The sequence below is a fragment of the Eumetopias jubatus genome, unplaced genomic scaffold, assembly GCF_037043125.1.
Source record: "Eumetopias jubatus isolate StellerSeaLion01/CBP00866 unplaced genomic scaffold, mEumJub1_p1.0 scaffold_12, whole genome shotgun sequence".
Lineage (NCBI taxonomy): Eukaryota > Metazoa > Chordata > Mammalia > Carnivora > Otariidae > Eumetopias > Eumetopias jubatus.
Window position 1 is genome coordinate 70090831 of NW_028274818.1, and position 66271 is coordinate 70157101.

The following is a 66271-nucleotide window of genomic DNA, read 5'->3' on the forward strand; positions in this document are numbered from 1 at the left end:
CCCAAGGGGGCCTCCATGCTCCAGGGATGGAGTCCACCTTAGGAAACCCGGCTGCCACGAGAGTAGGGTCCCCGACACCAGGGAGCAGACCCCTGCCTAAGGCTCCTGCCGGGGCCTGGGTGTCCTTAGGCTTGGGGCATTGTTGGCAGTCCTCAGGTGTGGACCTCCTGAGGCCTGTGGTGTGGGGCCGGAGCCCTGGACCCTGCCAGGACCAGGGGTGCCCCCGCGGGGCCAGGCCTAGTTTGCAGGTCACGGGGGTTAAGCCGGCTCACAGCCCAGGGTGGATGCCAAGCGGCGCTGCCGTACCACCCGGCTTGCAGCTGCTACTCTGCCTTTGAAGGCTCCCCGGTGGCCAGGCTCAGCCGCTGCCTGGTGAGAGTCTGCTGCCGCCCCAGCCCCAGCTGCCCCTTACACCCCGATCCCATCACCCCACCCGCCAGGAGCTCTGGGAGGCGTCCTCGGATGCCCTCCGTGGGCAGCCGGACCCACGGTGGGGGGCCACCAGGAGGACTCGGGAGTGCTGGGGAGCATGTCTGCCCTGAGTCAGGGGGTGGCTGTGCCCTGCAGGGGGGTTTCGAGGCAGGGGAGCCAGGAGGGGCCCCCGCCACGCCCACACTGGCGCTGGGTCTGAGTCTCCGCCCTGCGAGTGAGTGACAGCAGTGATGGGTTTGGCACTCCAGCAGGATGGAGCGGTTGGAAAGAAAAGCCCCAGACACGCAGATTGTTACAGTTACTGAGGTGACCTGCACACACTCTAAAGTCTTGAAGTGTAGCAGTCCTGGGGAGTTGAGTGCATTCACAGCGCGCCGCAAGCCCCAGCCCTCCCTAGTTCCAGAACATTCCATCACACCAAAGGGAACCATTCCCCGTTAACTGTTACTCCCCAGCCACTGGCAGCCCCTGCTCCCCGGTCTGTCCACATTTGTTCTGCTTCACAGACACAGAATCCTACAATATCTGTCCTTGTGCGCCTGGCTTCCTAGCGAGTGTCCCATTTTCAAGGTTTAGCTGTGTCGTAGTGGTGTGGGCGTGACATGGCTGAGCGGTATCGCACGCTGGACCTCGTGTTTTTGTGCATTCGTGGACGTTGGGGTGGTTTCCGCCTTTTGGCTGTCTAAAGCCCTGCTGCTGGGAACACGAGTGTGTGTGTGTCTAAGGACCTGTTTGCACTTCGGGGTGTGCTCGGGGGTGAGGACAGTTAGAGGAGCTGTGGGACCTGCCTCCGGGTGGGAGCTACGCCCCGCGGGAGCTGCCAGGAGCCGTCCACAGGGGCCCCACTGCCTGGCTCAGCTGTTGTCTGTCTTGTGTGCCACCCTTGAGGGCTCCCTGGAGGTGCTCATGGGGGCCTGGTGGGTCCCCGATGGTGCAGAGGGGCAGGTCCCACGCCGAGGCTGGTCCAGGAGAAGCCGTGTCCTTAATGGTGTGCTTCTCCAATAAAAACTGCTTCCTGTTAGATGCTGGGCTGGGAGGAGGCTGTTGCAAGCGTGTTGCTGTGGCAACCTCGGGGGGTGGGCTCACCAGCTGGGCGAGGAGCAGAAGGCCCCTGGACTCCCGCCACCGTGAGCAAGGGGCTGAGTGTGTGCCCTGGTGGACAGGGACCCTTCCCCAGGCCTCCCCCGCTCTGAGAGCCTACACGGACCACTCGGGCCTGGGCTTCGAGACGCCTCACTGTTGCCGTCACACACCCCGCGGAGGCCCAGAGGGCAGAGGCGAGGACAGCCTTGTCCCGTCTCGCCCTGAGCCGTGGCTTCCTCCATGAGGGTTTCTCCCGGAACTCCACATTCCTCTTGGTGCACGTACGTCCAGCCGTGTCCTAGGGAAGCGAGCCTCTGCATGGGAGCGCTCTTTGTGAACGGTCTCTGCCGCTGTTGCGTTCCCCTCTGTCCACCCAGGATGGGTTTCTACTAATCTTGGTGCTTCCACTGCAGCGTCACGCCCTGTCCGTAGACACGTTGGGATGTTCAGTCGTCCGTGGTCACCAGCGGTGCTTTCTGGCTCGCTAGCCTGGCTGCATGCACCCCTGGGCGGCCTCCCCAGCTCCCCGGCACTGTCCTTGTCCAGCAGTCTTGCGGACAGAGGGGCCCAGAGGGGCCAGGGTTGGGGAAGGCTGCTCTGTGCTCTGTGAGGTGGGCCGGGTCTGGGGGTCTCCATGCTGCCCACTGGGCCTCGGGGCCCGGCCTCTGGCCGGCTGGGTCCGTGTGGGGTGTTTCTTCCGGCCCCAGAGCGGTTCTGTCTCCAGTCGCCCACTCAGCTGTGTCGGTATTGTAGACGTCTTCTCATGAGTGGCCCGGGATCGTTTTCTTCTGCGGGATGGGCTTTCTCCCCATGAATAAACATAGGCTTTTCTCCTTGATTAAATTGCAAAAGCAAGGTTGAACGCTCAAGAGAATGAACCTGGGGGGCCAGGGCGGGGGCAGCAGGCCTTTGTGCACAGCAGCAGGGAAGGGCCCTATACCGCCTCCCCCAGGGTGGGGAAGGGTTTGCCCACCAGCGGTCCATGCGGGGACGGAGGGGGGCGCTTGGTGCAGAGTTGGGGCATTGGTGGGCCACTGTGCGTCTGGGGGCAGGTGCGTGTGTGTGTAGAGCCCGTGGACTGGCTGAGCTCATCCCTATACCTCCCCTGCCTGTTGGGGCCCCTCATCCACACCACAGACTGCAAGCCTCATTGAGGTCAGAGGCTGGTCCCCGAGGGCCTGGAGTGGGGGTCTGGGCCCAGTATTCCCAATGGGCAGTGGATCAGGCCCAGGGCTGCCTCTTGGCCATGTCCCAAGTCAGGAGATCCTGGTGGGGGGCTGCCGTGAGTACAGAGCAGATGGCAGGGAGGTGGGGGAGGCTGCTGGCCTGACCTGAGCCGAGGCATGAGGAAGAGGAGACCGATGCCAGCCTGAGTGTTTGGGCTACCCCACCCTGCGTCCCCGTCTTCCCGCTGCCCGTGCCCCGCCACCTTCCTGGGCGCAGGGACACTCACGCCAAGCTGTTGTGGATTTGGTCTAACAGAGCTTAGCTGGCAGAGCAGATTGCCCTGGGGAGTGGCAGGCGGGGCTGGCCTGCTTGGGGCTTTCTCATCCTTGCAGCTCTATCCATGTGATCTCACGATGGCCACTCAGGGAGCCCAGCCGGGGGGGGTGGGTCAGGGTCCGGTCCCCACAAAGCCTGCCTCGTGGCCACGTCCCGCAGCGTTCCAGCCTCCATGTGCCCCACAGGTCTGCGTTTCTCAGCGCGGGGTGTCCAGCTCGCCCAGTTCTGCCCCCCTGGCAAAAACACAATGTCCCCTCCCTCTGTGTCCGCGGCCAGCCAGGGGAGCTGAAGTGGCCTCGCCAGAATGAGGGAGGGGACAGGGGACATGGAGCCAGCTGGACGCTTCCCTCAGCACCTGAAAGATAATGCCATCACTCCCATCGTGCAGCTGGGGAAACTGAGGCTCAGGGTGAGGAGTGGGTAGTGGTACTGTCAGGGATCAGGCTCATCCCCTGGCTCCGAGTTGGGCAGGGGGAGAAATGGCTCACTCCACAGGTCTGGGGGCCCTTGAGCCAGCAAGGCTGGGTGGCCGTGGGGACCTGCGTGCAATGATGAGGTTTTGGCTCAGAGGTCTAGGACCACCCTTCGGGTCACACTGTCCTGTGCCATACAGGCCTCTGTGGGGATCCTCATAGAGTGTCAGGGTCCCCTGTTGGCACAGCTGCTGGTGAGGGACCGGCAGCCCCTGAAACGTGGGCTGAGTGGCCATGAGCCCCTTCTGGCTTCCAGGCCCGGTCCCAGCAGCCTCACACTTCCCAGCCGGTGGTGTCTTTGTGCAGAGATGACGGTGCCTGCTGCGGTCACCCCCACTTCCAGGCTGTCCCCACCCAGGGCCCACAGCCAGGGACAGGGGAGAGATGGTGCTCTCAGGCCAGCGCCATCTTCGAAGCCTCAGGCAGTGTGCTCTGCTTAATCAGCTGGGAGTCAGAATGAGAAAGGGTGGATTGTTGGGTAGTTTCCAGTAAAGCCTGGGTCAGCGTGAGCAGCACCCCCCAGGCTGCTCAGCAGGTGCCCCATCCAGAGTCTCCTCCCAGTCCTCTGAGCGCGTCTGGGGTAGGCCGTCTTCAGCACCACGGACAGCGGTCACCTGGCGCTGCCCCTCGAATCCACCTCCTCACCCGCTGGGCCTGGCCTTGGGGTGTCTGCGTGTGGGGAGCATTGGAGCCCTGGTCCAAGAAGCCGTGAATCTGGCACCAAGAGCGTCAAGACAGGACTGGGCTCCTCCTTCACCCTGCTGGGGGAGGCCTGGCCCATGGGCGCTGCTGCAAGAATGGGAAGGTGGTGCAGCGCAGGCTCGGCACCTGCTACTCCACTGGTCCCGGAAAGACCTAAAGGGGAGGGAGGCGGTGGGAAAGACTGGCATCAGGCCAGGCTGGGGGCAATATGCCGGAAGGGTGGGGCCCGCAGGGTGCGCATGGCACTTGAAAGGTCCCCCAAAAGATAGGACCTTTGCTCCCAGTGCTGAGAGAGGCTCTGGGACCCCGTCTTTCATTTATGAGCCACCCCGCCCCCCCCAGCGTGGGTGGTGGTGCAGGCCCAGCCCAGGCCCTGGGAGGTTCCTGGAGCTGGATGGGCTGGGGCCAGGGTAGTCAAAGGATGTGGGTCAGGGGGCTTGCGGCCGGACAGAGCCTCCCGGGGCTCTGGGGGTCCTGTGGCAGAGAACACATCACTCAGCGTTGGACTCAGGCCCTGGGCAGCACCACGGTCCCCTCCCTGTGCCGGTATGGCCACCGCCTCCAGACTGCATATCATCTTGGCTTCCTTGGACCCATGGTGGAAATTGACTCTAATTTGTAGAAGTTGGTTCAAAACCTAAAGGATTTTTAATTAAAACCCAGAAAATCCATCTGTGTAATTAAGTCACTGGGCTCTGGATGAGGAGCCGGCTGGCCCTGCCTGTCCTTAGCTGCCCGCTAAGGTGTGACGGGGAGGGGGCTGGCCTTGTGCGTGCAGGGGGCCGCTCCAGCCCAGCCCTGTGACCCCTGGGCCGGCTGCACCTGTCTCTGGGGAGCCTCCTGGCCATCTGCAGGGCCAGTGGAGCCCCTACCCAGGACAGCAGGTGCAGGGCAGCTCTGGGGGTGTCTTGGGAGAACCGCGCATACATGGGACACCTTTGCACAGACCAAGGCAAGATCTTGGGGCCCGGGTGCAGGACCCTAGGGTCTTTTCCCTCCCAGGTGTGTGTCTGGGGTGGTGGGGGGAGAGAGGCAGAGGCTGTATCATTGGGATAGTAACCCGAAAGGGTCAAGAGCTCTTGGGGATGGATGGAGAACTTTCTAGATGCTGGGGTCATGCTGCCCAGTTTGGTTGTCCCACCCACCCTAGTAGTGTCCCTACTTCTTGGATGAACCTGCTGGGCACTCAGCCTTCTGCCCCTTGGGGTCTTGAGCCTGCCAGGCATGCTTCATGGGTGGGGCAGGCAGGCCAGGGCCCATAGGACCAGCAGAGTCAGGAGGAAGCCACGGTTGGTGGGTGGGTTTTGCTTGTCAGCAGTTTGGGAAGATGTAGAGGTAGGACCCCAGCTCAGGGACCCTAAGCAGAGCTGTCTTTTCCAGTTGCTTGGGGCCTGGTGTATGGCTTGTCCTGGGGAGTGAGGGCCCCTCCTAGCCCCTCCTAGCCCCTGACCCGAATAGTCTCGTGGATCCTGGCCTGAATCCAGATTCACTGGCCTCACAGCCCAGGATCACTGTTGAGGGCAGAGATCCTCAGCTTTGTCTGACACCAGCTCTGGGGTCTGGGGCACGTCCCCTGCAAGAACCCCCAGACCAGGAGTTGCCTTTACCTGCCCCTTTCATCCCCACCTGGCCCTCTGCCCCAGGGCCCAGAACATGGGCCACACCATGGTGTGGCTAGATGCCTTGAAGTAGTGGGGGGGGCGCGGGTAGCAGTGATGGTTAGGGGCTTGAGGGTAGCTGGTGGGCTTCTTCCGGGCCAGGTACAAGGAGGGCATGAATATCCATCACCTGATGGTGGAGGGCACCTGCTAGTTGAGGTCACTCTCCCTGGTCTGGGGGATGTGAATGAGCATGGGCACAGGCCAGGGAGAAACCAGGCCATGGGCTGGAGAGACAAGAGTCCCAGGTGAGGGTGAATGGTACTGGTGGACCGGAGAAGCTGGGGGGCCAGGGCTTGACTGGGCTAGAAACCCTACTGCTAGGGCAGGACGTCTGCAGGAGTTGGGGGGGGGGGGCACTCGGTGCAGGGAGAGCTCGGCATGTTGGGACAGGTTCAAAAGGGGCAGGCAGCCCCCACACCCTCACTGGGTGGGTGCACACCCTGGGGGCCCAGGCTGGTGTGCACTGCCTCCCAGAGCAGGGGGTCGGCGGGGGGGAATAGCGTGCACCTGCGTCTACCTGGGTCAGGGTTGGGATGCACTCCCTCACACCATCCGATCGTCACCTGCCCTCCCGTTGCCCACCCGGGGCCTCCTGCTCTCCTGCCAGGCTTCATGGGCATGTGGGGGTATGGGGGGGTTCGTCTCCTTACAGGCGGGTCTGCTGACCCATTCTGTTTAACTGGGAGCACCCCACCTGCTGTGACATGCACAGACATCCCTCCTCAGAGGTGTGACTGCAGCAGTTAAGGGACAAAGGGTCAGGAGGCCAGGAGAGCAGTGCAGCCTGAGCCCCCCGTGACACAGCCTGGGACTGGGTCAGTGCAGGGGTGCCCCCAAGACGCCCCAATGGAGCCTTGCTGGTGCACATAGGTGCATCCGTCAGCGACGGCACTGTGGCCCCCCCACCCCCACCCCACGGGGATGGCCCGGTCCCGGCCCAGCACCTGAGCAAGCACATGTGCCAGGCCCCCCCACTGGAGGGGCTGGGGGCCGGGTGCTACTTCTGTTCCCCACAGCCGGACCCGGCCCAGGCCCTTGTTACCGCCGAGCCCATTAACCATAGTTACAGTGCTCTGGGCGGGCACGTAATGATGGTGCTGGCCTGGTGCCACACTGAACTGTGCGCCGTTGGCCCTGTCCCTGCTCCGCGGCGGGGGGGGCGGGGTTGCTTCCAGACCCTGACGTGGGGATGGCGTGTGGGGTGCACAGAATGCCCCCAAGCCCTCTCGGCTGCCAGGGGTACCCGTCTGCATCCACAGGGTCTGCATGGAGCCTAGCTCCCCCACGCAGCCCAGCCCTTCATCATGCCTGACCCAGCCAGTCCAGCAGAGGGCTCCCCCGAGTCCCTAGCGAACTAACTGGGGTGGGGGCGCGGGGTGCACCCCTTCCCAGAGACCGCCTCCTTGGGCCAGGCCACTGTGCAGCCTGCATGGAGCCCCAGCGCCACCTGGTGGCTGCTTCCAGCACGTCCAGGAGGTCACAGGTGGGCTGTGGTCCCACCAGTGAGCCTGCAGGGTGGCGGGGTGCAGAGTGTGTGAGGATGCAGCACACCCTGCTGAGCTGGCTCCCAAGGCTCCCACTCCACCTGGATGCCCGCTAGCCAGCCAGAGACTCCTGGATGGAGCCGGTCACCTGGGCAGCTTCTGCTCCAGGCCGGGGGGCCGGGTGGGGAGGCCGGGCGGCAAGGAGGTGTCCTGCTGGGTCCCCGTTGGTGCAGGTGCTCAGGAGGGCTGCAGGTTCCCCATACCCAGCTCCTGAGCTGATGGAAAGCTCTCGTTCCTTATCCCAGTAGCTGTGGTTGGGGCACCCTCGGCCTGCTAGAGTCACAGGGTTAGCGTGGGCACACTCTCACGGTGTGTGTGCATCCACAGCACGTTTTGGGGCCCAGGCCGGACAGAGCCTGTGAAATGGCTCCCCGAGTGTCTGGCCTGAGCTTGGGGTACCAGGGTTGTGGGGAGCCTGTCCTCTGGCCCCTGGCCAGGGGCCCACGTGGGGGTGTGCTGGTGCTGCACACAGTGGCCAGGGTCCCGGCTCTGCTTCTCAAGGCCCAGCTGACGGGGTGCGGGGGTCCCGGGGCCCTGCTCCCCATGCTGCTCCCCTGCGGCCGTGTCTCAGCCTCCGGCATTGATCCTTAACTCGGCTGCCCGCCCCACGTGGTTCGAGCACGTCAGCATGCTGGTCATTATGCTCAACTGCGTGACCCTGGGCATGTTCCGGCCCTGTGAGGACGTCGAGTGCCAGTCGGAGCGCTGCAGCATCCTGGAGGTGGGCCCAGGGGCATCCGGGGGGTGGGGGGCACAGCCCACTGGCCAGGGCCAGCCTCGGGGTGACCGGCTGGCAGGACTGGCTCTCAGGCCCCACCTCCCTCCAGGCCTTCGATGACTTCATCTTTGCTTTCTTCGCGGTGGAGATGATCATCAAGATGATCGCCCTGGGCCTCTTTGGGCAGAAGTGCTACCTGGGGGACACATGGAACAGGCTGGATTTCTTCATCGTCATGGCAGGGTATGAACCCCTGGCCACCAGAGCCGGGGCTGGCCCAGGAGACCCTTGTACCCACAGTGGCATCAGTGCCTGACCAAGCCTGGCTGGGAGCCCTGCCCTGCTCGGGCCCCACTGGCTGCCCCGGGGTCTGGCCGTCCCAGGGTCCCACCAGAAAGAGGGATGGGGGCGCACTCTGCAGGGGTCCGGTGGGGCCAATGTTGGGAGGCGGCTGGGGGCTGGGGGACCAGTGCAGCCTCTGCCAGGGAACAGGACACTGCCCCACAGCAGTGGGGGTGGCAGGATGGACACAGATGGTCCGTGAGTGGTGAGGCGCCCCAGGGAGGCTCGGTGCACAGCTCCGGGACCAGGCCTCCTGGCCTCAGCTGGCAAGGTGCCCTGGAGGAAGGTGGTGCTCACCCCTGCCCCCGGGGCCCCACCCACCCCCTGAGCTTCCCTGTCCCTCTGCCGCTCCCCTAGCATGATGGAGTACTCGCTGGATGGACACAACGTGAGCCTCTCGGCCATCCGGACAGTGCGCGTACTGCGGCCCCTGCGTGCCATCAACCGTGTGCCCAGTGAGTGACCCCTCTCCTGGGACAGTCCTGCGTGTCCTGCTGGCCCTACTGAGAGCTCTCCAGGGTCCCCTGGGGCGCAGGAAGTCTACATTGTCTGCTCCTGGACTCCCCAGCCCTGGGGGAGGGCAGGCAAGCCTGCTGTTCACCATGGGCCCCTGAGGATTGGCCACTTCTTGTCTGGAGAGGACATGGCAAACCTGGACCAGGTTGGGGTGTGACAGGCAGGCTGCATGGGGTTTGGGCTCCCCACTGTGCTGCTGGGCGAACCTTAGACTCCCCATCTGCACATTTGGGGTAACACCGGGGGCTGCACGGGCCCTGGTGGCTTCATTGTCTGGCACATGCTGGGCAAACCTCAGGCTCTAACTCTGCCAGAGGGATCCGGTGCTTCTGGGAAGCCTAGAGAAGCTTCTGGGAAGCCTAGAGAAGCTTCCAGAAAGTCACGTGGCTGCTTGTTTGGAAAGCAGCCTGTTCTCACACAGGAGGATGGTTTGGGATTTTTTCCATCTTACGGGTATTCACTGCTGTTACTTCTCCTGGGCAGGAGGGCAGTGCCGGCGGTATACCCTGTAAGAGGTGTGTACATATGTGTGCACGGGTCTGCACGTACTGCATGTCAATACCATGTGCACAGCCTTTCCAGCCGCTGGTCCAGAGTCCTGGTGTCCTCAGCACCCAGGCCTGGGCAGTCAGGGCAGGTCCCACAGCCTCCCCTAAGAAGTTACACACCCTTAGGGATAGGTACGTCCTTCCCCGGGCCTGTCTGCTCCACCAGAGGGCTGGGGTCATGGAGGTGTGCTGTGCCATCGGTCCCCTGGGCCTTTTTTCCACCTGCCCACCTGGCTCTATGCTCAGGGGTCAGATGGAGCTCAGATGCCTTGTGAGCCCGGGGAAGTTACTGAGCCTCTCTGAGCATCTATTTTCCCACTGTAACAGTCAGATGTCAGTGGTACCCAGAGAGGCTGTGTGAGGTGAGGCGATGTGTGCAGCTCCCAGCTGTGCCTGGCACCCACCACACACACGGTCTGCCCACCTGGGCCCACCTGTGAGCTCAGTAAAGTGGCAATGAGACCCATCCCCGCAGATGTGTCCTTTTCAGCCTGCGTGCGCCCAGCATTGCACACCAGCAGCCTGGCCTCCTCTGGGGACACCCCACTGTCCCAAATAGGGAGCCTGCCCTGGACAGGATCGGATGCTCCTTATAATGAGTCCCAAATGGTCACACTCAGGGTTGCATCTCCCTGGGTGCCTGGGGTCCACTCTGACCCCTGGATCATATCTGTGACCCTTTAAGCAGCTGATATCTGCCCAGGGCAAGTGCCTTCTGATCCCGTGCATCCCTCGTGAATCTTCCTCTCAGCCATTTCTGACACTTCAGTGCCGCTCCTGGCTGTGGCTCGCCCCCCGTGACCCCAGGGGCCTGTTCTGCCATGTGCCATGCCCCCCCCCCAGGGTGCTGCTCCCTGAGGCCTCGCACCTGCCCCCTCCCCACCCTCTGGCCCGGGGTGCGGTGTGCTGCCTAAGCCCTGCCCTTGCTCCTCTGGGGAAAGGAGTCATCCTTGCTGAGGTCTGGGAGGGGATATGCCTAGGTAAGTGGGGGGCACATAGGGCTTGGCTCACCCACTCCCAGATTAATTTGCATTAATCCAGTACCCAGGCACAAGGGCTTCAAAACTGCCTCTCAGAAAACCGCCACCTGCCCTGAGGGTCCCTCCCTCCAGTGCAGGGCTCTCCTCCAGTGCAATTCACACAGGGCATGGGAAGAAATTCTCCTTGTAAGACCCAAGGCTCCTAAGTGTTGGAGGCAGCCCAAAGCCTGAACTCCTGGGGGGCCCTGAGGCTGGGGCTGTTGGACTCCTTCAGGGCCTGCCAAATGTGTGGGGACTCAGTACAAGTCCCCCTTGGAGTTGCTGATACCCATGTGTGAACAGCGGGAGGGCTCAGGGCCCACCAGAGGGGCGGGAGGCTAGAAGGAGCCCCGGGAGGGCTGTGCTGTGCTGACTTCTTTCCCTGCCCCTGCAGGCATGCGGATCCTGGTCACGCTGCTGCTGGACACTCTGCCCATGCTCGGGAATGTCCTTCTGCTCTGCTTCTTTGTCTTTTTCATCTTCGGTATCGTCGGCGTACAGCTGTGGGCTGGCCTGCTTCGGAACCGCTGCTTCCTGGACAGCACCTTTGCCAGGTGAGGGGCCTAAGGGCTCTTCTGGCCTCTGTGCCCCCAGCAGGCTCCTCCCCTCCAGCCCCACCCCCTGATGTTCCACCCCTCCAGCCCCACCCCCTGATGCTCTGCCCCCAGCGGGCTCCTCACCTCCAGCACCACCTCCTGATGTTCCCCTCCTCCAGCCCCAGGTGCTCCACCCTCAGCAGGCGCCTCCTCTTCCAGCCCCACCCCGGCAGGCTCCGCCCCCAGCAGGCTCCTCCCCTCCAAGTCCACCCCAGATGCTCCGCCCCCAGCAGGCTCCTCCCCTTCAGGTCTGCTCCAGATGCTCCGCCCTCAGCAGGCTCCTCCCCTCCAGGTCCACCCCAGTTGCTCCGCCCTCAGCAGGCTCCTCCGCTCCAGCTCCACCTTTAGGGGCCCACCCTTAGAATATTCTTAACTGAGGTTCTGTTTTCTGGGTCTGTTTCTGTTTCTTTGTTTTGTTTTTATGTGTGTTTTTGTTTCTTTTTTTGCTAATTCATTTTGCCGTTTCTATTTATCTCTCTCGTTTTTGTCTCTTCCAACTCTGTATCTCACGTTCTCTGTTTCTGTGTGTCTGCATCTCTCTGTGTGTTTCTTTCTCTTGTCTCTGCATCCCTCTCCGGGTGTGTACCTCCTGCCTGCCTGCAGAAACAACAATCTCAGCTTCCTGCGGCCATACTACCAGACGGAGGAGGGCGAGGAGAACCCCTTCATCTGCTCCTCGCGCCGAGACAACGGCATGCAGAAGTGCTCACACATCCCCAGTCGCCGGGAGCTGCGCGTGGAGTGCACGCTGGGCTGGGAGGCTTACGGGCAGCCGCAGGCTGATGGTGCGGTCGGCGCCGCCCGCAACGCCTGCATCAACTGGAACCAGTATTACAACGTGTGCCGCTCAGGCGGTTCCAACCCCCACAACGGCGCCATCAACTTCGACAACATTGGCTATGCCTGGATCGCCATCTTCCAGGTGGGTCCCGGCTCTCCAGCTGAGGGCCTGGGCCTCAGTTTCCCCATCAGCGGGGGTGGGAGGGCACTGCATGGGCGGGGCCGCGGGGGGACGCAGGCGAGGAGGCCCCTGCCGCCCTCCCAGGGCCCTCCGTGTGTGCAGCCGCCTGCCCCCCCAGGTGATCACGCTGGAGGGCTGGGTGGACATAATGTACTACGTCATGGATGCTCATTCCTTCTACAACTTCATCTACTTCATTTTGCTCATCATTGTGAGTGCGGGCGATGGGGCGAGTCCCAGGGGCTGGGTGGGGTGTTCACGGCCACCAGTGTCTGTGGGTGGAGGTGCTCTGACAGCGGGAGAGCCGGCCACGGACCCCAAAAGTCCCCTGTCGGTGGGCGTTGTCATGGCCCCGACACCATGCCCTCCCAGCCTCCACTGACTCTCAGGGTTGCTGCGCCGGCAGAGCTGCAGGGTGGGGCAGCAGAGAGCCAGGGCTGCCCACGGGGTGGCAAGGGACTTCTGCCTGGCCCCCAACGGGAGGTAGTTGGGGGGGAAGCCCACCTCCAAAAGGCCTCAGGCAGCACCCCAGGCCCTTCCACGGCCAGGTCCTGTTTGGAGGCTGCAGAAGACGCAGGACCATGTCTTGGGGTCCCAGCCCTCCCCACTGTTCATGGGCCTGCAGAAACAGCCCTGCACAGGACAGGTCACTTCAAAGGCATGGGTCTCTGCAGTGTAGGTTCCTCCGCCACGCATGGCCCTCCACAGTGTACGTGGGCCTCCAGACATGGAGGTGTCACAGCCAGGGTCTGTGAGGACCCCACTGTGAACAGAGACAGGTATCCTGCCGTCTTGTTTCTGACCACGACCACGAGCAGAGTGTTGGAGGGTGACCCTGCACGGAAGAAGTGAAGCCAAGGGGCTTGGGAAGGTCTGCCCTGGGGGGAGGGGGCGAGCCGTACAGATGATGAGAAGAAGGGTCTCCTGGCCATCCCCGCCCTGTGTGTCCCCCACTGTTCACATGTGGGCTGTCCAGATGAGCAAGCAACACTTACTTCGAGCTCCCATGGCAGGTGCTGACATTTGGCTTCACACCAGCAGGGACCCCACCATCCTAGGGCACCTGCCCCTGGCCCTGAGAACAGGCAGCGTGCAGTAGGGCTCAGTGTTCCCTCTGAGAGTTGGTCACTGCCGTGTTAGAAGCAGCCCTGCCCCCACTGCCCACCCCGCCTGCCCCTGACACCCTGCGACCCTCTTCCCCAGCTCCCTGGGTTAGCAGCCCTGCGAGTGAGTCGCGGCTGGGCCACAGGAGGCTCACTGCTGCCCGCCTGCTGCAGGTGGGCTCCTTCTTCATGATCAACCTGTGCCTGGTGGTGATCGCCACGCAGTTCTCGGAGACCAAGCAGCGGGAGAACCAGCTCATGCGGGAGCAGCGCGCACGGTACCTGTCCAACGACAGCACACTGGCTAGCTTCTCGGAGCCGGGCAGCTGCTACGAGGAGTTGCTCAAATACGTGGGGCACATCTGCCGCAAGGTCAAGAGGCGCACACTGCGCCTCTGTGCTCGCTGGCAGAGCCGCTGGTGCAAGAAGGTGGACCCCAGCAGCGCCCCGCACTGCCAGGGCCCCGGGCGCCGGCCAAGGCGGGCGGGGAGGCACACAGCCTCTGTGCACCACCTGGTCTACCACCACCACCACCACCACCACCACCACTACCACTTCAGCCATGGCAGCCCACGCCGGCCCAGCCCCGAGCCTAGCCCTGGGGACACCAGGCTGGTGCCAGCCAGGGCCTTGCCCTCGCCGCCCTCGTCAGGCCGTGGGCCCCCTGATGCTGAGTCGGTGCACAGTGTGTACCACGCAGACTGCCACGTGGAGGGGCCACAAGAGAGGGCCCGAGTGGCACACACCACGGCCACGGCAGCCGCCAGCCTCAAGGTGGCCACGGGGCTGGGTGCCATGAACTACCCCACCATCCTGCCCTCATCCGTAGGAGGTGGCAAAGGTGGTACCGGCCCCGGGCCCAAGGGGAAGCGGGTCAGCGGGCCTCCAGGCACCGGAGAGCACAGCCCCCTGAGCTTGAGGGGCACTGACCCCTATGAGAAGATCCAGCATTTGGTCGGGGAACACGGTAAGGACCCACCCCCCCACCCGTGGAGAGGAGGTGGGACTTGGGCTGGGTGAGCCGTGAGGAAACGGGACTCTTGGGATGTCTTTGCCGCTCATGTGCTCTCCAGGGAGGACCTGAGTACCTCGATGAGCCCACTTTTTTCCTTTCTCCTTCTGAGCCCTGTAAGAAGGGAGTTGAGGGGGCCCGGGCATCTTGGACTCTGACATCGCTGGCCCGGAGAGAGGGCACCGGGTCTCCTTACACCCTACAGCCAGCCCCAAGCAGCCCCAATGTGAGCGAGACACAGCCTTTGCCAACGAGGGTAGGAGAATTCCAAGACAGACAAACCCCGTTAGAGCCTTTGTTTGGCCTGTGTCTCGTTGCCCCACCTGGCCCCAGGAGAGACCACACGCCCATGTCTGTGGCTGGCCCCCTTTCTAGGTGGGGATGCTGGGACACAGGGTGCAGAATGTAAAACGGGTCACAGAGCCCCCGAGGGTCTGGGAAGGGGCCAGGGTGTGCCTTGATATATTCATGGTCCCCCCCACCTGGGGTTCAGCTGCACCCCCCTCAGACGGGCAATCGGAGGGATGCTAGGTCCCATCAGACCTTGAGGCCTTCCCGGGTGGTGTGTGCAGGGGCACAGGCCACGGTTCATCTGGAGCAGGCAGGGGTGTGTGGTCGGCCCGCCGTGGCCCGTGTGCTTCCAGCCCAGCCTGCTCCATAGGGCTCGGGAGCTGTGGCGCGTTGGGGCCATGGCATGGCGTTGGCGTGAGACACACCTCTGGTTCCAGAGACTCCGCACCAGAAAACTGTGTATGGTGGCTCCTGGGTAGTTTTTGCATCTCTCTGATATCAGAGCTGCAATGGTTCAGACATGTTGGGTCGGGTAGAGCGGTGAAGTTAATTACACCTGTCAAACGTGGGTACGAGAAAAAGGCTCGCGTCCTGTTTCTATGGATGGCGCGGATGGTGCGGCTGCAGGCAGATTAAGCGTCTCTGCCACGGGTGCACACGCGTGCACCACTTACCCCACGGAAGCCTCACTTGGCTGTGGCCTGACCCTGCCTGTGCCCTTCTCCCTGCAGGACTGGGCCGGGCACCCAGCCGCCTGTCGGGCCTGAGCGTGCCCTGCCCCCTGCCCAGCCCCCAGGCGGGCACGCTGACCTGCGAGCTGAAGCACTGTCCGTATTGCACCAGTGCCCTGGACGACCCTGACTTCGAGCTCAGCGACTCTGAGAGCGGAGGCTCAGAAGGCAACGCGGTGTATGAGTTCACACAGGATGTGCGGCACGGTGACCACCGCGACCCCATGCAGTCCCCCCCGGCGGCGGACATACCAGGCCGGAGCAGTGCGCGGCCACGGGCGCAGCATCGGGTGGCCCCGGGCAAGCAGGGCGGGCTTGGCCACGTCTGGGCCACCTTCAGTGGCAAGCTGTGCCGAATCGTGGACAGCAAGTACTTTAACCGCGGCATCATGGTGGCCATCCTCACCAACACTCTGAGCATGGGCGTCGAGTACCACGAGCAGGTGAGGGTAGGGGTGGGTCAGGATGGTCCTCGTGATCCTGGGGAGCACGTCCTCCTGTGGGACCCTGTGGATGGGCTCACAGGGGTCGGGGGCCAGGGACGGGTTGGAGCTGGGTGTGGTCTGCCATAGGAGGTTTTTGTCTGTTGCTCGACAGATGCTCACGGCTCCTTCGTGGGCTGGGTCTCTGTCAAGTAGTGAACACAGACACACACGGTGTGGTTCCCATGTGCAGGTTCTTCCCCACCTAGGGTCCGAGGAGGCCACACAGACCTAGAGGCACCAGGGGCTAAGGACATTCCACCCAGTGGTGCTTCTGAGGATGGGAAGCCCCCGGCTTAGCTCTCATAGAGGGGCTCCCCTTACAAGAGCCAAGACCACTGGCCATGCCCACTGTGGTGCTCCTTGGCAGTTACAAAAGGCCGGAGTGTGGAGTGGCCCCCAGGAGGATGTGGGGGGGGTCATGTCTGGCCTCCCTGCAGCCGTGGAAGCTGTTGACGGTGCATGCTGGCCCTCCTCAACCCCTGCCCTGGACCAGGGCCCAGCAGGGAGGGCAGCAGCCAGATTCAGCAGAGAGAGGGGGTCTTCTGGGGATCAGGCTGGGTCACCTTTGGTGACCAAATGGGGGTTCCTTGTGTCCCACTCTTGGATTTTTCCGGCCACTTAAACGATTTTTTTCATTCTGGAACAATCTGGGGAAAATTCAAGCAGTGGTAAACTTCACTAGGCTTTGTGTGGGGAGGCTCTTTTTTTGGGGGGCAGCCGAGGCAGGGACATCAGGAGGCTTTGGGGAGTCCTCGGTAAGGAAGAGCCTGTGCACGTATACACAATGTGTGCACGTGCACGCATCCATGTGTATTCTGTCACGTACATGTGTGTATGTGCAAGGATTGCTGGTGCAGACACGTGTGCTGGTATGCGTGCACACGGACAGGCGCACACGTGTGTGCACACAGCAAGTCACATGTTGGTAAATGCTCAGGCGTGCACACATGCATGGGAATATCTACATTAGTGTGGTGTGTACATGCACACACGTGCAGACACACAGGTGAGTCAGCAATGCCTCAGTAAGAAAGGCTCCTGGAGCGTGTACCAACAGGAAGGGGCATGTGAGGCCAGCAGGGACCAGGGCAGTGGATCAGAGGCAGCACCCGTGCCGTCTGTACCCTGGGCTCCCCCATGCCCACCCTGGAACCCGGGAGCAAGTGCTCCCGGCCCAGTTCCTATGGCCCGCACTTGCTCTGGTGCTCAGCCACGCCACTGGGCAAGTCCGGCAGGACCCAGGGAGCCAGGACAGCCGGGGTGGGCGCGCTGGGTGGGCAGCGGTCCAGGCAGCATCCAGTTAGTTTGCTTCTGAGCGGCTGCTTCCATGGAGCCTTAACTGCTCCTGGATTCCTGGGAGCAGTGAGCCTCGTCCACTGACGGCCTCCCTGCTACCCACAGCCCGATGAGCTGACCAGTGCCCTGGAGATCAGCAACATCGTATTCACCAGCATGTTCGCCCTGGAGATGCTGCTGAAGCTGCTGGCTTGCGGCCCACTGGGCTACATCCGGAACCCCTACAACATCTTTGACGGCATCATTGTGGTCATCAGGTGGTCCCCCATCTCCCGCCTGGGCCTCAGGGGCCCGGGAAGCTCCAGGGTCAGGCGAACACCCCCCCAGGGGGCTGAGCCCCAGTCAGAGACAGGCTATCACGGGTGGAGTCCCCTCCCTGGGGCCAGGTTCCTCCCCACTGCCACTTACACGTGGTCCGCTGCGTCTCAGATGTTTCTAGAACATAGGGGAGCTGTTCCCTGCAGGAACAGAGTAGGCGCTGAGCCACCCAGCTGGAGGTCATGTAGATCTCAGCCCCTGCGAGGCAGGCAAGCTTGCCTGTGGGGCATCTGCTGCAGCCAAATCAACACAACGGAGTGAGAGAATCTGGGGTAACTGTCCCCCAGGAGGAAGCAGGGCCCTTGGAGTGCAGGGGTTCCCCCAGCAGGGAGGGGGCTAGGCACAGGATGGGGAAGTCCAGAGCGTGAATTCCGGCAGCTTCAGGGGGTCGGCAGCCACCAGGGACGGCAGTTAACTAGCGGGCTTTGGTGACACCGCCACAGTCTCTCAGCCCCCTGGGTGCCTGGACACAGCTGTACCTCTTCTCAGCCACGGGGTCAAGGCAGGCCGCCATGGCTCCAGCCGGCATCCTTGCTTTGGGAAGGGGATGCGCAGGGACCTGTGGCCGGAGGACAGACCCCTGCTGACCCCCGCCCTGGCCCGCAGCGTCTGGGAGATTATCGGGCAGGCTGACGGCGGCTTGTCGGTGTTGCGGACCTTCCGGCTGCTGCGTGTGCTGAAGCTGGTGCGCTTCATGCCTGCGCTGCGGCGTCAGCTGGTGGTGCTCATGAAGACCATGGACAATGTGGCAACCTTCTGCATGCTGCTCATGCTCTTCATCTTCATCTTCAGGTGGGCTGCCCTGCCGAGAGGGGCGGACCCCCCTCCCCACGGCACTGCCCCATGCTCTTGGGGCTGGGTGCTAGGGGGCAGGAGCCCCCAAGTGTCTACAGAGGCTCCGTCATGGATGGATGGCTCCGTGCAGTTGTCACTGGCTGGCACCCTCTGTGTGCTCACAGCTGAATGGGGGGACGGGACAGGCCCCCAGATGAATGGGTCGGGGACTGCCCCAAAGAGAGCAGAGAAGGGGCGAGGGCAGCCAGGCCCAAGTCCATAGCCCTCAGCTGGTATGTGCTGAGTGCCTGCTGTTGGCCAGCCTGGCCTGGGGTCAAGGCCCAAGGATGGGCTGGGGCAGAGAACGGCCCAGGAGGCGGAGTGAGACCGGCATCCCGGGTCCCTCCTACCCCAGCCTGTTTCCCCACTGACCATTTGGAAACAGCTGGGCCCTGGGCACCAAGAGGAAGGCCCTGTAAACCAGAAGGCTGGGGCCAGGCCAGTGGGGAAGGCATGGCAGAGCAGTCCCTGGGTGTGGAGGTGACTATGCGCCATTTCGCCTGCTGTCTGCCTCCCTGTACCCCTCCCTGAAATCACACACCCCTGCTCTGCCCTCAGCATCCTGGGCATGCACCTCTTTGGCTGCAAGTTCAGCCTGACGACAGACACCGGAGACACGGTCCCTGACAGGAAGAACTTTGACTCCCTGCTGTGGGCCATTGTCACTGTGTTCCAGGTAAAGCCTGGGCGGGCATCCCTGATGGGAATGGGGGTCCCCAGGAGAACCAACATCCTGCTCCACGCAGCCGCCGAGTGTGTGCCTTGACCTTTGTGAGGCCGGCATGGGGGGATGCCCTGCAGAACCCCTGCCACCCTCGGGCTTGCCGGCGCCCCCTCTCCCCTGGTCTGGGGCTCTCCCTGCCTCACGGCCCCTCCCCCCAGATCCTCACCCAGGAAGACTGGAACGTCGTCCTCTACAATGGCATGGCTTCCACCTCCTCCTGGGCTGCTCTCTACTTCGTGGCGCTGATGACCTTCGGCAACTACGTGCTCTTCAACCTGCTGGTGGCCATCCTGGTGGAGGGCTTCCAGGCAGAGGTGAGGGGTGGGAGTCCCGCCCAGACTGCCACAGGGAGGGTGGGTTCCTCCATCCTGCAGCCACCACACCTGGCCCTGGCGGTCACTTCGGGGCCCAGCCCTCCTGGCCACGCCTGCCTCCAGGCTGGCCCAGCCATCCCTGGGGACTCCACCCGTGGGTGCTGGGTACGGATGGCTCCCACCTGAGGGAGCTGTGCCTCCCGCTCTGCGGGGCGCAGGGGGACGCCAACAGATCCGACATGGATGAAGACAAGACATCCACCCATTTGGAGGAGGATTTTGACAAGTTCCGGGATCTCCGGGCCACGGGTGAGCGTGTGGGTATTGGGGCTGGTGGTGGCGCTGGGACTCCCGTGGGCAGGCTCTGGGCCGGCGGAGTCCCTTCCTGGAAGCCGTGCAGGTACCAGCCTCCCCCTTCTCACTCCAGAGATGAAGATGTATTCACTGGCCGTGACCCCCAACGGGCACCTGGAGGGCCGCGGCAGCCTGCCCCCTCCCCTCATCATGCGCACGGCAGCCACGCCCATGCCCACCCCCAAGAGCTCCCCACACCTGGACCCAGTCCCCGGCCTCCTGGACTCACGGCGTGGCAGCAGCAGCTCTGTGGACCCGCAGCTGGGCGACCAGAAGTCGTTGGTAGGGACCCTTCCTTGCCCCGCCCTCAGGGCACCCCACTCGCCCGGTCCTTGTGGCCTCTCCCACGGATGAGTGTGGGTCCTGCATGCCCTCCAAGTCACACTGCACAAATCCCTGTCCCCGAGTGGAGGAGGCTGGCACTCTGTTTTTCTATAAATGGAGCCAGGAGCCGCCGCTCTTGTGGGAGGAGCGTAAGCAGAGCAGATATGGGAACGCGTGGCGCCCCTTTCCAGCAGAACGCCAGGCAGGGAGTTTCTCTTCCAAATGGGAATAAAAGATAAAAGCTGGGAGAGCACAGAGCGTACATCAAAGGAGCAAGGAAAGGGACGGTGGAAAGGCGGCCCGTGACAGAAGCCGGCGGGCATCCCACAGAGCCAGCGCCACAGGGCTTTCCGCGCGGACCCAGGAGATGCTGCCCCAGCACACGGCCCACCGCAGCTTCTAAGGCGGGGAGGGTGGGCCAGCGGGCGGGGGGGATCTCACTGCCCAGGGGAAGCTGGGGGTGGGGGGTGTGGACACGGAGACAGGATGTTGCATGTCTGTAACGGAGAAGCCGCCGGGCTGAGCAGCATAAATGCATCTAGCCCGGCTGCTGGGGATCGAGGTGGGGGACAGGCGGTGTAGCGGTGGGAAGCCCAGCCCGTGCTGGCCCCAGGAGGGCAAGTGAGTGAGGGCAGGAAGGATGAGACAGCAGAGGTCAATCCCTGTCTCTCCTGAGACAGCAGCTCAGTTTGTCTTTACAAGTCCCAGGCGCTGCCAGTTAGCAGATTTGGGCCCCCGCACCCCAGCCACTGGGGCGGTGTCTGAGGGCGCCTGGCCCGAGGCTGGTCCCAGGCTCGTGGATAAGCACCTGCACCGGCCCTCCAGCCCATGACGGCTGCAGGTGGCCAGCCGCAGCCTGGCTCGGCCCTCGGACACTTGCTGCCTACGTCTCTAACTCACTGGGGATGGGCTTTGGGCCGCAGGTGTGCCATGGAAATGTGTCACTGGCCGCTCACTGCTAGGGTCATCTGCGCAGTAAAGGAGGTGACTCCTGTGCAGGTGCCACCCATAGTGTTAATAGTAATGCCACTGGTCAGGAGAGGCCCCTGTGGCCAGGGCCCGGGATGTGTGGGGGGATTTGGAGGGCTGTCACTGCTCACTCCTCACCCCCCACACAGTCCAGCCTCCGAAGCTCGCCCTGTGCCCACTGGGGCCCCAACAGTGCCCGGAGCAGCCGGCGCTCGAGCTGGAACAGCCTGGGCCGCGCACCCAGCCTCAAGCGGCGGAGCCAGTGCGGGGAGCGTGAGTCTCTGCTGTCCGGGGAGGGCAAGGGTAGCACGGATGAGGAGGCGGAGGACAGCAGGCCCGGGGCAGAGGCCTCTCCGGGGACACACCCCGTCCCGCTGCGGCACACCGAGTCCCTGGACCACCGCAGCACGCTGGACCTGCAGCCCCCACGGCCGGCCACACTGCTGCCCACCAAGTTCCACGACTGTAACGGGCAGGTGCTGGCCCTGCCCAGTGAGTTCTTCCTGCGCATCGACAGCCACAAGGAGGATCTGGCCGAGTTTGATGATGACATGGAGGATGTGAGTGGAGGAGGCCCATCCCTATGCCTCCTTCCTGTCATGGACTCTCCGCAAAGCAAACCAGAGGCAGGGACTGGGGACATGCCCTGCGTGGGGTCTCATGTACCCCAGGTCAGGGGCGGGGGAGCAGGACAGGCTGAGCGGCACTTGATACAGGCCATGTGGCCTTAGCTCATCCACGGGGAGCTCTGGAGCAGATTCACCCCAGGGTGGACCCAGCCTCCTGCCCAAGGGAGCTCCCCAGATGCAGAGGAGGGCAGGGCAGGGCTCCCTCAGAGAGGCACTGCCCTTGCCCAGGGCAGCTCTGCAGGATGGGGGTCGGCTTGGGCGGTGGGGGTTTCTTCACGGATCCCCCATGTGGGTCTTTCTCAGTGCCCAGGTGGGGAGGATGAGGCTGGGACAGCAGGGACCCCAGAGGCAGCCGGATGGTGGCCGGCCTGGCCCGGAGGGGCCCTGAGGACCTGCACCCCTCTCCCCTAGAGTTGTTGCCTGCGCCTGCACAAGGTGCTGGAACCCTACAAGCCCGCGTGGTGTCACAGCCGCGAACCCTGGGCCCTGTACCTCTTCTCTCCGCAGAACAGGTGAGGGGCACAGCGGGTGGGGGCGGGCCTGCATGGAGCCGACTCCGCCCCCTGGGTCAGTGTCCCTGGCCCCCGCATCTCACTCGCCCCGCCCCACCGTCCAGGTTCCGGGTCTCCTGCCAGAAGATCATCGCTCACAAGATGTTCGATCATGTGGTCCTGGTCTTCATTTTCCTCAACTGCGTCACCATCGCCCTAGAGAGGCCCGACATCGACCCAGGCAGCACCGTGAGGCGCCCTTGCTGCCCTGGGGCGTGGGGGTGAGGGCGGGGCCAAGGGGGCACGGCCAGCCCCGCCCACCGCTCTGTGCTTGCAGGAGCGCGTCTTCCTCAGCGTTTCCAACTACATCTTCACAGCGATCTTTGTGGCCGAGATGATGGTGAAGGTACCGGCCTGCCCGGGAGGAACCCCCATCCAGCCCCCACCTTCTGTGCTCGTTCCCCCCACCCCCCACCACACCTGGGCTCCCCCTCCTCTGCGCCTCCCAGGTGGTGGCCCTGGGCCTGGTCTCCGGCGAGCACGCCTACCTGCAGAGCAGCTGGAATGTGCTGGACGGGCTGCTGGTCCTGGTGTCCCTGGTCGACATCGTCGTAGCCATGGCCTCAGCCGGTGGCGCCAAGATCCTGGGCATCCTGCGTGTGCTGCGTCTGCTACGGACACTGCGGCCCCTGAGGTGGGTGGGGCGGGGGCGTGCGAGGCGGGGCTGCGATTCTGGGAGGTGGGGGGGTATGTATGCCCCCCGCCCTGGGAGGGCTGGGGGCTGCGATCAGGGACGGGACTCTGCTCTGCGTCCAGGGTCATCAGTCGTGCTCCGGGCCTCAAGTTGGTGGTGGAGACTCTGATATCGTCACTCAGGCCCATCGGGAACATCGTGCTCATCTGCTGCGCCTTCTTCATCATCTTCGGCATCCTGGGGGTGCAGGTGCGCGTCCCGCTTGCCCACGGGTGGCCCGGCCGTGGCCCTGTGGTCTGTGGTCCGCAGCAGCCTGGCAGCCCAGAGACGGTCGTGTGGGGGCAGGTCTGGTGGGCCGGGGGCACAGGACCTGGCCCGCGGGGTGACCTCCGCACCCTGGTCAGCTCTTCAAAGGGAAGTTTTATTACTGCGAAGGCGCTGACACCAGGAACATCTCCACCAAGGCCGAGTGCCGGGCTGCCCACTACCGCTGGGTGCGGCGCAAGTACAACTTCGACAACCTGGGCCAGGTGGGCGGGGCTGGGGGTGGAGGCGGGCGGGTGGGGAAGGGGCGCGTGCGGCTCTTCCTCTGGGAAACCGGAACCACGGTCATCAGCGGGGTGGTGTGGTCCCTCTGCGTCTCTGGGTGGAGGCAGAGCTGCGGTGACCAGCCTTATTCTGACCCCACAGGCGCTGATGTCCCTGTTTGTGCTGTCCTCCAAGGATGGCTGGGTGAACATCATGTACGACGGGCTGGACGCCGTGGGCATAGATCAGCAGGTACAGAGGGTGGTGGGGACCCACTGGTCCCTGTCTTCTGGGACATGCCAAGGAACCTTTCCTCAAGAGGCTCGTTTGCAGCCTCAGAATTTCCAGCCATCTCTCTCAGGGCCCCATCTATGACCTCGGACTGCACGCGCCACCCTTGGGAAGAGGGGCCCAGGGGATGGGCACCCACATGTCACTTGTGTGCCGTAGCCCGTGCCCAACCACAACCCCTGGATGCTGCTGTACTTCATCTCCTTCCTGCTCATCGTCAGCTTTTTTGTGCTCAACATGTTTGTGGGCGTCGTGGTGGAGAATTTCCACAAGTGCCGGCAGCACCAGGAGGCCGAGGAGGCCCGACGGCGTGAGGAGAAGCGGCAGCGGCGGCTGGAGCGAAAACGCAGGAGTAAGGCGCTCTCAGGGCGGCGGTGGTGGGGGAGGGAGAGTCATCCCTTCCACCTGCGCGAGCCCCGTGCCTGTGGGACCTGGGTCCAGCCGAGAGGCGGGCTCCCGGCCCCGAGCCTGGCCCCGGCCTCCCTTGCCCATGGGTGTGGTGGGCACTCAGGCAGCATCTGTGCGTGCACGGCAGGCCTGGAGTCCCCTCCCCGATGGTCTGCACTGGGGCGTCCGGAGGAGCCAGGGCAGGGGAGGGCCGCACGGCAGGAGGCAGGGGTCTCCTCCCAAACAGAACAGGACATGAATGAGACCCCCACTTTTCACTGCCCGTGGCTGTGGGGCAGGTTCGTACCCATGAGGGTTCTCACACCGTGGGAAGAGCGAGTAAAGCCATCAGAGTTAGACAGGGTCTTAGGGAAGTCCCAGCCGGCTTGTGGGCAAGGAGGGCGTCTGACGGGGGAGAGGGGGGGGACCTGCTAAATGCCCCCACCCAGCCTGCCCCGCGTGGAGTGTTCTCGCCCCACCCCCCCGAGGCCAGCTCAGACCATCTCCTTGTCTTTCCAGGCACTTTCCCCAGCCCAGGTATCTGCCCCCACCCCTGCCCTGCATGTCTCAGCCCCCTTGCTTCTGCCAACCAGCGCATGGGGCTGTGGGCTGGCCTGGCCTCAGTTCTTCCGTGGCTGTGTGCGGAGGGGTGGACCTTGCAGGCTGGTGCCAGGCCTGCTGGGGTCCCTTGCCGGGCGGGCACGAAATGGCTGGGATGGGCGCCAGGCTTCAGTGGGAGGGGAGAGGATTTGCTGGCTCACCTGCCCAGTGTCGGTGCTGCTGCTTCCAAGCTCGGGCCTGCCCCTCTGCCTGGCTGCACGCATGGCTGGTCCACTGCATTCTGGGACACCTGCCTGGTTGCAGCTCCTCCGCATCCTCGGCACTGGCCTGACCTGATGGGCTGCTGGCCTCCGGCTTTATGAGCTGAGCCCAGTTCTTCAGTGATGCACGCCAGCCCAAGGGGCATGAGGGTCCCAGGGAGGGGTTGGTCCCCATCAGCCCCTGTCCTCCCAGGCCCTGGGCCAGCCGGCCGGGGCAGCCCTAGCTCTTGCCACCCTGGGCACTGCCTGTGCAGGACTCTGTGGCCCAGGCGTGTCCCCATGTCCAGCGATGGCAGCTGCGCCCTGACCCAGTGCTCAGTGGACTTTGACAAGCTCTAAAGGAGTTACTGCAGACAGAACGTTTAGTGCAGGCAGAACCGTTGGGGGGTGCAGGACCTCCCCAGGTCATGGCCATCGTCGTCAGATGGACCAGAGGTCCGGCAGAGCCCAGACAACAGGCAGTGGCCACTGGTCTCTTGGAGGACAAGGAGGGGAGACACTGTGGGCCTGGTGACCGGGGGCAGCTCATGTCCAGACTGAGATGGAGCTGGTGGGCGGACCCCCCTGCCCTGTGACCACCGGGGCTGGGGACGGGACTGGCCCTGCCCCCAGGAAGGCCCCTGTCTGCTCAGTCTTCGTTCTCAGCATATCTGCGCCCTGCCGTGAGCCCAGGAGAGTGGACCACAAGGGCCAGCTCGGGAGCACCTGGCAGGGTGGGGACCAAGCAGGGCCAGGTGGGGTCTCAGCTGCCTGGCCCATGCCTAGCACCTGTCCTGGGGCCAGGGCCCCCAGGAGATCAGACGGCGACCTGCTCCTGAGACCCACTCTTGCCCTGCCCCCCAGCCTGTGGTCCCAGCCAGCAACAGGAGCTGGACTGCCTGGGAGCCTCTTCTTTCCTAGAAGGGGCCCCCCTTCCTGGGAGAAATTATTTCCTCCAGGCTCAGGCGAGCGCCCTGTGTTTGAGCCCAGGGCCCTCCCCCAGCAGTCCTGCGCTGCAGCCTCCCAGCAGACGAGCAGGGACATCCCAGTGCCACCAGGGCGCAGGCAGCCCCCACCCCAGCTCACGGACACCCTCTCCCTGCAGAGGCCCAGCGCCGGCCCTACTATGCCGACTACTCGCCCACCCGCCGCTCCATCCACTCGCTGTGCACCAGCCACTATCTTGATCTCTTTATCACCTTCATCATCGGGGTCAACGTCATCACCATGTCCATGGAACACTACAACCAGCCCAAGGTGGGGCTCGGCCCCTGGAGATGCCCGCCCAGCCTGCCTCCAGGACGGGCCACGGGGACACAAGCCTCGGGGCAGGGAGGGGGTGGACCTAGGTGGGGTTTGGTGCTCAGTGGGGTGGCCCGAATCAGAGCTGGTGGGGGGTCCTGGGTCTGCAGCTTGGTCCGAGCCCTCCCTGGGGTTTACAGGGTATGTGAAGCTGTGGTTTGAGCAAAGTGTCCTTTTTTTAAAACCGGTTGAAACTCCGAGGGCCCCCTACCCTGGAGCGCCCTCCCCACAGTGGTTCAGTCTGGAAACACTGGCTGTAGGAACATCCGTGAGTCCAGCTGCCCAGGAGCAAGCTGGGCAGGGGGCGGGCAGGTGGAAGGTGGTTAGCTTTTTATTTTACCCCCATTGTGTCTGTGTCCCCATTGTGTCTTGAAGAAGGGACGCCCCTCTCCCCCGGCAGAGGAAGGGAGTGGTCTCCGCTGGGTCTGGTGTGGCCCCGCCCCAGGCTGTGGGTGGGGGCCCGGTCGAGGTGGGGCGGGGGGTCTGCGCTGGGAGCAGTAGGTGTCCCCCACATGAGGGCTCAGAACATTACAAGGGTACCTCCAGGCCGCACCTCACAGGCCTGCCCCAGCCCCACACGCAGAGGAGAGGTGTGGGGCAGGCTGACCAGGACACAGGCACTACGGGCCGGGAGCCTCCGTCTGCAGCCTGACTCTCTGCTCACAGTCCCTGGACGAGGCTCTCAAGTACTGCAACTACGTGTTCACCATCGTCTTCGTTTTTGAGGCCATGCTGAAGCTCGTGGCTTTTGGGTTCCGGAGGTTCTTCAAGGACAGGTGTGTGGGGCAGGCGCCAGGGCCTGGAGAAGCCTCGGGGCGGGGTGGGGGGGTGCCTGAGAGCCACAGCCCTCCTCCCCTGGGCCGGCCGGAGTAGTGGCGAGGGATGTGCCCGGGGCGCAGGACGGAGGTGCTCAGCCCACCCACCACCCGCCCCAGGTGGAACCAGCTGGACCTGGCCATCGTGCTGCTGTCCATCATGGGCATCACGCTGGAGGAGATCGAGATGAACGCAGCTTTGCCCATCAACCCCACCATCATCCGCATCATGCGCGTGCTCCGCATCGCCCGCGGTAGGTGGCCTGCCTGTCCTTCCTTGCTGCCCAGAGGCTGGTGGAGGGCCCTGCTGCTGGGCTTCACAGCCCAGGCCCGGCATCCTTCCTCTGCTCACCCTGCAGCATCCGCCTGGGGACCGTGTGGGGGACGGGGAGTGTAAGGGATGGGGGTGGCCCATGGTCTCCCCCAGCAAAGGAGGGTTGGACCGGCGTAGGCCCCATGCCCCCTACTGATGCTCGGCTCTTGGCCTTAGTGCTGAAGTTGCTCAAGATGGCCACAGGCATGCGGGCTCTGCTGGACACAGTGGTTCAAGCCCTGCCCCAGGTAGGTCAGCAGCTCCAGGCCCCGTTCCGGCATCACCGCCCCGAGGGCGCGCATTACAGACTCCCCTAGAAGCACAAGGCATGGGAGGGCCTCGCTGGGTCATTCGCTCATGTAGTCTTCAGTCTTGTAAAAACTGCGGTAATCAGCCCACGTGTGCGGGGAGTAACTCAGCTGCACGGGCAGAGAAGGGCTGGGCGCTTTCTGGGTCTCGGCCCCTCTGGGGAAGGCTGGAAACCAGCGCCCCCTCCCCTGTCAAGTTCTGGATGTGGTGGGCAGAGGACTTGGCCCTGATGGGCTTGTCAGAGTTCAGAGGACCATGTGTTGGCCACGGGTCCCACTCCTCTTTGGAGCCAACTCAGGCTCCGCGTCCTCACTTCCTGCACTTACGGCCCTGATCCTGATCTTCCGTGGTCTCTTCAGCTGAAAGAGACTCATGATCCCATTTATGCTGTGCCCAGTCCCTCTGCCAACCCGCCCGACCATCTGTCCATCTACCCTTGTGTCCATCTGTCCGTACATCCAGCCCTGCTAGCCTGTCGCCTGTCCCCCGTGCAGCCGCTCGCTCACCCCCACGCACCTCACACCCTCCCCACTTCAGTTGGCCGCCACCGGTCCCCTCAGCAGCCCGCTCAGCCCGTGTCTGCGGAAGTGGCAGATGGGGAGGAGTAGGGGGACAGGTGCTGGAGAGGCAGGGTCACAGGAGGCACATGAGGATGGGGCGTCCTGCCGAGTGCAGTAGGAGGACAGGTTGGAAGAGTAATGAGCAAGCGGGGGCAGTCCCTGCTTTGTCTGCACCCATGGGGTCCCCGAGGCTGGAGATAGGCCCCGTGCAGAGTCCACCGGGGCCCCCGGGACACCCCTGGGGCTCTAAAGATCAGAGGCGCTACCGGCAGTGGGGTCTGCGGCCCAGGGTGCAGCGGGGGTGTGAGGAGAGCAGGGACAGAGGTGGGGGTGCGTGGGGGGCTTTGGGTGTCGGGCAGAACAGGAGCCCCTGGGGGTCACAGCTCCAGTGCTGGGAGGGATGGGTCCAGAACAGGGCTCCAAGGCAGTGTCTGAGAGCCCGTGGGGAATGTGGGTGAGGGCAGCCCAGCGCCAAGTGCCCAGCGGGTGGGGGCTGAGGCGGCCCCTGACCTCATTCTGCTTCTTTTCCTTGTGTAGGTAGGGAACCTCGGCCTACTTTTCATGCTCCTGTTTTTTATCTATGCTGCCCTGGGGGTGGAGCTGTTTGGGAGGCTCGGTGAGTGTGCACAGCTTCCTGCATGTGCATGAGGCCCTTGGCGCGCCGGCCAGGCAGACGCGGAGCGTAGGCCTCCTGCCACATCTTCCCCCGGCCCAGCCCCCATCAGCCCTTCACTGCCCAAGACCAGCACGGACAGCAGACACACGTGGGAGCATCTGCACACGTTCATGCACGCACGCACACGCACGCACACTCAGTTGGGGGCACAAAGCCACGCGTGAGCATGAGAAGTATGCACAGGCCGTATGCACCCACAAACCCGTCCGTGCACGAGTCTCCCTGAGCTTCATGTGCTCCCCTGCCTCCTAATTGTCCTAATTGTCACCAAGAGTGTCCCTCATTCCTCAGGCCTGAGGCTCTGGGCAGGGAGCCGGTGGGGCTTCTGTCACCACCCGGCCCCTGCGGGATCTCTTGAGCACCTGGTCTAACTGAGCAGGCCCCAGGGCAGGCCCATCCACGAGGGGGCTGACGTGGCTCTCCCAGCTCAGGTCTGCCCAGAGCTCAGCAGCTGGTGCCCCAGACTCCAGGCCTCACGAATCCTGGCTTGGCCCATCATTCACCGTGCCTCCTACTCCAAGGCAGCCCTGTCCTGCTGCTGAGGCCTGAGAGTGTGCTGACCCCACAGGCAGGCCTGGGGAGCATGGGTGCCATCTGCTGGGGCTGAGCCAGAACCGGCTGCCACGGCAGGGTTGGCCTGTGTATCCACAGAGACCGTGTCCATCTGGAAAGCCCCAGGTCTGAGGCCAGGGCTCCAGGCCAGGCCCAGAGGCCGCCTCCGCGGCTGCGAGAGGAGCAGTTCTGTCCCCACCCCACCCCCACCTCAAAAGGACACAGCCCCCACAGAGGCCAGGGCCGTTTACCACAGAGAGCAGGACCTTCTCCCCGGGGGAGGGCAGGGCCCGCAGTGGGTCAGCGTGGTCCCTGGGGCCTGGGGTGTGCACCACCCCTGCCGCACCCGCGGGCTGACCGGACGAGGGTCTCCCCGGCAGAGTGCAGTGAGGACAACCCCTGTGAGGGCCTGAGCCGGCACGCCACCTTCTCCAACTTTGGCATGGCCTTCCTCACGCTGTTCCGCGTGTCCACGGGGGACAACTGGAACGGAATCATGAAGGTACTAGCCCGAGCCTGGCAGCGGCCCCCCCCACCAGCGGGCACCCCACGCGGGTGGGCGGGGCGCCCAGCACTGCCCTTCAGCCGCCCGCCCCACCCTCAGGACACGCTGCGGGAGTGTGCCCGCGAGGACAAGCACTGTCTCAGCTACCTGCCCGCCATCTCCCCCATCTACTTTGTCACCTTTGTACTGGTGGCTCAGTTCGTACTGGTGAACGTGGTAGTGGCCGTGCTCATGAAGCACCTGGAGGAGAGCAACAAGGAGGCCCGCGAGGACGCCGAGCTGGACGCCGAGCTGGAGCTGGAGGTGGCGCAGGGGCCGCCTGCCTGCCCCCGGCCCGCGGCCCAGCACGGCCCAGATGCCCCAGGCCTCCTGGTTGTGCGCAAGGTGTCGGTGTCCAGGATGCTGTCACTGCCCAATGACAGTTACATGTTCCGGCCCGTGGCACCCGCCTCGGCCCCGCACCCGCACCCGCTGCGGGAAGCGGACGTGGAGACATGCTCGGGCGCAGCTGCCACAGGTACGGCCCCTCCAGGTGGCCCAGGGACTGGGGCCGGGCGGGCCTCAGGCAGGGTAGTGACCGCTGAGGGCACTTGCTTTCCTGCCCCAGGCCCAGCGACTTCCGCACACTCTCCGCCTGTGGAGCCCTGCATCTCTCTCCAGGTCCCCTCAGCGGCCACACTCTCCCCGGCCAGGGACAGCGACACCCTCCATGCCCTGTCCCCTCGGGGCACAGCCTGCTCCCCCAGCCTCAGCCGGCTGCTCTGCAGACAGGTAGGAGAAGCTGGCCCAGTCCTGCAGCCCAGGCCTGGGGATTCCTCTGTGGTTCCTCCCCTATTTGAAGAGTGAGGGACAGGGACACCAGAGAAGAGAGTGGGAGCATGTCCCTGGAGCCTGAGACAAAGTGCAGGTCCCTGGGGATCATGTCTCCTCCTCAGGCGGCAGCCTCAGTGCCTTGCAGCACCCCGAGCCTTGCCTGCACCCACAGACCTCCCTCCAGCCCCATGGCCTCGTACCCTCTCCTTCCCCCTGACCCCTGTCCTTGGGGTGGTGGTGGGCAGGGTGAGGCTCTGCCCACAGGAGTTCAGGTCCCCAGCCCTCTGTCCTCACCGTCCCACGGCATGACCGGAGCTGGTGGTGAGCATCTGGCAGGCTGGTCCCGAGCGGTGTATTCAGCACGGGTGGGGCTGGGGCACAGAGCATCCCCCCCAGTGGCTCCCAGCCACATCTCAACCTGATTCCTAGGCTCGGGGGTCATAAGCCCAACCTGGGGCTTCTCTGGCGAGCGCCGTTCACATCCCTGGCTGCCGACTGGGTTCTGCCTGGCTTTGTTCCTCATCGGATCCTGGGTCCTTCCTTGCAGGAGGCCATGCACACCGACTCGCAGGAAGGGCACGTTGACGGCCCCAGGGACAGCGGCCCGGGCTGGGGGGAGCCTGGCAGGAAGACCCCCGTGAGGCAGGCATCCCTGGGGGCCTCCATACGGTCCCCACCCCGGTCCCCGCGGCCCAGCAGTGTCCGCACCCGCAAGCACACTTTTGGGCAGCGCTGCATCTCCGGCAGGCCACCAGCCCCAGGAGGGGAGGAGGCTGAGACCCCGGATCCTGCCGATGAGGAGGTCAGCCATATCACCAGCTCGGCCCTGAGCCCCTCAGCCTCGCCCGCTGCCCGAGGAGGGGGAGGCAGTGACCCGGACCTGCGGAGGTTCTACAGCGTGGACGCCCAGGGCTTCCTGGACCAGCCTGGCCAGGCAGATGAGCAGAGGCGGTCCTCCGGGGAGCAGGGGGGTGGGGATGGCCACCCGGAGGCCAGGGAGGCGAAGGCTCGGGCCCCAGAGGCAGAGCCAGCCTTGGGGGCACGCAGGAAGAAGAAGATGAGCCCGCCCTGCATCTCTGTAGACCCCCCTGTGGAGGACGAAAGCACGGCCCGGGCCCCAGTGGCCGAGGGCAGCAGCACCACTCTGCGGCGGCGGACCCCGTCCTGTGAGGCCACACCACACAGGGACTCCCTGGAGCCCGTGGAGGGGGCAGGGTTGGACCCTGCCACCAGGGGGGAGCGTCGGGCCCAGGCCCCCTGCCGTGCAGAACACCTGACCGTCCCCAACTTTGCCTTTGAGCCGCTGGACGCGGGGGGCCCTGGCGGAGACCCGTTTTCAGATGGTGGCCACAATATGGCCCCAGAACCCAGGGCTTCCTTCTCAGGGGCCACGGTGCCTCCTGAACCCCACAAAACCGAGCCTCCCATGCCCTCCAGTGACCTCCCAGAGAAGGGGCGGGGGCTGCACTTCAAAGTCCTCCAGACCCCCCCAAAGAAAGCAGGGTCTCCCCCAGCCACCCCCACCCCAGGTAACAGTGTAGACAGGCCCGTGTAGCTCAGGGCATGGTGCCACACAGGTTTTAGCAGTGGGGTTGGGATGCACCCAGCGGGGTGGCGGCCCCGGGCAGGGCTGTGCGTGGACCCCAGCACGGGCCCCGCCGCATCAGGCCCGCAAGGCCGCCCGGGGAGGGAGGCAGACACTGGGTCTAGGCAAAGCAGAACAGGGAGGAGCCCCTCAGCCTGCGAGCCTCCATCTGGTGGATTCAGGTTTGGGTTTTTCCGAGTTTCATCACCGTGGTCTGAGGCTGTGCCAGCGCCCTGTCAGGGGTCCCCTGACAGCCGCTGTGTCCCCGTGACAGGGATCAGGAAACGACCAGAAGGAGGCAGTCCGAGGCTACCCAGCAGAGCCCCGTTCTCACGCCCACTTATTTTTCTAGGGAACACGTGCTTGGGGCCACCTGTGCCCTCCTGGGTGGCAGCTTGGTCCCTGAGGCCGCCACAGCCACACTCAACTGTCCCTCAGTCTGAGTTCTCACCTGTCCGTTCTCACTCCTCATCACTGTCTCCCCAGCTCCCCTCCAGGCCCACGCCCCACCATTCTGCCCTCGGGTATTCCAGACGCGCCCGTATCGCGGCGTGGGGTCCGTGCAATAAAGTCCCCCGCCGCTGCCGGCGGCCCCGCCTGTGCCCGGGCTGAGCGGTGCTTGCCGATGCCCCTGCGTCTTGTGGACCTTTCTTTTATAAATTCAGGTTAAACGTTGCAATAATCTGATACAGGAAATTTGGCTTCTTAAGGGAAGGGGCAGTGGGGTGGGGGGCCAAGCAAATGGAATAAATATTAACTTATTTAAGAAATGCGTTGTATTATCACCGGCAGGATCCGTATTCCCGCATGGGAGCGCAGCCAGCCTGTTGCCTTGCCGAGAGCAGGGCTGGGTGATGTGGGCCTGCGGCCGGCTCCAGCACCAGCCCCAGGGTCCTTGCAGAGGTTCGGCCTGTCCCCTCTGGTGGCCGAGGGAGGAGCCAAGTTCACAGCCCTGACTTTTGACCTGTCCGGCGCCCTGCTGGCCTCTCAGGGTCCAGGGCTCGTGTGAGGCATGAGAGCAGGTACAGATGGGCCCAGACAGGGTAGAACTTGGGATCCCTCAAGAGTCCCACCGGTGATGGCTGTGACCATGCTAGCTGGTGGCCAAGCCCAGTATAGACCAGCTCCAGGGTAGGGTCCAGGCCCTTCCCTTCCAGCCACGTAGCAAAGCAGGAGCCCGCCGTGGCCCACCATAGCCTCCTCCAGGGTGGTCTGAGTGGTGGGAGGCCCCACCTGGCTGAGGCCAGAGCCCCTCTGCTCTGACCCCGGTGGGCAGGGCGAACACCAGGGCCTACAGGGTCTCCTTCTCGTCTCAGCCCCCACGTTCACCCCAATCTCTCGGCCCACAGCTCCCCTGGGGCCAGGGTGTCCAACTGAGGGGCTCCAGCTCCATGATTGATTGGAAAAGTGACCCTAGCTGGAGGTCCACAGAATTTGCAGATGCCCCCTGCCCTCCCTCACAGCTGCTCACTGGGTCCCCCACCAGGCACAGCCAGCTGAGCAGGAGGCCAGGGTCCCAGGTCCATGATGTCCGTATTCTGCAGGGTTGGGGGGCTGCCCTGAGTCCTGCATGTGCTTGGCCTGAGGTGGGTCAGGGAGGGCTATACACCTGCTGTGCAGGGCAGGAGGGCAGAGGAGGGGCTGAGGGGCAGGCCCCACCTGCTCCTTCTGTGCACCCCGAAGCCCTGGACCTCATCTCCCTTTGTCCCCCCCATGCATCCTGTCACCTGGCGATAAGTGGCCGGCTCAGGGACACACAGACCACAGCAGGACCAGGTCAGATCCAAGGTGCCCTGTGGGCAAACCCACGTTTTCTCCTCACCCGGGCAGGGGTGGGGATCAGTGCTCCCCACGTCCAGGAAGCCACCGCCAGACTCCCTGTCCCCACACCCAGCCCGTGTTCCCGTGGTCTCCACCACAGATCAGATGGGCACAGTGCCCAGCTGTCCGGCTCAGGTCAGGCCCTTCCTAACCGTCCTCTGTGTGGCTGGGGCCTCATGACTGAGCCGATTAGGGGCCCTGGGAGGGGCTGGACTTGCCTGCACCCACCCCCAGCTCCCTGCCCAGCTCCAGGTCACAGGCCAGGTGGGACCTCCAGGTCAGCGATCCCCTCTTAGAGGTGGGGAAACTGAGGCATGGGGTGGTTGTGTGACGATCTTCCAGGATGTGGCTTCTCGGGCTACACACGTCTCCCTCCTGCCGGGAGCTGAGGCTCAAAAGGCGTGTTCAGCGTTTGTCCTGATGAAGGACAACAGTGGCGTGGCCTCCATGTGCAGAGTCTGCTGAGTCCACCATCGCCCCACAGCTGGAGGGTGGGCCTCGGGGAAGGGGGATCTGACCCTGTCAGCCTGGTGGGGGTGGCAGCAGTGTTAGGCCCAAGCCACCCCTCTTGGAGCCCAGCGGCCCTGATGTCACCCAGTGTCGGGGAGCAGGGCAGGTCTGGAGGAGCCCAGCCCCCGACTCTTGAACCCCCAGTGTCATCCCGGGGTCAGGGCCCTCACTTGTCCTGGCTCAGTTCGCCTCCCCTAGTGGGGACCCATCTCCCCACCTGTACCCCTCCACTCGGCTCCCGAGGGGTGTCCTGTCCCGAGGTGCCCTCCCCCCTGGCCCTGGGGATACCCTTCCAGCCCGGCAGGGTCTCCTGTCGCCCAGTGAAGGTAATGGGAGGGTCGGCCCCGTAGGTCCGCTCAGGCTCAGCCTGCCCTCCGCGGAGGGCGGCCTGACTTTCCTGATACAAGGTCTCTCACCTGCCCCTGCCTGAGTGGGGCTGCGTTCCTTAGCTCCCTGGGCCAGATAGGGGAAGCCGGGGGGTCTGAGGCCCCCTCCCCACGCCCCAGGTTGGGACCCTCACCCACATCTCAAGGAATCCAGGGGCTTCCAGATCTCGTCCCTTGGTCTCTCCCCTGCACAACATGCTCTTAAGAAAGTCTTAAGTGTAGGGGCGCCTGGGGGGTGCAGGTGGTTGAGCCCCCGACCCTTGGTTTCGGCTCAGGTTGTGATCTCAGGGTGGTGAGATCGACCTCCAGGACAGCTCCGCACTCAGCGGGGAGCCTGCTGGAGATCCTCCCTCTCCCTCTGCCCTTCCCCCACTCATTCTCTCTCTCTCTCAAATAAATAAATCTTTAAAAAAAAAAAAAAAGCCTGAGTGTACGTATATGAGGCTGGCATCGAGGGGGTGAGGTGGGGGGCGGGGAGAAGGAGGGAGGTTTCCAGGTTCTTATCTTCATGGTCTTAGGATGGGCAAGTATAATGGCTGTCATTAAAGAAATCAAAGCTAAGGGACGCCTGGGTGGCTCAATGGTGAAGGGTCTGCCTTCGGCTCGGGTCATGATCCCAGGATCCTGGGATCGAGCCCTGCATCAGGCTCCCTGCTCGGCGGGAAACCTGCTTCTCCCTCTCCCACTCCCCCTGCTTGTGTTTCCTCTCTGTCTCTCTCTCTCTGTGTGTCAAATAAATAAATAAAATCTTTTAAAAAAAAAATCAAAGCTAAAAAGGGAAAACGGAAGAGGTTGAGCACATCATCTGTCATGGTGGTTCCATCAGAGTGAGGGCTCTGTGGGTGTCAGACCACGCAGACCAGGCCCCACTGCCTTCCTGTGTCCTGGGATGGCTCCCGGTGGCCCTCTGTCCCCTGGCACCCCCATCCCCCGCACCCCTGTGTCCCCCACCCTGGGCAGGCTTCAGGAACAGAAGTCAGGGCTGGAGAAGGAAGCTGCTGGATCATTTCAGAATCTCCCCTGCTAAGGACAGGGGTCATTTCTAGAGACTCCATAGATTAAACGTGTATCTTTGCATCTGACAAGTGGGAGGAGAGAGGTGAATGTTGATCTCGAAAGTTCTGGCCTGAAGAGCCCAGAAAACTCCCGAAAAGTTGGTGTTGATTTAGTTCTCCATATGTTCATGTGCGTAATTGTGTCTAAACAGAAAAGCTGAGGGTTGGGAGAACACAGACTTCCAAAGGCAAATGTTAGCACCCTACTTTATAGAATGACCCGAAAATGAACGAAGAACCTGCAACTCAGAATTACCTAATTGGCGGAGGACAGTTTGCACAAGCGGCCGTCAATTCCCAGTGGGCCTGGAGGGCAGCACTCCGCTCGGGGTGGGTCGGCCAGTGGCAGTCCCTGTCGGGCAGACCTGGCTTCCGGAAAACAGGCCGCGAGGCTGCCAGGAGCCTGAGGAGCTGCCGCGACGCAGGCCTGCGTGCTAAGAAGCAATCCTGAGTGTGAGGCAGCTCAACATAGGAAACACGCCTGCGTGTCACACTAGAACATCCACAGGTGGGCCAACTGTGTGCCGGGGGGAGGGGGAGGGGCTCCGATGTCCCTGTGCTGCACGTGGACAGCCTTCCCCCTCCCCCGCTGAGGGCAAGAGTTCCACCTGTCGAAGGGACTCCCGTCATCAAAACTCATGAAAATACAAACTACACGCTGAATGAGATGCCACCACCCAGTCCAGCGTGGAGGTCTGCAGGGTGGGGTGGAATGGGCGCTCTCCCTTCCACTGTGGGAGGCGGGGGGGGATGTGTGAAAGCCCGTGGCCTCGTCTAGAGAGTGGAGGACATGCAGGCCCCAGACCCCAGCAGCTCCCTGCCCGCACACGCTGCAGACACTGGGGCGTGGGCACGGGAATGACCACAGCCACTTGGTCCTAAGACCCCGAACGCGGACAGCCCAAGCAGGCACAGCAGGAGTGGGCACGGCCGTGACACGTAACCGTGTGCGGGGAAAGCGAGCCTCCAGGGGGCGTCACGCTCGATGACACTCAGCCAAAGGTGAGCATGAGGCCCAACGCCCCACCTTCCCCGTGGATGCGCGGTGTCAGCAGGGGGATGGCGGTGCACAGGAGGAGGGGGGACGGGGGTGTCGGGGTGGTGCCCACTCTCAACCCCATCTCAGTGCCTGGGTGTCCCTAGAAACATCTTTTCAATGGTCCACATTGCTCTCCCTGTCCCAAATGCAAGATGTCACTCCCCAAGAGAAGGAAGCCATGAGCTGAGAATGGGCTCTTGTCCGAGGGGCTGGGCAGGGGTCATCTCACAGCAACCCCCACAGCCCGTGCTCAGGCCCCATGGTGACAGCAGCTACACCAGGCTGTGCCCTGGACCCCTTCCCTCCCCCTCGGTGACCCGCACAACCAGAGCTGCAGTGACAACCATGTCTGCTTCTGTGCACTTTAATGAGGATTCGTGCCCACCAGGGGCTCCCCGGATAGGGCACGGGGAAGGTGGGCAGAAGGACACCGCCTGGGCAGTGGTGTGGGACAGTCGTGGGCTTTCTTCTCCACCAATCCAGGTGGCAGCTCCAGGGCCTGGGCTCAGGGCTCTTTGGGAACATACTGGCGGATCCAGTCCAGGTAGTAGGTGACCCGGGTGTAGATGCCAGGCCTGTTGGGCTGAGCGCAGCCATCACCCCAGCTGACCACGCCTGCCTGCAGCCAGGTGCCCCTCACCTTGCAGACCAGGGGCCCTCCAGAGTCTCCCTAGAGAGGGGACAGCTCAGTGGGGGCTCGTGAGGCAGGGCGGGTGGGGGCTGTGGGGGAGGACGTGAGGGCCCACCTGGCAGGAGTCACCCTGGGGGGACAGGTCAGTGGGGGCTCGTGAGGTGGGGCAGGCGGGGGCTGGGGGGGCAGGCACGGGCCCACCTGGCAGGAGTCCTTCTTCCTGTTCCCAGCACACAGCATGTCCTCACGGATGATCTGTATCTTGTCCCCCGTGTTGAGGCCAAGGTGGTACTGCATGTCACAAATGCTGTTTTCCACAATGGGCACCTTCACCTGCTTCAGGGGGAACGGCGGTGGGAGGGGCGCTGGGGAGAGAGGCGAGCATGCGGCGTCAGGAGGGAAAGCCACCCGTGCCCTGAGCAGGCCCCTGGGGACCCTGACCCCCCCCCGGGGGGTCCCAGAGGCTGGGTCAGGGATGTGACCCGCCCCTGCTCACCCCAGCCCTCCCTCTGGTCCTGATGCTCACTTCCACTGTTCACATCCCCCCAGCCTGTCACCCAGCACGGTGTCCCCGTGGGGAAGGTCTCCAAGACAGAGGGCAGGGTGACCAGCTGGACGTGGGGGGAGATGTTGACAGGGTCCTCAAGCTCCAACAGGGCAATATCTGCCCCATTCTCGATTATGTAGTAGTCAGGGTGCGTGATGACCCGGTTGACGGGCAGCAACCTGTCCCGGTAGTAGAGGTGCTGCTCCCTCAGCTGCACCCTGATTTCTGCAGGATACGTGACGGCCCTGGGGAGAGCAGGCAGCCACTCAGGGGGCCTGAGTAGGCTGCTGGCCCCCCCGGGGGTGTGGGTGGAGCCCCAGCCCCGCCCAGCCCCACCAGGCCCCAGGGCCACTCACGGTCCCACGCAGTGCGCTGCGGTCAGCACCCACTGTGGGTGGATGAGGGAGCCCCCACAGATGTGCTTCCAGTACCCGTGGTGGACTCTCAGGCTCACCTGCCAGGGCCACCGGTTCCCAGGGGCTTCCTGGCCCCCTACGATGCCCATTCGCTCCAGCGCCTGGCCTGAAGCTGGGGTCAGAGGAGCCGTTAGCACAGGCACAGCCTGGCCCCGGGCTCAGCTGTTCCCTGTGGCCCCACGACCCCAGGCTTCTCGGCACCCGTCCACCCAATCATCACGGGGTATGTAGGGTGAGGGGGCAGGGACAGGGCTGGACCACGGTCAGGACTCACCAGGGGACGCACGGACCAGGCTCCCCAGGAGGGGCAGCACCAGCACTGGGAGACTCAGCATCTGAAAGGAGCAATGTGGGGGGGGGCAACAGGGCCAGGCTGGGGTCTGCAGGGTACGGCGTGCAGATGGAGTGGGGCCCCCCGGGATCAGGGGGTCGGTCAAGGCCTGGGGGTCTGGGTTTCGATGCTCTGGATCTGGGGCTCCTCTCCTCTGCTCCACAGCAGCACCCAGATGTTGGGTTCTCGGGGTGGGGGGCTTACCTTGTCCAACCACTGCTGCTATGAACCCAGCCCACTCTCCCCTGCCCATTTATCCTTCCTGGCCAGGAGGCGGTCAGAGGAGGGGCCTTGCGTCCTCCAATCCAGAGTGAAGGAAGTGGATGATTCAGATGAAGTTCGTCATACGACATGTGTCCACACCACCCAGACGTCCATCTGGGTGTCCACAGGCCCCAAGGGTGGGTGTACAGCCAAGCAGAGGACGAGTCAGCCCCCCCCCCCCGAGGGGGGCATGGCTTCCTAGGCTCTGGATGACTAACATGCCTACCAGTCTGCATGAAGTTGCTGCCGGCTCCCCTCTGTGGAGCGGGGCTCCCACGTCCTGCCTGGACTGGGAACGGGGTGTTTGAGTGTCCCTCCCTTTCTCGGCAGGCTGATCCCTGGCCCTGAGGCAGCTTTCCTTCCAGGTATGCCTCTCCTCTGCCCAGATGTAGAGCGAGGATGCCCTCAGGAGGCCTTCAGGTATGGCTGCACCCAGGGACGGTGGTGCTGTCCTCACTATGTGACCTGTCTCCCCCAGGGAAGTTCATGTCCATGGGCTACCCTCAGAGGAGCAGGGAGGCACCCAGGGACAGTGTCCCCCTCCCCACATCTCTGCATGTCCTCTGCATCTTCCCTTCCAGGGCGGGGCTGACATGCACCCCCCAAATCACACGAGGAAACTGCCTTGGGCAGGACCGAGCCAAGTGCCTCCACACAGGAAGGGGCCCTGCTGTCCCCACCCAGGATGTCAGGCCCAATTCCTCGGGAACCCCACAACGCCCGCCCCTGGCTGCTCTTAGTAGGGTGGCCATCTCAGTGCCATCAGCGGTGGGGGGGGCAGATGGAAGTGACAATGAGATAACCACCCCCTGGACACTGCCCCCACCGGGCTCCACAGCCAGGGCCAACGCCCACCCCGCCTGTCCACCTGCCCACCTCCTCCCTCTCCCCTGGGCCTATTAGTCACTGGGGCCTCCTGCCGACCTCCCCACCTCATGGCCCCCGGGCCCCCTGCAGCCCCTACGCTGCCATCAGCGTGGCCCCTCCCCTAGGGGAGCCTTGCCCTGCCCCCACCCTGCCTGGACAGCAGCCTGGCTCTGCGTGGCTCAGCGGCATCTCTCCAGGTGGCCAGTGCACAGTCCCGGTCCTCTCCAGATTTAGGGTTAGTTGTCTGTTCTGTGACCTCAGTTCTCTGATTCTCTGACCATTGAAAAGATGTTTCTAGGGACACCCAGGCACTGAGATGGGGTTGAGAGTGGGCACCGCCCCGACACCCCCGTCCCCCCTCCTCCCACGCACCATCACCCCCCCCCCCCCGCTGACACCGCGCATCCACGGGGAAGGTGGGGCATTGGGCCTCATGCTCACCTTTGGCTGAGTGTCATCGAGCGTGACGCCCCCTGGAGCCTCACTTTCCCCGCACACGGTCACGTGTCACAGCCATGCCCACTCCTGCCGTGCCCGCTCGGGCTGTCCACGTTCGGGGTCTTAGGACCAGGTGGCTGTAGTCATTCTTGTGGAGCTCCTGCAGATCCCCTGCTGCTGTAGAGAACACACACCCCCTGGCCGAGGAAACCGTCCACTTCTGTTCTCAGACTTCAGTCCCCAGAGGGCTGTGTTCCCCACAACCATCCCGTTTCATCTTAGGGACATCCCCATATCCCATACCAGCCAATCGCAGAACTTTGTGGTCCTCCCTCGTGTCCGTACGCAGAAGACTGCCATCTGGGTTCCTAGGGCTGTGTCTCTGTCTGTGATGGCTCCCTAGACCAGATTCCCAGAGAACCCCTGGTGGCTATGCCACATTATTTCTAGAAAGACCACTCCAGTTTCTCCTCCCCGCCGTCCTGGACCTCAGTGCTCCCTCCATCAATGGCCAACAACCAGGAATCTTTGCTCGACCGAAACTTCTCCTGCGCACTTCCTTGCAAAATCCAGTTTAGCAAGAGCCCCTGCCTTTGGCACCTGATCACCCTCCACATCTGATGACAGTTCTTCACTCCCCACCCTGGTACTCGATGGCGTGCAGGAGCCCCCATCGGTTGGTTCAGCAAGAATTCCCCAGATGTCTCCTCTTACTAAGTTCCCATTCAGAAACCCCTGCACCTTGGCTATATGTCCCTACTTGTCTCTGCTTTACTCAGAATGGAGTCCAGTCCCACCCTTGTTGCCATGGTCCTGCAGAAAATGTGCTCTCTCCACTGTAACTCTGAATCCAACACTGGATACAAATGTGACACATAATGTATCATGAGCCAAGGGTAAACCATGATCTGTGATAGGTAACGTAATACATGTGATTGGGAAGACAGTATACAATAGAGGTATTACTTGCTACGTTGTGGGAAAAAAGCACAGGAGATACTCAATTTTTAATGTATTTTTATATTTTTTTAATTTTTAAGTAGGCTCCACACCCAACATGGGGCTCGGACTCACAACCCTGAGATTAAGAGTTGCACGCTCCACCCACTGAGCCAGCCAGGCACCCCTAGATGCTCAATTTTTGAAGTTTTTTGGTAACAAATAGCATGCTTCTGCTGTTTCCATTTGAGAGTTGTGCCCGTCTCAATTCTGGGGGAGCTGGGAGCTTCCCTGTGTCGCTCAGTGGCTTGTCTCCTCTGGCAGCTCTGCCCCTCCTTTGTCAATTTGAGTTCTAGGCTTCTTTTCAGCATTTGGAGATCTTCAATTAAATGAATGCATTTACACTTAGTTTTTCACAGTTGCTGGAAACGGTTTTGTTTGCTTTTTGAAGTTGGAGGTGTTTGTGTTTATAGACTGCAGATTTAATTATTATTCATTCGCATGTACACACAAGGTTTGCCTTTAATCCTTCTAGAACTGATCTCCACGTCAAGTGAGGCTCTTGGACCACCAGGGCAGGAGCCTTCTTCACCTGTCCACCTCCAAACTCCAAACCCTTCCTCAGCCCCAGCTCCCGCTGTCCCTGCAGCCCACCAAGGGATGGGGACAGAGGAATACCGGGAGTCCACCTCCCAAAGCATGGGAGACCCAGGGCCCTGGCTCTGCACAGTCAGACTCTCCTCTCGACTGCCCACTGATAGGAAACCTCTTATAGGGGAGGCACACAGGCTGCTCCTTTTCCCTCTTAATCTAGAAGTTATTTTTAATTACAAATGTAGTACGTGCCCACTGCAAACTCTTGATGGATACAGATGTGTTAAGACAAGAAAACAAGAAATCTGTCTTCCTTCCTCCTTCCCCCATCTCACCCAGGGGTAATCATTGTCCATAGTCAGGGGATGATAACTTCTAGAATTTTCTTTTTTTTTTATAAGATTTTATTCATTTATTTGAGAGAGAGAGAATGAGAGAGAGAGTACATGAGAGGGAGTAGAGGCAGAGGGAGAAGCAGACTCCCCGCTGAGCAGGGAGCCCGATGCGGGACTCGATCCCGGGACTCCAGGATCATGACCTGAGCCGAAGGCAGTCGCTTAACCAACTGAGCCACCCAGATGCCTGACTTCTAGAATTTTCTTAGGCCTGTTTAGGCCCTGGGCTGGATGAAGTGTGGAGGGAAGGGCATTTCAGGAAGAAAGGCTCAGTGGGGACAGGATGGGTTTGGTAAGACAGGATTAGGCTCCTTCAAGCCCAGAGCTGCAGACCCGAGCAGGCCTGGGGCCAGGGAGGGGAGCAGGGCAGGGGGTGAGCCTACACCTGGGGTGGCCCCGTATCCCTGAAAACCATACCCACACAGCCCAGCTCCTGTTCACAGATACAGGTAAGCCCTGCTCAGACCAGGAAGGGTCAGGGCCGAAGAGCAGCCTGAGCCAAGCGAGCAGCTACTGTGAAGGTGGGAGCAAGGAGGAGGGGTCCTCCTGAAGGGCCTCCACACAGGCCCACAGAAGCCACATCCACTGGGCGACAGGAGACCCTCCGGCCAGGAGGGCATCCGGGGGCCAGAGCAGGGAGGCATGCGGGGATAGAACACCCTGTGCCTTGGTTTGCTCTCCTGTCAAAGGAGACAAGGGGCACGGTGTTAGAGATGTGGAGGGGCCACACAGATGGTCTTTGGAGTTTCTTTCTGAAGCGGAGGGCGGGTGCAGGCAAGTCCAGCCCCTCCCAGGGCCCCTAATCGGCTCAGTCATGAGGCCCCAGCCACACAGAGGACGGTTAGGAAGGGCCTGACCTGAGCCGGACAGCTGGGCACTGTGCCCATCTGATCTGTGGTGGAGACCACGGGAACACGGGCTGGGTGTGGGGACAGGGAGTCTGGCGGTGGCTTCCTGGACGTGGGGAGCACTGACCCCCACCCCTGCCCGGGTGAGGAGAAAACAACGTGGGTTTGCCCACAGGGCACCTTGGATCTGACCTGGTCCTGCTGTGGTCTGTGTGTCCCTGAGCCGGCCACTTATCGCCAGGTGACAGGATGCATGGGGGGGACAAAGGGAGGCGAGGTCCAAGGCTTCGGGGTGCGCAGAAGGAGCAGGTGGGGCCCGCCCCTCAGCCCGCCCCTCAGCCCCTCCTACATCTTCCCTCCCTGTGGGACGGTCCAGCCTCCTCCCCAGCTGGGGGTGTCGACGACAGGAGGGGAGAGAGGGAACGTTGTCTAAACTTGATTGTATACATTTGTCCGACTCATTGATTTGGACGTTTGAATTTTTTTTTAATTTTATTTGGGGTGCCTGGGTGGCTCAGTCTGTCCGGCGTCCGCCCCTGGCTCAGGTCGTGATCCCGAATCCTGGGATCGAGCCCCACATCGGGCTCCTTGCTCAGCGGGGAGTCTGCTTCTCCCTCTCCCTCTGCCGCTCCCCCTGCTTGTGCTCTCTCGCTCACTCTCTCAAATAAATAAAATCTTTAAAAGCTGTTATTTATTTATTTGAGAGAGGGAGAGAAAGGTGGCAGCCAATAGAGGCCGCCCTCCCTTCCGGACACCAATGGGAGGGCGCGGACGCGCAGCCCCGCAGACCAATCAGGAGTGGCCTGTGTGCCCCCGGCGGGGGCGCGGTGCCTCCACGGCGCCCCCCCGCCCCCCTGCAGAGAGCCGGCGGCGGGGGGGCGGGGGGCGGGGGGGCGGGGGGGCGGGGGGCGGGACTGCGTAGAGGGGCGGGCCGCTGCGGGGAGGTGGGGCTGCGGAGAGCTGCGGGGGCCGACGCAGGGCGTGCGGGCGGCGGGGCAAGGAGCGAGCTGCTTCCAGCCCTCCCCGGCTGTGCCCCGTCCTCCTGGGGGGTCTGCGCTCACTCGGCGGGTGTCCCCATGCCCCAGGGAGCCAGGCGTTAAATAGCAAATTGAACTCTTGAAAAAGACTCCAAAAGAACGGAAAATAATTGTTTTCTATCTTTTACAAAGGGATCTTACAAATTTGTAGCCGCCGCTGCCTCGGGGGAGCCCTAGGCATCTCCTTTGAGGGCTGGCCCCGCCCGCACCTGCCCCCCCGGACGACTACCAGCACGGAGAGCACCCCTCGGGGCCTCTGCCTGGGATAAGTGCGGGTGCTGCCCCTCTCCGCGACGTTTTGGAAGAACTGGCCAGAAGAGCAGGATACCAAGCATTTATTCCTTGCAGGTAGGTGGGTGCTGGCGGCCCCCAGGCATCCCCCACCCCCGCAACTCGTGCTTCCATCCTGGCCCCAGCTCTTTGCCTTAAACAGGTGCAAGGCAAACTGCCAGCCTCCCTTCCCCGTTTTCTCCGCTAAAGCCAGGACTTGGGCTCCAGTGGTCAGCTGGCCACATGGGGGTGGGTGGGAACAGGGAGCACAGAGCAGGGTGGGGGGGGAGGGTGAGTGCAAGAGGCAAAGCCAACAGGACAGAGGGGAGAAGGGGTGCACAAGAACATGGGAGAAAGATGTAAGAATGCAGACAGATTAGAGGGGAGGGGAGGGGTCAGCCCCTGTGAAAGTTCCTCTGTCGGAGCGGGTGGCGCTGGATCCACGCCCGGTAGGTAGGCAGAGACCCTGGCATACACCCCTGGGAGTCCGGGCTCAGCACATGCCCTGCTGAAGCTCACCACTGCAGCCTGCACCCAGCACTTGTCTCTGAGCTGACAGACCAGAGGGACCCCGGAGTCACCCTGAAAGAAGCAAGAATAACAAACAGGTCCAGTGGGACTCGGGTCTGTGCAGCAGGGGTGGGAGCTCTCAGACTGAGGCTAACATCAGGGAGCTTGTCGGAGGGGGCCGGATGCTAAGGCAGGGGGAGGACACACAGGGCAAGCTCCCTTGGGGCTCCAGGTAGCAGGTGTGGTAGCCCCGAGTTTCCATCTTTAAGAGGTTCCTCCTTGCAATCTGCATATGAGCTCTAGCTGCCTCTTTTTTTTGTTTGTGACAGCTGAGGACCCTGAGGTTCAGAGAGGTCAAGCAACTTGCTGAAGGTCACACAGCTAGTAAAAGCAGTGCTGAGATGTAGTCACTTTGTTATTATTTTTTTTTAAAGATTTTATTTATTCATTTGAGACACAAGAGAGAGGGAGAGCATGAGCAGGGAGAGAGGCAGAGGGAGAAGGAGAAGCAGGCTCCCCGCTGAGCCAGGAGCCCGATGTGGGGCTCGATCCCAGGACCCCGGGACCACGACCCGAGCCGAAGGCAGACACTTAACCATCTGAGCCACCCAGGCGCCCCTCACTTTGTTATTATTATTATTGTTGTTGTTATTATTATTATCCAAAGCCTGCCTGCTTCTTCCGATGCACACTGCCTCCCTTACAAGGTGCATGGTGTCTCTGGATCTGGACACCTGTCCCTCTGGCCCCTGCAGGACCTTCTCACCTCCCTGTGACAGCTGGAGCCCACACTTTCTGCTTTTTATTGTCAGGATGGCTCTGGAATCGTCTTACAAATCTTTGTCAAGTTCCAGCTCCAGGCCAGATGCTGTTCCACCTTGGGTGAGAAAAGTCCCCAACCTCGTGGAGCTAGATCATAAGATGCCACCCCTGCCCCAAGTCCAGGATCCAGCCTGCTTCCTAGGGTCACTTAGGATTAGAGAGGGGACCTGGGAGAGCCTTTTGCTAAGCACGAAGGAGGTGTGTCACCACTTCCTTGTGAAAGGGGGCTCTGCACCCTCCCTCCCATTGCGTTTACAGGGAAACTGAGGCCTACAGGTGTCCAGTGACTCTCCAGGACCCCACAGTGAATCAGGGACGGGAACACAGGCCAGAGGGGACTGACCTCGCAGAATCCCTTTTGGCCCTGGACGTAGCCAGCACAGAGCATCTCCTTGGTGATGGGCTCCGGGGGGTAGAGCCTGCGACAGCTTTCTAGGCCAACGATGCGCATGTCTACCTCCCGCAGCCTGTGGGGCTCAGGCAGGGCCACTGTGGGACATGGGGGACAGCGGCTTAGGGGCCCTCAGGGACCACGGGGTGGTGTGCCACTCTCTGTGAAGAGCTAAGAGTAGCGGCTCCACGGGTTCTCTCCCCAGGGCCCACGTTCCTATCATCTGGGCGGGGAGGAAGATGCAGGACCAAAGCAGGGCTGAGCAGTGCAGGATGAGGCCTGGGCCGGCCTCTACGTTGAGGTGAGGGGCAGAGAGAAGACTGGGGTGACTCACTGCACCCTTGCATGCCTTCAGCTCAGGGCAGCTCCCTGTGCCCCAGCCCCCAGCCCCTTGCCCCTTACTCACCATTCTGCCGGATGTCCCCCCAGCTGGTCACCCAGCAGAGGGTGCCTGTGGGAAAGTCAGAGCCCGGTGGAGCCAGAGGGATGGTTCTGATGGTGCTGGAGAAGGGCATGGGGCGCACCAGCTTCAGCAGAGCCATGTCGCCACCCTGGAGGGTGTCCCCATTGAAGGAGGGGTGCTGGATGACGTGGATGGCAGCCACAGAAACAGAGTCCCGGGGACTGGTATACAGCACAGCCTCTCCCAGCTGGATGCTCAGGTCCTGCAGATTCAAGAAGCTGGGCAGGAAGTAGAAAGGACATGGTGGGCTCTGAGAGCGGTGGTCCGGTGGCTTCGGCTTCACCCAGCTAGCTCTTCTGGGGAGAGGGCATGGCACTGAAGGACCCTCTGCTCTACCCTGGCCCTCTGAGTCAGATCCAGGCATGAGGAACACAGGGTACATCCTCTGGGCACTTGTCCCCAAGAAACCCCATCTGGCAGGGAAAGACTCCCATGTAAACTCCAGCTTCAGGTGACAGGTGGTTCAGCCTTTGACTGTGGAGAGCCCTCCATGCAGCAGGGCCTATACTGGTGGGACAGAGTGGACACAGCCCTGCTATTCCTGGGCCAGACAGCCGGGGCACAGTGCTGAGATGGCCTGGGGTCGGGGGAGGGCTGGGGGAGCAGGTTGGGCTGCGCTGGCGTGGTGGGCAGGGAGACAACGTTCTCTGCAGGGGCAGGGTATAAGTTGGGGGAGCTGCATTTGGGGGGCTGTGGAACTCATAGAGCACGTCAGCAGGCCCCCTCCCTGGCATCTGAGGACAGCAGGTGGGCAGTGACCTGGGAGGGGCCATTCGAAAGCACAGAGGAGGCAGGAACTTGTTGATGAAAGTGTTTTGAGTTCCTCAGGGAGCCGCTGTCTCTGGGCCTGATGCCTGTGCCCGATGGAGGGCTACGTTGTCCCAGCAGGACTGCCCCTAAACCCAATGTCCCTTTTCTCAGGGTCCACATCCCGCATCTGCCTCTTGCTTATCATACGGTCTTAAGCAAATTACTCACCTCTCTGGGCCTTAGTTTCCCATCCTGGAACATGGGGGTAAAAGTATCTATCTAAGGTGGTTGTCCTGAGTGTGCTTGGGACAGTGCCCAGGGGCAGGAAGCCCCCAGTAACTGCCGGTCATGATTTCCAGGACTGGATGTCTACCAAGGACATCCCAGGAACAGCCCCAGCACCAACAGAATCGTGAAAGGCTTATTTACCCCAAGGTGACACCTGGGACCAGCCGATTATACTTTAATTATTGCATCTGCTAAGGTTAAGCTGACACCATAGCTCAGCTTCGGGAGGGGCCAACCTTGATTGTGAATTCTCTTTGTATAGAATTCAGTACCCGATTGCTTTATGATAGTTTGATTCTGCTTTTTGTTTTCAAGTATCGTCAGAGGACATCTAGCTCTTGAAACACTCTCTACTCTCTCGTACACCCGTGCTGAGTGGCGTGGGAATAATCGCTGAAACGGGGAGCAATGCAGGTGTCCACGGACAGAGGAATGAATGTACAAACACTGCCCATCCGCACAGCGGGATAACATCCAGTGATAGAAAAGAGAGAATTTCTGACACTTGCTATAATAACATGGGTGACCCTTGAAGACCTGCTCAGTACAACTGGACCACCTCCGGAGAACACTCATTGCAGGATTCGGCTTCGATGAGGTCCCTGCGGTCGTCAGAACCATGGAGATAGGAAGTGGAGGGTGGGCACCGGGCTGGGGAGGGTGGGCATGAGTGCTTAGTGGGGACAGAGCTTCAGTTTGGGAAGACAGAGGAGTTCCTCGGGGGGCGGGGGGTGTTACTCAACAGTGTGAACTGTGGACTGAGAAGGGATCGAGATGATCAATTTTATGTTGTGTATTTAACCAGAGTTCCAAAAATTGGAAAGAAGTTCCTGACTTCCAAGTATTGTCGAATAATTAAAGTTTGTTTTCTTTCCTAGTTTGAAGGGAATGGCCAGCATCTGAGGCACCGTCCTGGAGGGGAGAGCCAGGTGCAGGCGCCAGGCCTGCCTGGGGGTATCTGAGCCACCTGCCAATGGCAGAAAAGGCCGGGGAGCCCCGTGGGCCCTGGTGCTGCTCCAGACCCACAATTCTCTTCCCCGCACAGCTGCCCAAGGGCATCTCACAGCGTGGGCCGCCCAGTGTGGGGAGGCAGGACTCACCTGGAGACGCAGTGGGCAGTGGGCAGCACCCACCGGTGGCCGATAAGACTGCCTCCATAGACGTGCTGGCCCTGGTCTCAGAGGCTGACCTGCCAGGGCCACTGCCGGGGCGCTGCCACTGTACCCCCAACAATACGGGCCTCTGGGCTGAAGCTGCTCCCTGGTGGAGAGACAGGGTCACCAGCCGGCCTGCTCTGGAGAAACAGGGCCCAGTGGGGGGCCGGAGAGCTGGACCCTCCTCCCACCTCCACCATGGATTCAATAGCCCGTGGTCAGCTTTCTGAGTTGCAAATGGCACTGCCCAGTGGAACTTTCTATAGCGATGGGCATGCTCTGTACTGTGGTCCAGTGTGGTCCAGGCCCCTGGCAACAGGAAGGAAGTGTGCCCTGGGACTGAGGAGCTGAGTTTTTCATCGTAATTGTAAGTAATCTAGACGTCAGCAGCCCCCGTGGGTGGCTGGTGGCACGGGGTTGGAGAAGGAGGCCGACCTCCAGTCTTCCTGCCCCTGGACGGCATTTCCGCCACTGTGATTTTGAAGCTTAAATGACACAAGTCAGGGGAAAGCCCTGCATGTGGTTCTGGCACGGGGCAGCGGTGCGGGGGGGGCACCAGGAAGCCTCGGTTTTCCATTCTCTACCTCGACTTCCTCCTGAGTCCCACGCAGAGGAGCTGCTCCAAGGGACAGGACTCAGAGCTGAAGGTTACCGAAGGGCATGTGTGCATGACGGTTCTCGCACACAGACCAGCGGGGTACAAGCTGTGCAGCCCCAAGGACAGTTTGGATCGAATGTGTCCTCCCCAGGAGGGACCGTGGAGCGTGCATGTGGCTGGTGAAGGCCCCGGCTCGGAGGGGCCATGGACTGGGTCCCCACAGTCAGAGGTCCGGGTTCCAGGCAGATGGGCGCTCTGGCTGTGGGACTCACCCCTTTCTCCCAGGAAGGGGAGCACAAGGAGCACTGGAAGGAGCCATATCTGTGGGCAGAGGTAGGATGGAGGGTGTTGGAGCCGCGGCCGGCACTGGGGGCTGCAGGACCGGCCTCCCCACAGGTCTCCCCACCGCAAAGACCAAGGGCTCCAGAGAGAGGACGAACCAGGTGGCCCCTAGCATGTCCTCTGCCAGCATCACCCCTGTGGCCCTGGCCTTGCGTGGGTCGCACCACCCCAGTCCCGGGAATGACCACAGGAAGAGACGGGGGCTGGGGCTGGAAGGTGAAGCCTGGTCCTCCTGCTCTCCGAAGACCCCTCCTTACCTGGACAGACGTGTACTGAGGGCCCAGTGGGGACTCCAGGTTCTCCGTGAGCCTTGGTGGCATCTGACTCTGACATAATGTCACCCTGGCCTGGAGCTACACCCAGCCCCTCCCCCTTGGCCTCCCACCTCTTCCCTGTCCCTGGCGGTCCTGACGCCTGCTGTCCTGCTCTCAGCTCTGTCCCCTTCTGCCCTGCACGCAGGGAAGAGGGCCTGGTCCCTCCCTGGCCCCCCGGCCGATCCCCAGGCTCCGGGACCCGGCTGTCCCAGTGAGGCAAGGCCACACTGGTGGTCAGGGATCAGGCTTCAGGCAACGGGGTGGGATTTGGGTCACAACAGAGTGACCTTCAGCATCTACCTGGTCTAGGTGCAGAACAAACACGGAGCAGGAAGGACCGGGAGGTTCCGGGAACCACGGCTCTATTGATTCTGGCAAGGCCAGAGAGAGACACCGGAGCCTGTCTTATCTCGGGTAGTCACTCCCTTCCTGCCCCTGCCCCAAGAGGTCTCTGGGCCATCCTTCCACGGAGCTGGTGGGAGGTGGAAGGAGGGGCCAGCAGAGGCTGAGGGGCAGCCATGGGGCTAGAGGTCTTTTGCTTCACAGAGCAGCCGGACCGTGCTGGGCAGGCGGCCCTCCGTTGCTCACTGGGCCCCCCATAAATGCAGGAACGTGTGCTGGGGACTTTGGGTGTTTGATCTTGTTCACGTACGCAAACTGATTCCACCCCTGTGACCAGTGGAAGTGCACAGCTCAATGCCATTTAGCCCATTCCCACTGCTGCCCGCCCACCCGCCATCGGGCTCTGGGATGTTTTACCCCCACCAAGGGCCACTCAGCCGTCCCCTCCCCAGCCCCAGGGCTGCGGCCCCAGAGTGGAGCCAACACTGAGATCCTCGCTCGCCCTTCCCAGGCCTGGAAGGACACCGGCCTCTGCTCAGCCCTCTGCACATCAGGGCTGGGGGACACACTCCCATGGAAAGCCACGTTGCCCATGGTCAGCCCATCCCACAAAGACTCCGGCCACACTCGGGTCATTCCTCAAGCTCTTTAATCTGACAGAGACAGCACAGTGAGGTACCCTCCGCCCCAGGGGCCTCCCACCCTGCTCCCCAGCATCCTGCTCTATCCGCCAGCAGTCGGGGAGGCCAGGGACACTGAGAAGGTGGAGCCCAGACCAGGGCGAGGGGGGCCGAGGCTGAAGCAGCAGGCCCTGGGAGAAGGCAGGAGCTGCTGTTCCCAGCTGGTTCAGGGGCACCTCCGGATCTGCTGCGTGATCCAGGGCTCGTAAGTCTGGACGCGCGCGTAGACCCCGGGAATGTCGTGCAGAGCACAGCCGTAGCCCCAGCTGACCACTCCTACCAAGTACCAAGTGCCCTTCGCCTTGCAGACCAGAGGGCCTCTGGAGTCACCCTGCGGGAAGAGAGGGAGGGCTGAGCGGCCGCCCATAGCCGGGGCAGGACAGGGGGCGGAGATGGGGTGGGCCTCACGTAGCGGGAGTGGCAGCCCTCAGTCCCGGCGCACAGCATGTCGTCCTGGATGATCTTCTCCAGCTGGCCCTGCCCAGAGGCGTTGTGGTACAGCTGGTCGCGGACGGCATTCTCCACCACCTGCACCCTCACCTGCTGCAGGCGGTAAGGGGGGGGCAGCGACTCTGGGGGAGAGAAGTGACCAGAGGTTGGCAACACGTCCTGCCCGGCCACCTGGGGCCCCGCGGGGCACAGCCTCCCCCTGGCAGGCCGCTGTGGGGCCCCCCGGGGTGCAGGAGCCCTGCCCACTCTGAATTCCTAAGACTCTGCCGACAGAACTACCAGAAAGAAAACAGAGGGGTGAGTTTTTCTGGTTCCCCCCCCCCGAAATATCTCCTTTTAAAGTGGAAATAAATAAGCATTTGCATTTCCCCATCCCAGGACTAAGCCCTGAGCTCAGTCTGCCTGTCAGCCAGTCACAGAACCGTACAGCCTGGGGTGGCCGGATCTCCTTCCTGAGTGGAGTGCACGGCGGGGGGGCGGGGGGGCACTGATGCGTGAGCAGCCCCTTCTCTTTCCTTTCCGGAACCTGCAACCACCCGCCCGCCAGGAGTTCCCGGGGATGACAAGCTTGGGAAAGGCCCTGCCTGGTCCCCGCCCCATACACATGGTGCATCCTGATGGCGCCCCAGCCAGTCACCCAGCACTGGTCCTCTGGGGTGACCTCAAGCTGAACTGACAAGAGCCTGACCGGCTTGACATTAGCAATACCTTCCGCAGAGTCTGACAGCTGGAGCAGGGCAATGTCCACACCCAGACTGGCGTAGATGTAGTTGGAGTGGATGATGAGGCGGCTCACATTCAGCAGCCTCCTGCCCCCATAGAGATACACGTCCCCGGCATTGATGCAGTAGGCTGAGGGGTTGGCATCCTTCCTGGGGTCAAAAAGAAGCCACAGAGGTAGGTCCTCCTAGGGCAGCCCCCTGGGCACCGCGGGGAGGGGCATGGCAATTCCAGGCAGAATCCTACCATGAACCCAGATTTCCCACCTCCTGACTCCCCCCACGTCCCACCCAGAGACTCACCGGAAAATGCAGTGGGCGGCGGTCAGCACCCACCAGGGGTGGATGAGGGAGCCCCCGCAGATGTGCACCCAGGAGGCCCAGTGGCAAGCATAGATTCTCAGCCTGACCTGCCATGGCTACTTCCCCTGGGGGGCACTATGGCCACCGATGATGCCCACCAGCTCCTGATCAGGGCTGGACGCTGAGGAAGCAACAGGAGACGGTGCTGTGCCCGACCGCCCCCACTTAGGCCCTCCCGGAGTGGCCGGAGGAACTGTGTGCCAATGAACTGCCACAAGTCCCAGCAGCTGGGACTAGAGACAAGTTTGCAGGAGCCTCTGGAGAAGGGAGGGGTCCCATGGGGTCAGGACTCACCTGGGGTCCCAGCAGTGGTGCTCCCCGGGAGGAAGAGGGTTGAAAGCAACACCTGCAGCATCTGCAGGGGGAGAGGGCACGGAGGGACAGCTGACTCAGGCCCCGGGCTCAGGGACAGAGAGGGCCTGGAGCCTCTGCAGGTGTCTGGGAGGGGCCGGCACCTCTACCTTGCCTGGACTCCATGGGCCTCTGCGCTGGGGGCCTCCTGAGCCCCTTTGTCTCTTGGCCAGGGGAAGTAGGCAGGCAGCTTGGTCAGCCCTCCGCTTGGAGGGGAGGATGGGGAAGAAGGGCAGTCGGGTGCCAGGTTGAACCCATTGGTGGCTGCCTGCCTGGGTACGCCGTCCCCCCGGCCCTTCCCCAATCTGAGGCTCATCCTGAGCCATGTGGAGTGACTGTCCCGCCGATATCTCCAACAGAGCAGAGCCGCCGGGAGGGTTGGGGCAGGAGAGGGGGCAGTGCCCACAGCTGTGCCCACTCGCCCCAAGGCAGCCTCCTGCACCCCTACCATAAGCTAACGCTTGAACCGGGGGCCAGGGAGGCACCCTTCCTCACCCCCAGCTCTGAGCACAGGTTGCCACGTTCCACAGGCCTCAGGCAGGTGGCAACGTATCGGGCAGAGCTTGTACCCCACGGTCGGCGGGCTCCCAGATCCCAGGGCACCCCCCACACACCATTCCCAGCTCATGCAGTCTCCAAAAGGAGGGGGGTGTTTGTTTCCATAGAGAGGGCCACAGAGAATCAGCAAAGCCGGAGACCAGATTAACCTGCGGCCGATTCCTCATCACACACCTGGAGACTGAGGCCCGGGGAGCCCTGCACCCCCACACCCAGCCCAGGGCCTGTGGCCCACCCCCAGCTCACTCTGATGCTTCCTCATGACACATCTGAGCAGCAGAAGCCCCAGAACCTGTGGCAGGCCCAGCCCTGGGTGCTTTTTCCCCCCACCCCACCCCCACATTTTGACCAGTGCAGACTCATGCTCTTCCCCCATGTTGGCCTGGCCCGTCGGGGCAAGTGCAGTGTCCTGCAGGGGCCTCCCCACCTGGGGACAGCCTCCACCCCTGTGCCCCCATCCTGAGTGGGCAAACCAGCCTCCGGGCTGGAGCCCCCAGGCCTGCACACCCCCTGCCCTGCTGGGCCCTCTCTCCCATTACAGGAACAAGCTGTGTCTCACCTTCTCCAAGGGTGACTCAGGAAGGAGACGCCTGAGCCCCATTCAGAGCTTCCTGTCCCCTGAGCTCCAAGCTCAGAACAGCCTCTGTGGTCAGTGGTGACAGTGATTCGGAGTGGCTCAGGGTCACTGGGCCTCAGGAACCCGAGGGAAGGTGACCAGGGAGACAGCATACCTTGACCTAGAGCCACCTCCAGTGGGGACAGGAGGACAGAGGGCCACGATAGGGTCCCTGTGCCAGGTGGCCCAGCCCAGCCCTGTTTGTCCAGGGCACATGGGCACAGGGCAATGGAGTGGACAGAGTGAGCCCAGGGGACCCCAAGAGGCATGCTTGGGTGGAGAAGCCTGGGTCCCTAGTCTTGGAGAGCCCCATGCTAAACATGGCAGCATGTGGGCAGGCGGAGTGGGCAAGGATACTTCTGGAATTGGTGAACAGGAGTCTGAGCACCACACCCCAGCCTTGGAGGTGAGGCTTGGGGTGTTCCAGGCATGGCTGAGACCTACAGCCCATCAGAGGAAGCTTTGCATCCAGCATCTGGGAAGAGAGAAGAGGGAGGATGTGGGTCACTGAGGGAAAATGGCCTTCTAGAGAGGCGTGGAAGGAGGGGGCACTGGTGCCCCAGCCTCTTCCCAACTCAGAGCCAGGCCTGATGGACAGCTGCCCCAGAGGGCAGCTCCTCACACCCTCCTGCCTCTGGCCTGGTGCCCACACCTGGGACAGCCGCCACAGCATGGGGAGGGACCCCAGGGGCATGAATGAACACCAGCTGCATGAAACACCCAGGGTCCCACTTTCTGTGCTAATCGTGAGAACTGGGTCCCTTATCTAAGGAGATCAACCTCAGACCTTCAGTCCCTGGTCGTCCTGGCTTTAGCTGTTAAGCAACCAGGCCCAGGGTGGGCAGGATACCTGCTTGCCTTGATAGGGTCAGGACCGGACCACCAAGAGAAGGCTCAGCGATAGGATCAGAGGAAGGATTGGGGGCTGCGTGGTGGGGGGCTTGCAACCGTCAGGGCTGCGGCCAGAAGGAACTGGCCAACGATAGGTCAAGTCCAGGACTGTGGCCAGGATGCCTGGTTCGGGGATACCATTAGGTAAAGGATGTGGCTGCCCCAGGCTGGTTGCAAAAGCTCTTGGTTGGGCAAAAGACTGGGCAGGGCGTCCTAGCATGGACAGCGGTGTCTCAGAGGGGTCATGGGAACCTGGAGGGAGGAGCGTCCATTGCCACATTTCTCCATGGCCCCAGTGGTGACCCAGTCTTTGGGCACAAACAGAAACACAATATCAATGAACACGAATGCCCTGGCCTTGCGGAACTCTCTGGAAAGACCTGGAAGGTCCTCCCACATGTTTTAGGGAGTCCTCACAGAGAATTTCTCTTTTGCAGGGGGGTCAAATCTCCACACCACACAGCGAATGCCTGGCATCTCTCATGACGAGGACCACTGCACTTCCTGGATAGGAAGAGGGTTTCCCAGGGCCATTTTGATGGAGCCATTGAGATGTTACCCGTTATAAGCAGATGTTTTGGGAGAAACTTAAAATCCACTTCAATGTGGCTTTTAAAAACCAGAAAACTCTTTTCCTCCAACATGAAAGATACTTTTTTTTAATTATGAAAATAATGTAACTCAGCCTACAAAAAAAAAAAAATTAGAAAGTAGAAATTCTCATTAATCTTCTGCCAGCAGTAGCCACCGTGGCCACCCACGATCACTCCCACACTCGCAGTTTGTACAAGGAGCCAGGCCGTGAAGGCACTGTGAGCACGCATTCCCTTCACCACCACCCTCCGCAGAGAAATACATCATTGTTAGCGGTGCACTGTATTCAATTGTATGGATCTAGAGTAACTTATTTAACCAATTCCCCATGGACAGACAGACAGGTGGTTTCCAGTTATTTGCTGTGAAAACAACAATGGGGTAACATTCTTCACGTTACTCATCCCACCTAATTATCAACACACTCATTCAGGTGTGGCTGAATCCAAAATGATACTCAAGCTGGGACCACTGAGCCGTTGTGATCTGTCCATCCAATCCCTCCATCCACCCCTCCATCTATCCATCCCTCCCTCCATCCCTCCCTCCATCCCCCCTCCCTCCCTCCATCCATCATCCATCCATCATCCATCCATCCATCCATCCATTCTTCCCTCCCTCCATCCATCCCTCCATCTCTCCATCCATCCATCCATCCATCCATCATCTATCCATCATCCATCCATCATTCATCCATCCCTCCATCCATCATCCATCCATCTACCCACACATCCATCCCTCCATCCATCCATCCCTCCTGCCAGCTACCCATCCCTCCCTCCCTCCTTCCACCCATCCCTCCCTCCCTCCTTCCACCCATCCCTCCCTCCCTCCTTCCACCCATCCCTCCATCCCTCCATCCTCCATCTCTACATCCATCTCTCCACCATCCATCCATCCATCCATTCCTCGATCCATACCTCCTCCAGCCAGCCACCCATTAGATGACTTGTCCATGTCTTCCATCCATTCAAACTTCACTCACTCACAAATTCACTTAAATACAGCAAAGACAGAGCTCCTGTCCCCATTTCCCAGCCCCAGAAACTGAGGCTTAACCAGCTTGTGGGGTGGATTGAGGGATGGCTGGGTCTAGGATTTAAAGCAATGCTTAGGGGTGCCAGGTGGCTCAGTTGGCAAAATATCTGCCTTCAGCTCAGGTCATGGTCTTGGGGTCCTGGGATCGAGCCCCACATCGGGCTCCCTGCTCAGTGAGGAGTCTGCTTCTCCCACTCCCTCTCCCTCTGTGTGCTCTCTCTCTCAAATAAATAAAAAAAAAATCTTTAAAAAATAAATAAAGCAATGCTTAGTGATTAAAAGAGAAAAAAGACAAAGTTTCTACGCAAATACTTTGCGTTCAAAGTTGGCTATATCGGCATGAGTTTGTATACTATGTATTCAATACTCCTAGTGAGCCAGAATACAGGCTGGGTCCTGAGCGGAGCTTCCCTGCTGGCACCCTGGCAGCACTTGGCGTCCAGAGGTGGCTGGACATGGCCATGGGTCTCTGGGGGTGGTGGCCAACTCAGAGATCCAAGAGGGCCCCTCATGGGTGCAACGGAGGGGGCCATGCACCGCAGCAGCTGCACACGTTTGAGGTCACATGTTGTGCAACCCACCGATGCAACCCCCCAGGGGCCAGGGCTCATGCCTCCTCCATTCCCTGTGTCCACCCCGTTCCAGATATTCCAACTTCTTAAAAAACCCCTCCTATTCTTCCTCTTCACAATTCTGGGCCAGTCTTGGCTGTTTGCTCTCTCCTGCCTCTTAGGACAAGCTCTTCAGCCTCTGTGAAAACCTTGGTGACACATTGATCAAAACCGAATTGACTTGTAAATGAACTGAGGGGGATAATCACCCCTCCACCATTGCTTTTTCTCATCCATACACATCAGACAATTTCCCTACGTGTTTGGGCCACCTCCTACGACATTCCTTCCACACTCTAATTCCTCCCATAAAGACCTCATCCAACCGTCACTGAATTTGCCCCCACGTGCCCTATAGCAGAGTGGCTGTCCTGAGGGTCATCTTTATAAAAGTAACACTTTCCACTTTGTGGCCAGTAACAGGCATGTGGCCAAGGTCGGCCGGCACATTTGTCCCATATCCTGCAAGCTTACACTCTGGTTAGTTCTGGTCACTTGTAGACTCTCTGGACGTGGAGAATCATTATCTGTTTCTTACTCTGTGTTTTAATCAGGGTTCCCAGGGACCAAACGAGACCCAGGCTGGAGAGGGGACGTGGAAGGGGACTTTGGTCTTCCAGCCACTGTCTTCTGCCTCAATGGGCTTTCCTTCATGCTACCCACCCCACCCCACCCCCGCCCAGTCTCCTGCTTCAGAATTTATTCATTCCTACTCTGCTCCTTCACTTGTCACCCTGCTGGCAAGTGCAAGCAACATGTCTTGTCCTGACCTCCCGTGACTGTGGCCCTGACCCTCCCATCTCACTGTTGGTTGGGTTTATGGGGTTGTATGGCCTTCCACGCTATATTTCAAATCCTTGTGGCACATCTACCTCCCCTCCAGACCCTGAGATCAAGGAAGGCAATGCGTACTCTCCTGTATGTGGGGACATGGCACCCACCCACATTGGTGGAATGAATGAGATCCTGAGGATGGCTCAGCTGTCCGTAAACTGACAAACACCCTCACTTGGTGACAAGGTGCTTGGCAGGCAGGATGGGATAGCGATGGTGGCCCAAGGTTGGGGGAGAGTCTCAGATCACCTCATCCACCCCTGCTCCCCCTGCCCAAGCCCAAGCCTTCCCAGCACCGCCAGCACTCTGGGATTCCAAACAGGTGAGCTGGGTCGACCAGCTCTGCGGCCACACCCACCTCAAAGATCACTCTGACCACCAGCCTGTTTACAAGACAGTTTAATGAGACAAGCGCACCTGTCAGCTCACCACCCCCATTGGCGCCCCCACCCTGCCTGTCCCCACGGGCAGGGGAGGATGGGGCCACAAGAGGTGCAGGACAGGGGAGGGCTAAGCACAGGGAAGGGAGGGGAGTAGCGTGGGACGTCAGCTCGGCTCTGGGGACGTGATGTGGCAGAAGAAGCACCATCCTCTGCTGGCCAACAGCCTGGCCCCAACCTGAGGCTCACTGGCGCCTCCGAATTTGCTGCTGGATCTGGGTCACATGGCTCTGGACGCTTGTGAAGACGGCGGGCAGCTCAATCATGGAGCAGCCGATGCCCCAGCTGATCCCACCCACCTGAACCCAGGTGCCTTTCTTCTTGCAGACCAGCGGGACCCCAGAATCACCCTGCAGGGAGAGGGGATAGTCAGTCACCGAGCACATAAGGCCAGGAGGAGACCCGCGGCTGGGGCTGGGCTGAGCACCTCACAGAGCAGGGGCTACGGCCCAGAGTGCCAGCACACAGCGTGTCCTCCGGGATGACCTTCCCGTTGGCTCCTTCGTGAAGGTACTTCCCATAACCTTCCTCACAGGCTTTCTCCTCTTCCAGTGGGATCTGTACCTGCTGCAGGCAGTGGGGGGGGGGGGGGTTGGTGCAGTGGTTCTGGGGTAGAAGCGGAGGGGTCAGGACGTGGAACTGGCCACCCCCCGCCCCACGCCGCAGATCCCTCGGCACCGCCACTTTCCACACCACCCGGACCCAAACCCGCCACTGCTGGATTTGAGAGCCGCAGGTCTGGGTCTGGGCGCACTGGGCTGTCGGACCCTGCAAATACCTTTGACCCATCCAGCCCGGTTCCTTCATACAAAACCAAAATCAGAGTGTCCAAGCGGCCCCGTGCCCACCCACACCTGGGGCACAGGTGGCTGTGAAGGGGCTTCCTATCTTCCCCAAGTATTTCTGAGCTCCTGAACCATCCCCCACAGCCTGCCCCCACCTGGTGGGCAGGAAGGATCCAGGACCCACCCCCCGGCGTTCTCACCATAGTACAGCCCCCTGCCCTAGACCGTCAGCCAGCACGTGTCCTCCGGGCTGAATCCAGGGAATGTGACGGCGGGGTGACTGGCCGAATGCCACGTGACACTCTCACGGGGGTGGCCAGCTTCAACAGGGCCAGGAAAACCCCAGAAAGGCAGTGATGTACTTGGGGTGGACGATGACGCGGTTCACGTTCAGCAGCGTCCTGCCCCTGTAGAGATACACGTCCCCGGTGTGGATCTGGAAGACTGACGGGTCGGCGTCTTTCCTGGGGGAGGCAGACCCCAGGACCCTCTTGGTCTGAGTCCAGAACCCGAGTGGGCCCCAGTGTCTGCTTCCGCCCCCTTCCCCACCCACCACACAGTGAGGGGTCCTCGGTGTGACTCACCGGAAAATGCAGTGGGCGGCGGTCAGCACCCACTAGAGGTGGATGAGGGAGCCCTCGCAGAGGTGCTTCCAGGAGGCCCGGTAGTAATCGTAGATTCTCAGACTGACCTATCAGGGCCACTTCCCCTGAGGGGCACTATGGCCCCCCGAGATACCCACCAACTCCCTCTCAGGGACGGATGCTGTGGAACAACGTGCAGGGGTCAGGGACTCAGCTGTGCCACCCTGCAGAGCCCAGGAGCTTTCTGGGCCATTCCCACCTAGGTCAGAGGGCCAACTGGCCTGAGGGCAGGGCTGGGGTCCCAGGGTGGGTGGGCACAGTGCAGGGCTAGGACTCACCTGGGATCTTGGCGGGCACGGAGCCCCACAGGCAGGAGAGGGTCAGAAGCATCAGCCACAGCATCTGCAGGGAAGAGGCGAGGGCAGGTGTCAGGAGACCAGGCAGGGCAAGAACCCAGTGTCTGGAAGCCAGCCTCAGGGTTCTGACCATCAGTCGGCTTCCTCACCATGGATGGACACACAGCCTTCCTCCCTGGGCCTCCCTGGGAGTCTTTTTATCTTTCTTTCCAAGTAAGTGGGTGGGGTCTGGTCAGACTTTCCTGCCCCCAGGCTGGGGACATGGTGCCAAGCTCGGCCCAATCTCTAGCCCCGTCCATCCCCCAGCTGGGCCCAGAGCAGTTCCCGGGAGAGACACAACGGACCAGCTGCATTGCCCGTGCAGACCTGCATATCTCAGCTGGGGCAACTGTGTGAGTCTGGAGACATTTTTGGGTGCCAGACTGTGGGGCCCTTCCAGCATGGAGGCCGGGGACACCGCTAAACGCCCTCCATTGCACAGGGCAGCCCACAACAGAAAGTCATCTGGCCCTCATGTCCAGTGCCCAGGTTGAAATGGCCCTGGTCCAGGCGTGGCCATTCTGGTGGCAGGCAGACCTTGGCCTCCAGAGGAACCCATTCTCCATGAGGGGAGGCCTGGCGCTTGGCTCCCATTGGCAGGTGCAGAAACCCCAGCCCATCCCAGCAGCCCAGAGCCTGGGCCTGTTCACCCACCAGACCAGAGTTCCCACCTGGGTGCCGGGATTCCCTTCATACTGTGTACCAAGCGTTGGCTGCATGCAGGGAGAGAGTCCACTGTCCAGTGGGATCTCAGACAGCTGGGAACTGTGTCTCCCAAAGACAGCCAGGCCTCAGCGCCCCTGCCTGCCCTATCACATCTGGGGGCTGAGGGGCCCAGGGAGGGAGGCGAGCCCATCTCTCTAGAACAAGAGTCTTACTTTCCATCGGGATTGTAATGTGAGTGTGGGCATGAGCATGAGTGTGTGACCTGTGTGCGAGCTTGTGTCAGAGTATGTGCGCGTGCACGTGTGCGTGTGCATGAGTTAACGTGCAAGCATGAGGGTGTGAGCATGTGTGCAAGCTTGTGTCCGTGCGCGTGCAGGGGTGATTGTGCCAGCAGGAGCGGCTCTCCCTGCGCAGCCCTGGCTGCGGATCCAGCAGATCCTCAGGGGGACACAGGATCCCTTGAGGGAGGAGGCCGGCGGGGAGGCTGGCCCTGATGCCCACAGAGCCCCAGCCCTGCCCCCTTCCTGCTCGAGAGGAGACTCAGGAGAACAAGGAGCCTGGAGCTTAGTCCTTGGCGACCCCTCGGGCCAGAGACACGGGAGAAGGTGGTGCGGAGCGTGCCGTGCATCGGGCCGGGGTGCACAACATGCACTGAGACTCCACACCGGACCTCCACCCTCACTGGCCTGGAAAGCAGACACCCAGGGTGTCCTGGAAAGGCAAGGACAGCGGCCCATCAGGACAAGGGCCACGCCTGTGCAGAGAGCAGGACTTGGGAACACCGTCCATCGGGAGTGGCCATGGGCTGCCGTCGCTAGATGTGGGACCTGCACTGTCCTGGGCACCTCGACACCTGGGAAGGCAGGAGGAGCCCCGGGCCCAGGTGACCTCAAGGTCTGGGGAGCCTGAGCCAGTCCTGTCCTTCTGGGATGGGAGTGGCCTGCATCCCCCTTTTATCTTTACCCGGTGTCCACCTGGAGTCAGGTGTAAGGTCTGGGTAAATGGGGTATTTCTGCCAGGACAAGGCCAGGGAGGTTGGCCCCTTGGTGTCCCACAGGATGTACAACTGAAGGAGAAAGATCGATAAACCCTAGAGGAAAGAGCAGGGTGGTGGGCTGAATAGTGTCCACTTCCTGACCCTGGGCACCTGTGAACATGACCTGATTTGGAAACAGGGTCTTTGCAGATGTAAGTGAGTTGAGGATCTTGAGATGAGGTTGTCTTGGATTTAGGGTGGACCCTACATCCAGTGATGGGCATCCTTAAAAGACAAAGAAGAGGGGATTCGAGACGAGGAGACGCAGGAGAGGAGCCTGGCAGGCTGCGGCAGTGCGGCCATGAGCCCTGGGCCCCCAGGGGGCCTGCAGGGGTAGCCACCCCGCCCCACCGGGATCTCCCCGGACGTGGAGGGGCATCTGGGGGTTGAGCCCCACGCTGACCTGCAGCCCAGGAAGCTGGCACAGGTGTGGAGAAGCAGGGGCAAAGACGTCAGTAACTCTAATTGTTGTGGTCAAATAAAGTATCCATTGCAAGCAGGTGCGCTCCCAGCGGAATGGAATTTCCGGTCGAAAAGGACCCTGGAACTTGGCGGGAGGCAGGAAGCAGTGGGCAAGGTAAGGTCCCTCGCGTCTCTTGCTGGGAGGGGGCTGCGGGCTAACAGAGGATGACCGTGCGTGTGCGTCTTCCTTGTGGGCAGGTTCCCCTGGGTGCCTGTGATGGGGTGGCCACCACCTCTCAAACCTCTCCCTCCTGGACCCAACACCAGAGCACCGAAGGGCAGAGAGTGTGGGCTGGGCGGTGGCGGCAGCAAATGAGAGTTCACACAACTCTGGTAGGACAGAAGCAGGTGGTGGAGGGACCGGCAGGCAGAGGGCCCCTCCGAACCACGGAAGCCGGTGACAAGCAAAGCATTTACATGAGGAACATTATTTTATTTTATTTATTTGAGAGAGAGAGAGAGAGAAGAGAGACCCGCGTGCACAGGAGCTGGGGGAGGGGCAGAGGGAGAAGCAGGCTTCCCGCGGAGCAGGGAGCCCGATGCGGGTCTCGATCCCAGGACCCTGGGGTCATGACCTGAGCCGAAGGCAGACGCTTCATCGACGGAGCCCCCAGGCGCCCCTCCACAAGGAACTTTATAACTTTTTAAGGGGAATTGTTTGTCGTAAGCCTGGTGCTCAGTGAACTCAGCCTCACAGGCCACAGTGCTTGGTTCTGTGCGTACGGATGTGAGGAACAGGCACAGCCGTGAACACAGAAAACGGATCTGAGGTTGTCAGGGGCCGGGAGGGGAAACGGGAGAGCCTGCTCTGCGCACGGGCTTCTGCAGGGACAGGAAGAGACGCGACCACCCGCTGCCCCGGGAGCTGGATCTGGACCACGGGAGCCTCCTCACGCCCTCCCCTGTCCTTGGAATGTGGGTTCCACTGGCCTGTTCACTCCCAGAGGCTGCACCCGGGACACAGCCCTGAGGTAGTGGTGTGGCGCTGAGAACACCCGCATGGGGACAGAGCCCAGGGAAGACCTCTCTCGACACCACCTTTTAGGCTCTGGCGGGCAGGTGCAGGGATGTAAGTTCCTTTTGCTTAGGAACCTTGCCGCCTACCCACCTGGAGGGGCCCACCTCTTGCTTCAGTCTCCGCCTGCCCTCTGCATGTGCGGCCAGTTTCAGATGACACCTGCAAGGCTCCCGAGGGGCCTGTCCCACACACGGAGGAGGGCCTCGGGGTCCCTCTGAGCTTGGCGGGCCCTTTGCTGTGGGCCCTGGTAAGATTCCTCGTTATCGAATCTACAAAGCCCCCCCCCCCCCGGCCCAGTTGTGCTAAGAGTTTTATCACAAACGGTGGTTGAATTTATCAACCAAAAGAATCAAATGCATTTCCCTTATCTGTTGAAATGACTACCAGGTTGTTATCTATCTCTCCTCTGTTCATGTGGCCAGTTGTACCAGAAGAGTTTTCTGGTGTTAAACCATCCTGATTTAGACCCTCTTTGGTTTTACTGTAATGTTTTAAAGACATTATTGGCATCGGATTGCTCGTGTTTTATGTTGGATCTTGAATCCATGTTTATCATTGAACGTGGAATGAAAATGTCCTTTATTCCGTGTGCCCGGGGCTGTTCTCCGGGTTACACGAATCCCACAGAACTCTCCAGGGATCCCTCCTGTTCCTTCCATTGCCTGGGAGGGTTCGAGTGAAGTGGGGATTGTCTGGTCCTGGAAGGCTGAGTGTTACTGTCCCGGGAAACCAAGCGGGACTGCTGTGTTAACTTGTAATTCACGTCTGGGGCAATTGTCAGTGGCCCACATGCAGTTCTTCAGTGCGCACGTCTGTCCAGGTGTTCCTCCTCCTGAGTCGTCCTCGCATGTGCCTGCCTCCACATTGTCCATGGTCTCTGATAGCAAATTCAGGGAATCACAGCTGGTCCAGCCTGTGTTCACCCCTTCCTGTTCCTGATGTTTGTGCACCTGCTTTCCTGCCCATTCTACCTCCCTGGAGCTCTGCCTCCCACTTAGGGCCAAGGAACTGACATTTGGCTTTGCAGCCCAGTCCAGCTCCCTTCCCCAAGCCTGCCCTGGAGCCAGGGGAAGCAGCCAGAAGTTTCTCCTGGGGAAACTGAATAACCTCAGGGGAAAACCAACCCACAAACAAAACAAGACATTGCGGGGTATCCTACAGGGCAGGGGCTTTCTCAGGATGACCATCGGGCAGGCGCTGGTGGGAGCGCAGGCACCCACCAGGCAAGTGTGTGGACCTAGTAGAGCCCCACCAGGGCAGGGCAGCCAGGGCAGGCAACCAGGACAGAGGGCCTGGGTCTCCAGGGGGAGGGAGAGTGGAGAGCGTGCAGAGCAGGCAGGAAGGAGACGCGATCAGAGGACCCAAACGCAGCTGAGCTGCGGGAAGCGATGGTCACAGTGGAGCCCAGGACAGGCCTGGGTCACTTAATTCACTCTTTGTTAAGTTGTGTGTACACGGCCCCATATGGCAGGTGGCTCCCAGGGCCCCACATCAGCAGACAGTGGTCCAGGCTGGGGGGGCGGGTAGGAGTGCTCAGGTCTTCAGCACAGCCACTGAATCTACCTTGGGGGTGCCACTTATATGCCACATCCTATACTCATTATTTGCCTAAAAGGTGGTTTCCTGCTAGACTGGAAGACTGAGGAAGGCAGAGGTCATGTTCTATTCATATCTGTATCTTCCATAAACAGCCCAGGGTCTGCCACATAGCATTTCAGGATGGATGGATGCGTGAATGGATGAATGGATGGGTGGATGAGTAAGGGTGGATGGATGGATGTGTGGATGAGTGGATGGATGTGCAGATGGATGAGTAGATGAATGGATGGATGGATGAGCGGATGGGTGGATGAGTGGATGGATGGATGGGTGGGTGGATGAATGGATGGATGGGTGGATGGGTGGGTGGGTGTGTGGATGGATGGTTGCAATTTTGAGATGAGGCCTTCTAATGGAGGGTGGGCTGCAAGCAGGGGCCCAAGAGTGGAATAGTCACTGAGAATATCCCCCCTCCCTCTTGCCACCACTTCCATCCTTCTATCGCCACCACCACCCCCAGTCAGTCCCTGGCCTGGAGCAACAATTCCTCCAACCCAACTCTCACAGCAGATGGACCCCCATCGGGAAGCCCCAGGGTCACCGGACCACTCCCAGCCACACCCACACCTAAGAAATCACTGGGCACTTTCTGTCTTGCTTTGCTAACAGTTTAATGAAACAGGACTGAGACGCGGTCCCAGACCCCACTGTTCCTAACCACACCCTCATTCAAAGCAGCTTCCATTTCTCTTCTTCCCAGTGTAAGGGAGGCAGGAGCAGTGTCCACCAGGGTGGATGGGACTGAGGACCCTGTGCGGTGGAGGAGCAGGGAAGAGTTGGGTGTTGGAAGGAGTTGAGAGCAGAGAGACTGGAGCAGGAAAGGAGCCGCATTCTAGGGAGCTGGGTGGGCTCTTCCCCACCTCCATCTCTGGATTATATTGGCTACAGTCAACTTTCTGAACTGTGAACAGAATTGCCCAGTGGAACTTTCCAGGACGATGGACTGTGTCTCTGTACCTACTGTCCAGTGCATGTCGCTTATGAGCCTGAGGACATGAGTTTTCACTTAATTCACTCTTAATTAAGTTGTGTGTACATGGCCCCATGTGGCTGGTGGCTCCCAGGGCCCCACATCAGGAGACAGTGGTCCAGGCTGGGGGGGCAGGAGTGAACCAC

General features: G+C 61.6%; 5 protein-coding genes across 6 annotated transcripts; 1 reads left to right on the forward strand and 4 right to left on the reverse strand.

The window, feature by feature from the left end:
* Positions 1–8005: 8005 nt before the first annotated feature.
* On the forward strand, positions 8006–32790 carry CACNA1H (calcium voltage-gated channel subunit alpha1 H). Its single transcript, XM_028111946.2, has 32 exons — positions 8006–8119; positions 8226–8359; positions 8816–8913; positions 10936–11095; positions 11741–12059; positions 12217–12309; positions 13376–14168; positions 15236–15678; positions 17122–17273; positions 17941–18126; positions 18727–18844; positions 19051–19206; positions 19425–19515; positions 19634–19842; positions 21003–21413; positions 21894–21994; positions 22099–22222; positions 22311–22379; positions 22483–22667; positions 22790–22916; positions 23072–23197; positions 23358–23447; positions 23646–23838; positions 25779–25930; positions 26642–26751; positions 26911–27044; positions 27281–27351; positions 28510–28588; positions 29581–29702; positions 29805–30222; positions 30313–30476; positions 31066–32790. Exons 1-32 carry the CDS (start codon positions 8027–8029, stop codon positions 32071–32073), a joined length of 6729 nt encoding a protein of 2242 aa, XP_027967747.1. The 5' UTR covers positions 8006–8026; the 3' UTR covers positions 32074–32790.
* A 4629-nt stretch (positions 32791–37419) lies between these two features.
* On the reverse strand, positions 37420–38849 carry LOC114215748 (tryptase-like). Of its 2 annotated transcripts, none has more exons than XM_088016909.1 (5): positions 38783–38849; positions 38449–38614; positions 38072–38337; positions 37747–37910; positions 37420–37584 (listed from the first exon to the last, which is right to left on the reverse strand). In XM_088016909.1, the coding sequence occupies exons 1-5, from the start codon at positions 38841–38843 to the stop codon at positions 37420–37422; spliced, it is 822 nt and encodes a 273-aa protein (XP_087873035.1). In that variant the 5' UTR covers positions 38844–38849. The 2 variants fall into 2 exon arrangements, with proteins under 2 accessions (XP_087873035.1, XP_027967750.1); XM_028111949.2 differs by having other exon boundaries at positions 38449–38620; positions 38783–38843.
* Positions 38850–42649: 3800 nt separating this feature from the next.
* On the reverse strand, positions 42650–50129 carry LOC148162826 (prostasin-like). The gene is made up of 5 exons (XM_088017047.1): positions 50067–50129; positions 48816–48886; positions 46621–46895; positions 46167–46312; positions 42650–42679 (listed from the first exon to the last, which is right to left on the reverse strand). The coding sequence occupies exons 1-5, from the start codon at positions 50127–50129 to the stop codon at positions 42650–42652; spliced, it is 585 nt and encodes a 194-aa protein (XP_087873173.1).
* Positions 50130–51311: 1182 nt separating this feature from the next.
* Positions 51312–53344, reverse strand: LOC114215650 (serine protease 29-like). The gene is given in 6 exon segments (XM_028111783.2): positions 51312–51476; positions 51554–51715; positions 52200–52467; positions 52618–52798; positions 52972–53032; positions 53144–53344. Coding segments are annotated over 6 exon segments (1038 nt in total).
* A 5451-nt stretch (positions 53345–58795) lies between these two features.
* On the reverse strand, positions 58796–60381 carry LOC148162827 (putative serine protease 29). The gene is made up of 7 exons (XM_088017048.1): positions 60318–60381; positions 60138–60160; positions 59980–60011; positions 59758–59859; positions 59621–59675; positions 59043–59216; positions 58796–58960 (listed from the first exon to the last, which is right to left on the reverse strand). The coding sequence occupies exons 1-7, from the start codon at positions 60379–60381 to the stop codon at positions 58796–58798; spliced, it is 615 nt and encodes a 204-aa protein (XP_087873174.1).
* Positions 60382–66271: the final 5890 nt, after the last annotated feature.

Coding starts and splice junctions, on each gene's coding strand:
- LOC148162826 (XM_088017047.1), bottom strand. CDS start 50,129: ATGCCACCAAGGCTCACGGAGAACCTGGAGTCCCCACTGGGCCCTCAG. Junction 46,896..48,815: donor ACTGCCCACTGCGTCTCCAG/GTGAGTCCTGCC, acceptor CTTCCTGCCCAG/CTTCTTGAATCTGCAGGACC. Junction 46,313..46,620: donor GGGGGACATCCGGCAGAATG/GTGAGTAAGGGG, acceptor CATGTCCCACAG/TGGCCCTGCCTGAGCCCCAC.
- LOC148162827 (XM_088017048.1), bottom strand. CDS start 60,381: ATGCTGTGGCTGATGCTTCTGACCCTCTCCTGCCTGTGGGGCTCCGTG. Junction 60,161..60,317: donor CGTGCCCGCCAAGATCCCAG/GTGAGTCCTAGC, acceptor GTTGTTCCACAG/CATCCGTCCCTGAGAGGGAG. Junction 59,860..59,979: donor GCCGCCCACTGCATTTTCCG/GTGAGTCACACC, acceptor TGCCTCCCCCAG/GAAAGACGCCGACCCGTCAG.
- LOC114215748 (XM_028111949.2), bottom strand. CDS start 38,843: ATGCTGAGTCTCCCAGTGCTGGTGCTGCCCCTCCTGGGGAGCCTGGTC. Junction 38,338..38,448: donor GCAGCGCACTGCGTGGGACC/GTGAGTGGCCCT, acceptor TGCTCTCCCCAG/GGCCGTCACGTATCCTGCAG. Junction 37,911..38,071: donor GGGGGATGTGAACAGTGGAA/GTGAGCATCAGG, acceptor CTCTCTCCCCAG/CGCCCCTCCCACCGCCGTTC.
- CACNA1H (XM_028111946.2), top strand. CDS start 8,027: ATGCTGGTCATTATGCTCAACTGCGTGACCCTGGGCATGTTCCGGCCC. Junction 12,060..12,216: donor CCTGGATCGCCATCTTCCAG/GTGGGTCCCGGC, acceptor CTGCCCCCCCAG/GTGATCACGCTGGAGGGCTG. Junction 18,127..18,726: donor CTCTTCATCTTCATCTTCAG/GTGGGCTGCCCT, acceptor CTCTGCCCTCAG/CATCCTGGGCATGCACCTCT.